The sequence below is a fragment of the Melozone crissalis genome, unplaced genomic scaffold, assembly GCF_028551555.1.
Source record: "Melozone crissalis strain CALT ecotype California unplaced genomic scaffold, PUWL_Pcris_2 ptg000017l_1, whole genome shotgun sequence".
In the NCBI taxonomy this organism is placed as follows: Eukaryota; Metazoa; Chordata; class Aves; order Passeriformes; family Passerellidae; genus Melozone; species Melozone crissalis.
In genome coordinates, this window is record NW_026535795.1 from 6,240,802 (window position 1) to 6,311,568 (window position 70,767).

The 70,767-nt window shown below is 48.8% G+C and overlaps 1 protein-coding gene across 2 annotated transcripts; it reads right to left on the reverse strand.

The window, feature by feature from the left end:
* Positions 1-241: 241 nt before the first annotated feature.
* Positions 242-59,645, reverse strand: MYT1 (myelin transcription factor 1). 2 transcript variants are annotated; one of them, XM_054274650.1, is made up of 23 exons: positions 59,570-59,645; positions 41,736-41,836; positions 34,596-34,650; positions 32,724-32,754; positions 29,531-29,593; positions 28,603-28,850; positions 26,932-27,804; positions 26,161-26,295; positions 24,729-24,819; positions 24,127-24,240; positions 22,464-22,678; positions 19,739-19,944; positions 18,467-18,736; positions 17,583-17,737; positions 15,613-15,675; positions 15,330-15,398; positions 10,760-10,822; positions 10,091-10,174; positions 5,770-5,991; positions 4,941-5,032; positions 3,967-4,070; positions 3,724-3,867; positions 242-2,118 (listed from the first exon to the last, which is right to left on the reverse strand). In XM_054274650.1, the coding sequence occupies exons 3-23, from the start codon at positions 34,648-34,650 to the stop codon at positions 1,978-1,980; spliced, it is 3,438 nt and encodes a 1,145-aa protein (XP_054130625.1). In that variant the 5' UTR covers positions 41,736-41,836; positions 59,570-59,645; the 3' UTR covers positions 242-1,977. The 2 variants fall into 2 exon arrangements, with proteins under 2 accessions (XP_054130625.1, XP_054130626.1); XM_054274651.1 differs by lacking the exon at positions 59,570-59,645 and adding an exon at positions 58,985-59,056.
* Between the last annotated feature and the right edge of the window lie 11,122 nt (positions 59,646-70,767).

Consider the following 70,767-nt stretch of genomic DNA (forward strand, 5'->3'; position numbering starts at 1 on the left):
ATAAATTACATACATCTTGCCAAAATTAAATAATTTACAGCATAATTAAACTAACTACTTTTTTTTCTTCTCTTTCTTCCAGTAAGTGCAATTTCTCTACCTTTAAATACTAACTGAATTGCAGTCACAATCAATTTGGACTCTATTTACATCTTAAGAACGTTGTGTTTTTAACACCTCAAATTTCATACTTTTTTCCCTTTTTTTTTTTCTTTTTTTTTTTTATATTTTTGCACTTGGAATGGGTTCTAAAATAAGTGAACTCATGGAGTCTGATCCTGCAAACACTTAAGTATGGGAGCAAGCCTACCCAGGCCAACTGCCCTATGGAACTCAACACAGGGAACAATTCCAACCAAGCCACTCATGGGCTTCCAGGCCACATCCAGTGGCCATGGTAGCCACTGAGACTTTCCACTGACTTCCCCAAATCGGGAATTATACCCTAAATATCTGCAGGATTTGGCTCGAAACAACACCACACTCTTGCCTTTTGTTGGGGTCAAGAAGATCCTCCCCAGCTCCGCCTGTCCCATGGCTGGGAGTGATGCAGGATATGGGATGTGGGATATGGGATGCCCCAGGCTGGGGCCCCTCAGGGGGTTCTGCCCCACTGAAGTGTTTGGAGAAGGAAGTGAGCTCCACGTGGGAGCAAAGGTGGGGAGCAGCCCCGTGGGGTGACAGCTGGCCCTGGCCATGGAGCAGTGCTGCAGAGCAGTGCCCCAAAGACATTCACAGAGTTGTTCTCTAAGTGCACAGAGGGCTGCGTGTACCCAGCTGCTTACAACTGCTTCTTTGGAAGAATTCCCAATACCTGAATCCTCTTTTACTTTTCCTTTTTTCCCCATTTTTTGTTGCAGAATGGCGCTCTTCCTGTGATTTTGCGCGAATCCTAGAACACCAAACCAAACCATCCTCATTGCCCTGTGGGTATGTGTAAGGAATCAACTCCTGGTTCACAGTACATAAGCACTTTTCTGGCCATCAATTAACATCTCTCTTTTTGTTGGTTTTTGCTTCTTTTGGATTGGATTTGTTTTGTTTTGTTCGTCACAATCTCAACCATTGGCATCAACTGGCATTGATGTATGATCTCTGGACTGGCAGTACTGCGCCACTGTAGGGATGATCACAATAATGAAAAGAACCAGAACTGTCATCAAACAGATTTCCAAAAAATCATATACACCGGACCATGACACATTAAAGAAATTCTTCTGTTTGAAATATCTGGAATTGGCCTATTCATAATAGCTACTCTTATATTTAAGACAGACAAAGGAATACTGTAGTTGCAAACTCCAAAAGCTTCCCTGAGAACCTTTTTTCCATTGCGCTTTCCACTGGAGATCCAGAACTGCTCGTCAGATTTCTTTCAGAAAATAAAAATAAGCTACTTTATAATACTTCAGAGTTCCCATGCCCAGTGGATATCTGAACACTTCAGGGTTGGGAGGCCCAGCACAGGTTCAGATTTACAGGTAGCTTGCAGCTCCAGCACTTGTAGCAACATAGAACATAACTCATGTGTGAGTAGGTGATCTGGACATACGACCATAGACAACATGAGGGTTTAAGCCAGTCATACACTAGTCTTGGATCAGACAAGACCCTGTTCTTATAACATTTTAACCCTTGGATCTATTCTGCAAGAACAAGCAACTCATGGAAGATGCCTGCTCTTCACCTGCTACCAAGCCCCACAGCCAACTGGAGAATTTGACCTTCCATCCTGATCTACCTCGTAGTCAAGGTGGAAAAAAATCCCACTTTTCTCAAGAAGGTCCAAAGTTAAGTAAACGAGAACATTGAGTTTGATCAGTTCCATGTCTCAGAAATGGCGTCTTCATTACATTTTGGTCCTTTTTTTTTTTTTTTTTCATTCATTAAACAAGTTTTCTAACTTGTAAACCTGAATACTTGGAGGGGAAGTTCCATCTTACAGTCTGTTTACTTGCTGCTCTCCATCCCGCGGCACTACACCTGGATGCCCTTGACAGCTTGCTTGATGCTCTCCAGCAGGTCCTTGTTCTCCGGGTTCTGGTAGCACTCCTGGTTGGTGTACATGTCTGTCAGTGTGTTCACATAGGCATCAAAGTTCTGCTCACTAATTGGATCCTGCAGCCAAAAAAAAAAAAAAAAATCAAATAAAAGCATTAGCAATGGAGCAGGACGCGGATGAGAGTCTTTGCAATAAATCACCTGCGTATTTTAGTGCCCAGAGAAGTTGTGGATTCCTAAAAGTGCTCAAGGCCAGGCTTGGAGAAACCTGGTCTAGGGGAAGATGTCCTTACCCATGGCAGAGGGCATGAAAAGTGTGAGTTTTGAAGTCCCTTCTGACGCAAACCGTTTCATGTTTCTCTGTATGTACAGACAGCCAAAGGTCTCCACATCAAAGCGTTTTTGTGTGCAGTGCTGCATCTACAGGAATCTCATCATTGCCCTAATCCCACTGGATCTTAACCAGGTCCTTAATTTTATGTGCTGGCCTTGTGGAGCTATTAACAGCATCAGGTAAAGTGTGTGCAGGCAGCCTGACAGGCTGGAGGCTGAATTAAGGCATGGAAATGAAGGGTTGGAGGACAACGGGACTGCTGAAACATCACGGAGGGAACCAAAGGCAAAGTCAGGTCACCTTGGGCTCACAGCTGCCCAGCCCAGCTCTCTGCTGCAGTACAGCTTCTGCTTTCGAGGGGCATTGCAAGCATCTAACTTGGGCTTAACTGGGGGAAAAAAGAGAGGGAGAAAGAAGAAAAAGAACAGGAATAAAATGAGCATAAAAGTCTCATGGGCATCATTTAATTAGAGTTGCCTGAAACCTTGAAAAAATATTTGCTGAACAGTTTATTTGACCTTTATGTGTCAAATACTTTACAAAAAAGCTCTCAGCAAGTGGTTTCCTGCCAGTTAGGCAGCTGGGTGAATACTATCCAAAACTGCTCTGCTGGAGGATGGCTTCTCTCCAACCAGTCTGAATTTAAATACAAACCCCAATGAAAAGGATTCTCAGAAAGAAAAAAAAAAAAAAGGATGGAAGAAAAAATAAATCAAAAGCTCATTCCTCTGATCATTGCAATGGTCTTTATGAGTTGTAAGAGGACAGCTTCCTCAACAACACGAGCCCCACCTCCACACACCTGGTTTTGACAACAGTAATTACATTCCTGGGAATAGAGAGAAGGTAATTAATAGCCTTTTGTGGTTTTACTATTTTAATGCAGTCTTTTCATTTCTCAGTAACTCTATGGTAACATGCTGTGGGCTGTTAGACCTTGTTAAATTAAACAAAATACACTCACTTTAAGAATGCTATTCTTTAGCTGCCAGCTATTCAAAACTGAATTGAAACTACCTGCATTGTAATAGGAGCTCTAAGATCTTTCTGACGTTGAAATCCAATCCCTCCTGATCTCGGCTTGTGCTGTCTTAGCCTAAAAGGCACTGGGTGCCCTTGATAAAGTTTCCCATTTTGTGATAGTGCTCCCAGATGTAATGAGACAGAACAATAGATAAAAAGGGAGATCAGCAGAAAATGACAACAAAAGGGAGATACAATGCAAGCTTCAGAGATAAGGGAAAAGTACTGATCTTATAAAGGACACATAGGTGTATGGAAAGAAATTCTCCCACTCTTTAATTGTGAAAAAGCCTTATCAGGAATTGGATTTGGCACAGCTCTCTTGATGATGCTGGATTGGGCTGAGCACTCTCAAAGTTTCTTACCATGTGCGGAAGGCGGATGTTGGCAAGACTTTGGATGAGAGCCTGGCTCAACCCTGAGAGCTCCAGGAACAGGGCTTCGTTTTGCTCCTCTATGATTTTGTTTTCCTCCTCAATGTTCTTCAGGTTCTTCTCCATGGTGGAGATCTGTGGAGCAAGGAGCACGGCAGGGTCACCAACCCTCACCAGTGGCACCCACCAACACCCATCACCCCTGGGCTTGAATGCACGGCCAAGGACACAAACCTGGGATTGGAGTTTCACCATGGCTGCTTCCATCTCTGAGTTGGACTCGTTCAGCTCACTGATCTCCTTGTTCAGCTGCTTGATCTCCTCATCATTCTCCAGAACTGCAGGAGGGAAGGTCAGGGGCAGTCAACAAATGCTCTTGGGAAAAGCAAAAGTGTTGGGCCTTCTGCTGAGTCTATCCTGCTGCACCGTCCTTACCTTGTCTTTTACATCCTTGAAACAGGATGTACCTCTCACCTGCCTTTTTCTTTCTATTTTTTTTATAATTAATATTTTTATTATCACAGGTCAATGATACTTGAACAGGTCAATATGTAAATGCAAAAGCAAAGGACAGCAGAGCAGTTGGAGTCCAACACATCCCCACACCCAGCAAGGTTGATTGTCCTGAACAGTCAGGTCACTCTCTCCAATCCTGAGTTTGGAATGATGCCATTTAAAAAACTAATGCATATCTTGATGAGAAATTACGAGGTCCATAAAATAAAGCAATATTTCTAGAGGAGTGCAGGTATTTATAGGTTCCAAACTATCAAGTTCAATGCTTGAACCTTGTCAAATACCACAGAAAGCTCAGTAATAGCACTGGAAATGTAAAGTGCCATCGCTAACAAAATTCCAGATCCAGAAATATCTCAGTATTAAAAGCCCTGAATAGGTGGAAATTATTGAGTGACTGCAAGGGATTTGTAAAAATGCCAGTGAATATATGAAAAAAAAAAATCTGAATTTCAGCATTACTTCTTTTGCCTTCTTTATTGTTGCTCCCTCAAAATGTGTGACTCAATGAGTGAGACTGGTACCATGCCGGCACAGACACCCATAATGCATGAGGAATGGGTCTTCAAAGTACATGATGTCCTTGAAATCTGTGCCCAGATTTCAGCTTAAACCTCCCCAGTCTAAAAAGAAAAAGTTCTATGGGCAAACACCCTGACACACCTGCAAGGCAAAGGAGTGAAAAATCTTACCATCACTGGTCTTGAATTTTGTATTGAGAATTTCATCCCCTGAGAGTTTTCCTTTCTTCCCAGCAAAAGTAGCTCTTGGACACCCTGACAAACTGAAAAACAAGTAAAAATGGGTTTCATAAACTCTCAGTATTTATAGGTGCTTATGTTCCCAACATAAGAACATGTGCCATTTGGTGGAATTCAAGCTGCGAGACAGTTCTCCTAAAAGCTTTTTATGGTACGGAGGAAATTGCTTTATGAATAATGCCACAAAATGCCCCATTTATGAAGCAAGAGCGATTTTCTTTAAGCAAAGATTAAAAACACATTGCTTCCTAAAAGAGGAGGTGTGCTAGGTGAGGAGGGTGGGATGAATCTGGTTGTCTTGGGCACCAAGCTCCTATTTGTGGCGCTCAAATTCTTTTCCAGCATGCAAATAGGGATTTGGATTTGAGGTTAGGAATAAATTCTTCTCTGTGAGGGTGATGAGGCCAGAGCTGCCTAAGATTGCTGTGGAAGATTGCTGGAAGTATCCAGTGCCAGGTTGGACAGGGCTTGGAGCAATCTGGGATAGTGGAAGGTGTCCCTGCCTGTGGCAGGGGGTAGGAATGAGATGATCTTTAAGGTCCCTTCCAACCCAAACCATTCTGTGATTCTCTGACTATTAAAACAACCACACATTTTCTCCATTCAGCAAACTTCAACTGACTCAACTCAGCATCAAAATCGCCAATTCTTGAGCCTGGCATGAGAAGCTGAACGCTGCTCAAGCAGCATCTTGGGGCAGGTACGTTTTTCTCCACAGCAAAACCATCCCCCTCACACTAACATAAACCCCAGGATTTACCTTCTGTGAGTGAGGAAGCTCCCGTTGGCGTGGCCAGAACCGTCACAGCCTGGGGTGGGGCACGTTGGACCTTCATTCTTCAAGGACTTCCAGGAGAAGGAGGAGCCGTTGAGCGATCCCTCCTTCTGCCTGCGGGCGGCCAGGGGGCAGCCGGAGGCGCTCCGGTGGGACGCGTACTTGCCGCTGATGTGTCCCAGCCCGACACAGCCCGGAACGGGACACCTGGGCACGGGACATCACCCAAAGTCACATCAAGGGCAAGGAGCAGAAGGAAGGAATAAAGAAAGTAAGGAAATTATTGATGAGCAGCAATGAGGAAGCCTGGGAAGAGAGTGTTTGTATTTGGGTCTCGTCTGGAGTTTATAGGGGAGATGTTTGGTTGATGGAAACAGCAGATGGGATGTTAAGAGCGACGAGTGCTCCTCCAAAAGAGCCAAAGAGAATCAAGGAGAATTCTACCAGAGGGAAGTCTGTGGAGGTCACATCACGTGCAGCAAAAGTAGGTCCCAGTGGTGTCAGAAACCAGGTGTTTGGTGCCTCACTGGGGACAAAAAGGGCAGGTTGGTCTGCCTGACATGGGATCCTGATGTACCCCAAGGCTGACATCACACTGAGCCATCCCACAGGTACTGCTGGCTCTGCCCTGTCTTACTCCTGATGAACCCAGGCTCATCTCTTATCAGCCTGCCCCAGCACAGTCAACACAGCACAGGAGCCCTGTCTGTGCCCTTGGGCACACAGCCCTCCCCAAGAGCCAGTCCCTGAGCCAGGAGCTGTTCAGGCTGTGCACAAAGAGCTGCAGCCATGTTCCTGCCAGGAGGGCATCCGAGGGGTTACTGAGCCTGCACCCCATCAGACAGGACAAATCACTGAACCACCCCTCACCCTGCAGCCACAGCTTGGCCTCACTTGCCTCCTCCTCCTCCTCCTGGTTCACATCCTGCCTCTCTGGGGAGATCAACCCACGCTCTCAAGGGGATAAAGTGGGAATTATCATCAGGGCGGCACAGGAACCCTGCCCTTACCAGACTTCTCCCTCTTTATGGCCAGTTGAAACACACAGGAACTGTGAGAAGCCTTGTGGAAGCACCAACACAACTTGTGCTACTGCCAAGCACACGAGTGGCTCTCTAAAAGACTCCTCTTTCCTCCCTCCTCACCTAATGGCATTCTCCCTAAATCCTGCCATCCTACAAGCCCAGTGTATCTATCAGGGTTTCTGCTGTGGTTTGCATTTGTTTTAAAAATGCTTGTCAATTATGAATACAGTTAAAAGTTTATTACGCAAGGGAGGTTACTCAAAAGTAGAGGAGGTGGAAGGAGGTAAGAAATGACACAAATAGCCCCCATGTCCTTAGTTTGGAATCAATTAGGGACTTTGAGGCTCTCCAGCAAAAGCATTCGCAGAGCTGCTCCTGAAAATCACAAGCTGCGTTTCACCGCAGAAATTATTGCCCTGATTGTTTACATTCCACACAAAAGGGAGATGACAGCAAAAGGGGGGGCCCTACACCCAGCCTTTTCCCAAGATAATTTGAAAAATGCTGATCTCGATTTTAATCAGCTGCAAATGCAGCACAATTCACTTATAATATCCCTGCCAGCAGGATCCTCAGTAAATTCATAACATCATTGCTTTTATATGATCACGAGCAAATTACTGAATCCTCAGGAGGAAAAGGAGAAGGGGGAGAGGGGGGAAGAGCAAGAGAGAAAGAGACAAACCCCAGCATTTCATATGCAGCCGTTACAGCCCAACCATTACATATTTTACACCGTTAATTTAACTTTTATTACATTTTCATTGTTAAAAAATAAACCAGAGCCTTATTGTGCAAAACAGCTGTCTTGGACATATTTTAATTTTTTTTTAACATTATTATTATTTAATGGGAGCACCAGTAGCGTTTGATCAATTAGACACCTGTGGATGCATCCGCTGTATGGGCTGGGCTGAAGGTTGAGGTGATCTGTTCAATCACATCTGCAGCAAATTACTTGAAGGATGAACAGCACAAACAACAGGGACTAAATGACTTTCTCCTCGGTGATGATGTGCAAAACTCGGCCGGGTTCCAAGTGGAGTTCAGTGCAGACAGAGGAAGGATTTAGAGCCAAAGCTCCTTAAGATAAACCCACACCAGGCACACCTTGCCGTGGGTGGTGGGACAAACACAGCCACGGGCTGGGGGGAGGCACCAGCCTGGGATTGTTGTGCCACGTTGTTTTGCACGTCTCAGAGGAGCTTCTGCTCCTCCTGGGTGTACTGGAAGAGGAGGGGTTGCTGTCTGGGCCATGGGACGTTAGGGAATGCCTCCTTCTGCTGCTGCTGCAGAGACCCTCACATTTCACATTCCACATTTCCTGCACCCATGTCCGTGGTTCCACCAAGACCTGTCTGGGGGAGGGTGGCACCAGCTTTCCAGGAGTCAGAAAATCCAGCCCCATTTGGAGCCTGGAACCTGGAGAATCTATGGATGCCCCACCCCTGGAATTGTCCAAGGCCAGACTGGATGGGTCTTTGAGAAATCTGGTCTAGTGGAAGGTGTCCCACCCCATGGCAGAGGACTGGAATGAGGTGAGATTTAAATCCCTTCCAACCCAAACAATTAAATGATTTCTTGCAACTTTATCTTCCCAGTTTGCATCTTTAGGGTGGACTAGGAGAAACCCACCCCCTGGTGAGGATGCTGGTGGGGACCCTCACTCTGCTGTGGGTCACCCCATGTTCCCCACAACAGAACAGCCACATAAAAAATCCTTTTTCCTTGCACTGGGAAGTGATTTCTGTGCAGAGAAACCACACTGGGGAAACTGCTCTGTCCTGCCCTGAATGGGGAAGGCACAAATGAGCAAAACCACAGCTTCCCCAGCCCCACAGGTCATATATTCCTGGAGAAACCATGGAGAGGGGTGACCTCCCACCTGGGGTCTCCAACCATGCTGAGAGCAAAGGTACAGCCAGCAGCTGCACATCACCAATTTGCTGCCCTTTCCTTCTCTGTGTCACTGGTTAATGGCACAGCTTTGCAACACCACCAGCAATTCAGTGTATTTGAGCCAAAAGAGGCTTTTTTCCTGCAGATTCTCGAGTAGGTTGCTTAATTTTTAATAAACTCTGCAAACTCCTGCTAATTATCACACGGCTCATTTAACTGAGCGGCTTTCCTTCCTGTAGACTGAGGAGGAAGAACAGAGCAGATGGCTCAAATATCATCTTTTTCTGAAAGGTCCTTCCCCCCCCAGCAGGCACATCCCAGCTTCCCACAGCCCCTGCAGGGTTCCTCCACCCCCACTGGGTCCTGCTTTGGCTCAGCCTCTGCTCCAGGCCAAAACCTGGGCACGTGGAGATACCCACCTCTGCTCCTCTGGAGGGCAAGACCTGCCCTGGGAGGGAAATATTTTTTTTAAAAAAAATCTCCATTTGGAGAGAGTCTGCTGAGCCAAAGGGGTTTGGACAGATATGCCAGCGCTCATGGGCAACTAGAAACCCTTGGAAGTGGTTGATAATTTTTTCCATGTTTCTTTTTGCCCCCTTCCGCCTGCACTTGCTGGGTAAGTGTACAGGCTTCAGAAAGGATGGAGATGCTCTGAGGTAATAAAAAAAAAGAAAAAACAAAAACGATCCTGGAGTCAGTGCTGCCTTTCATGTCCTGTAGCTGTGTGAGGAGATACAGATCCCAGACCCCACATGCTGAGCCTGTGATGTTCAGACTTGCTAAAAGTCAGGACAAATGGATTTCACAGCTCATGAAAACTCCTGAGGTGGACTAAGCAGTTTCAAATCTCTATTCCCCACAGGAATAAACCCCCTGGGATGTTTCGAAAACTTCAGCCTGAGGCAGCAGAGAGAGCTTTTTTTCCAGTTCACTTAGAATTTTCTGCCCTGGAAAAGAATATTCAGGGTTGCCAGATCCTGACCCAACTCAGTACTGGGTAGTTTCTACTCCATCAGCCCTTGCCTGCCCATTGCTTCCCAAAAACCTGCAATGTCTGACTTGGCTGGGGGGTTTTACCTTCATTTATAGCACTGCTGTGGTTTTCCAGAAATTACATAAAACACAGCTAGCAGAGAAACTGTTTGTGAACATCTGAACAATCTACCTTTCACATCTGCAAGAAAAAGACACCACTACCTCCCCACCACTCAATTTTTCCATCAAATATCAAAACTGCAACACCAAAACACAGCAAAGGATGCTCAAAGCAGCGTGAGCAAGGGGGGATATGGGGTGGGTGCTGAGTGATCCCCCACATAAATCTGTGTGAGGTGAAGTGGAGGGAGTGACAAGCTCTGCTCAGGAGTTATTCCCAGACTTACTTCATCAGCTCTGGGTCTTCTTTATCATCCTTTGTCGGGGTGATCTTGATCCCACTTTTCTTGGCACGAGGGCAGCCTGACAGACTGTGGTTAAAAAGAGAAGAAAGGCCTGTCTCACTGGCAGAATCTCTGCATTTGCTATTCCCCCGCTTCAGTCATCTTTCCCTTGAATTTGGCACAGTGTTTTTGATCTCTCTCGTTTTGCAGCTTCACATCACGAGGAGAAGTCAGAAGGAAAAAAAATAGTAAAAAATTGAGGGAGATGGACAGTAATTAATGGTGTCTAGATAAGAAGATATCTGCTAACAGCCTGCAATGTTTAATAGAATTGTTGAAACAGAAGGCTCAGATCTGTGCTATTAATGTTCTAAAGTGATAATAGAAGTCATAAATAGGTAGCAATATTAACAGGAACATTGCATCAGCTAAAATCTGACCCTTTGTCTTTTATTCTGTTGAAAGGAGCTTCTAATCAGATTCTGAAAACATCAGAAAAAAAAAAAGAAGTCAGATTAAAGAGATGAAAATAGGCTTCAGTTGTCAGTAACATTAATGTTTTATTCAGAACTTTACAACTCTGCCCACTGCAGGGGAAAAAAAAAAAAAAAAAAGAAAGAGAAAGCAACACAGAAAGAGACTGGAGATAAAATAATTTAAGGGAGATCTTACCTTCTATGTGATGCATAATTTCCTGTTATGTGACCAGAGCCATCACAACCAGGAGTAGGGCACCTGCAGAGGCAAGGGAGGCTCAGATTAGCCTGGGGATGTGAGCAGGGGATCAACACTTTGTGACAGCTCTTCTCAAACAGAAATCTAAGCACTGTCAGCGTGAGCAGGTTTTTCCTTCCTGCCCCTTCCCCCTCTGTATGGACAAGATTTGGTCTGTAATATCCGTGGTACTGATTTCAATGCACCACTGCATGATGTGACATTGGAGAGGAACACCTTGGGATGTTGGGAGTACAGTGAGGAGCTGCTCTCTCATGAGAGGATGCAGATCCCAGCCTGTGTCCCCACCCTCACGAAGGGGATAGCTCAGAAGCTGATAATAATTAAAATGCCCCTCCAGGACAGTGTTTGTCATCTTTAGGATGGCATAAGGAGACAGCAAGGGTCATCCAGGGCCAGCAAGATGGACCCAGGATGAGAGCAGAAACTGGAAAAACAGCTGACAGCTCTGGACAGCAGGGCCACCACGGCCACCACCAACAGAAGGCTTTGGCTCAGGTTTGGGTGACTTTTGGAGCATAATCTCAGTGAGGGCAAGTGGGCAGCCCGTGGCAGGAGGGTCTGCGGAGTGCAAAAACACTGGCCAATGCTTCTGATGACAAATGATGGAGAAACAGGAGGAAAAAGGTTAGGTTAGCCCTGGGACCACTCCTTCCACAACACCATGGGCAGGGGACAGGGAGTCAGCAGGGGACAGCCTGTGAGGGTCCTTTGGCTGGGGACCCCTGGGTCACCACAGACGGTGCCCTTTCTGCAGACTCTGCCCCTCAGCTGCTGCCTTACAAAACTGGCACGTCACCAGTTTGCTGCCTGCCCTTTCCTTCTCTGTGTCACTGGCTAATGGCACAGCCTTACAATTCAGTGTATTTGAGCCAAGCCAAAAGAGGCTTTTTTCCTGCAGATTCTCGAGTAGGTGCATCCGCAGCCGTGAGTTTCCAGGTGAGCATCCAGAGGTCTCCATGGGAGGCTGGAGGTCACTGCTGTGGTCACCCAAAGGTGCACAAACGCTGGAGGTCACTGCTGTGATCACCCAAAGGCTGGAGGTCACCCAAAGCTGGCAGGGAATGGCCCGAGCTCAGCAGCGCATCATTAATGGTAAGGGATGGAAAGGAGCACAAAGATCTGCTCCCTGTGCTGCAGGTGACATAAAAGTTGTCATGGGGACAAGGGAGAGAGGTGAGCAGTGTTTGCAGAGGATGTGCAGGCCAGCCTGCCAATTAGCCAGGGCTTTTTGAGTCAAGTGATTTAAGGCCAGGGGAGGGGGTGTGTCGCCATGATATTTTCTGAAAAATCCCTTCGCCAGGATTTCTTCTCCTGGGAAGCTGGGAGGCTTCAGCTTCTCCCTGTTTTGTTGGTTTTGGAATGTGATTTTTTTATCCAGCATGTGAATTGTTTTAATTTAATGACCAATCGTGGTCCAGCTGTGGGGAGGCTCTGAGGAGTCACGGGTTTTTCTTTATCATCCTTGTTAGCCTTCTGATGCATCCTTTCTCTCTTTCTTTTAGTATAGTTTTAGTATACCATTTTTTAATATAATATCATGAAATAATAAATCAGCCTTCTGAGAAGGTGGAGTCAAATTCTCATCTCTCACCTCGTCCTGGGGACCCTCACAAACACCACAGGGGTGTGCAGAGGAAATGCAGGGTGCAGCTGCAGGACCAGGGGGAGATGCTCACTGCTCCTTCTGAGCAAAGCTCAGGGCACATCCAGGAGCTTGCAGAGCACCCTTTCTCCTTGAGGGAGGGGTTTTTGGTGTCCCCACTTTCTCCAGCCCTGTTTTTAAAACCACCAATGCCTGGTGTGGGTGGCTGGGTGGTACCTGCAGCAGGGCAGGGTTGGTGTCTCCAGGACACGGCAGGGAAATGATGGTGATGCCCGGGCAGCCCCTGAGCTCAGAGCTCTTTGGAAAGGCAGGATGCTTTCCCTAAAGCTGGACAGGGCTCTGAGCAGCCTGATGTAGCTGAAGATGTCCTTGCTCACTGCAGGGGTTTTGGCCTTTAAGGCCCTTTCCAATCCAAACTATTCTGTGATTCTGCACTGCTGCTCTGCCCCCTGAGAGCCAGTGGAGCAGTGGTTTCCACAGGTGACTTTCATTTGGCAGCTTGGAAAACACCTGTTTCTAAAAAGCCTTCCCATTTTGTATAGAAAATACCAAAATTCTCCTCTTTGCAGCAGCTCTGAGGGAGACCTTGGTGTTTGCAGGTCACTGAATAATCTCCATTGGCAAAAAATTGGCACCTCACGTTGGGTAAGAGAGCAGGGACATGGCCTGGTCCTAGAGGGGCAACAGGGAGGCTCAGAGCCAGGAAAACATAAGTGCACATGGCTCTGGTGCAGTAAGGGCAGGACACATCCAGCAGGACCTCAATGAGGGTGCAAATTCTTCAACTCATTTAGAAATTCCATGTCTGGGAGATGACTGGGATATTTCCCAGCTCTACACTGTTACAGTAGAAAGCAAAACTATTTCTCTGTTGTTTTAGCTTCAGGGTGGGAGGAAATTATGAAAACACTAACACCAAACTCTTTCTTCCTTTCAGGATTTTTAAAGAGGAGAGAGAAGTAATTTGATTTTTATTTTTAATTATCTGGAGACAAATCATACCAACAGAGACCTTTTATTGCATGTTCCAGCCTGGAGCTATTTTTTTTTATATCAGGGATATTAACCCCTAAAATAGAATTTATAATAGAAACACTGACATGGTCTTATCTGGAGTTCTGAAAAGCTGTGACTGTGCCATCTGTAATATCTCAAAATCCCTTCCTCCCTCCTCTGCTCCGTCCTCACCAGGACATAGGGGAAAATAAGGTATTCGAGGGAATAATATTAACAAGCTTTATTTTTTGGACCAGAAGTCTCCTTTTTTACACAGTATTTTGATAAAAAGCTCTGACACTGGATGCCAGAGGGGAACACAGCAAGGCTGGACACGATGCTCAGTCCCAGGAATGAGCCTTTTGCTTTTTGTCGGGCCCTTCCTGGGAATGGCCACTGCTCCTGAGAGCTTTTAATATCTTTAACACTAATTGTCTGATCACTTGGCTGTTCTTTCAAACTGTTGGAGAAACACCAGATCAGCAGAGCTCTTTGAAGAGCTCCTTTCAGAATGTGTATGGTCTATAGTGTGTGATTAAGTGTACTTAGCACTAATCACAGCAGTCCTTGCCCTCCACCAGCAAATTCTATTAATATCAGCTAATCCTGACGCTTTGTCCACCTCTGTGATAAGGAGCAGGTGGTTAACTAACACCTTTCCTGGCACCAGCTCCACACTGGTGATAGGGCACAGAGAAGTCCAGGAGCCACCACAGAGGGATTTGGGACTTTTCCAATGACCTTAGTGACCAGTGGGAATAGCACTGGCTCAGCTCCAGAAACCCCTGATGGCACACAGGGCACAGCACTCTTGGGTTTTTTCATGATGACCCTGTGCAATGTGAAGCCCTCCATGAGGTTTTACTCTCAGTGGAGGCTCCTCAGTTAGCTCAGTGTCTAAATGGTCCAAAAACTGAATTCAGCAAGGCTGGGAACTCAGAGGAGACTCGGCCTGCAAGGATAGGCTGGGCCCATGAAAGAGATGATGAAAAAAAATTCTCAATGGGCTTTACACCAGAGATGCAGATTGGGTGGAGAGGGTTGGGGTCTCCCCAGTGTTCCCAACCAAATACAATTTCACCTTCCTTTAGGGAAGGCAACCTAAGAGAACGTTTGGGAAACCCACCTGGGAAGAATAAGCTCCTACTGAAAGGGAGGAGTTTGGAGAAGACAGCAAAGCTGAATATGGGATTCAGAGGAAGATACCTGAATGAAAATGTCAAAACCAGGTTCCTCCCTTCAGAAACATCAATGGTAATGGGAAGTTTGGGTTTCTGTGAGCCCCTGACCACTGGCTCAGGATCTGGCCTCACCAAGCATTTGCTCACTCCTTCTTTCATTCCCTCACAAATCATAGAAATGAAGAGGAACCTCTCTCACTACATCCCAAACAGCCCCTAAAAAGTAGCATAAAAATAGCACCCCAGGTTCTCTACAAGAGTTGGCTTTGATTGTGCTGGCAGTGAGCTCCCAGCCATGTCTCTACCCAAAAATAAATCCAGGCTCTGGATTATTTGAGATGGACAAAAATATTAAATGAAAAGGGTTCTGGCCCAAACTAGGCAACAAGAGCTTGGGAAAAGATGCCAAGTGAAAAGAAAAATAACATGTCTACAATGCCCAGAGGAAACCTGCCAGGCATCCAGGTTATTTCCAATCATTGCCATGAGCCCCCTCCCCAAAATTATCCTTCCTTCATGCCATTGCCTCTTCAACGCAGCAGCTGGAAGCTGGACTCCACCAGAGCTCCTTGCAGGCAGGTTTTGATCAGCTCTTTGAAAGGAGAAGGGAGGGGATGGAAAAGCAAAAGCAGAGCAAGAGGTGTGGGGGCAGGAAGGGAGAAGAGAGGAAAAAAAGGGTGGAAATAAAGAAAAAAAAGGAGTTCCAAGTTGAGCGCAAACATACTTGAGGTCAGCAGAGTGGGCAGCCATGAGGTTTCTGAGGCTCTTGTCAGCAAGAGGACAACCAGAAAGGCTGAAAGAGAAGAGATGGAATATCTGGATAAGCAAAAAAAAAAAAAAAAAGAAAAAGAAAAAGGAAAAAGAAAAAGGGCTGGGGCATGGGGAGGGAGAGGGGCAACAGAAGGGGGGAGGAAACAGAACCAAACTATCCACATGGTCACAAACTATACCAAAAGAAAATAAAAGTTGTTTTTAAAGTTCAAACCACGTAGAAAATGTCGACCCACCTGCGGTGAGAGGCATAGTTCCCCGTTATGTGTCCACTGCCATCACAGCCTGGGGTTGGGCAACTGGGCAACAACAACAACAAAGAGCATAAGTGTGGGAAAGGAAGGGATTCCCCAGGATCCACGGGTGGGCAGAGCCAGCAGAGCCCCCTCAGGGTCTGTCTGGGGTGTCTCGGTCCAGCCCTGCTGCCAGACCCCTGACACCAGCCCCATCCATCAGATCTTGGTGTGTGTTTCTGTGTTTGCATGGATATAAACCAGCTGTTCCCCTTCCAGCTCCCCTTCCTCCCTTTTTCCTTCTAAAAGATCATAAGGATCCTAAAAACAATTAGGGGAAAAAAAAAAAAAAGAGAGAGAGAGAAAAATGTGGCAAAGGCAAAGAAAGTGTTTAAAACCCTTAGTTGATGGGAGGGCTTGGTGGCAGTGGGGGACTGGCACAACCTGATGGGTGGCACAGCCTGACAGATGTGGCCACCCCTGGCTGCTGCTGCCAGGTTGGATCATTCCTGCCATGCTGAAGCTCTGGCTGCAGGAATCATCTTGCTGAGATTTCAGATAAGGTGCTTCAGATTGCTGAAATGATTTTTTTTTTTTCTCCCAGCCCTTAAATCTGCAAAGAAAAGCTTGCAATCTCTGTTTGCTGCCAAAATGAAATGACAGTAACCTCTGGCTGTGCCTGGGAGTGATGGGCAGATACAGGTGAGGGGCACCTGCCTGGAAATGGCACAAGAACTGCACCCAGATGCAGAGCATCAGACACAGCAGGCGAGTCTGCTCCTGAGATAACTACAGCTAATTCATTACAGCCCCTGGGCCAGAGAGGAACATGGATATTAAATGGAGAGGGAAGGCTCAGGGCTGCCCATACACCATTTATTTATTCCAGGGCTTTTTCCATTCAGGAAATTTCTCTACCATCACAATAAAATTAAAGCACAGGAGGACTTCAGGGCTCTAGTTCAGAAACTGCTGTTCACATCACTGGTGGGCTTTAAAAAACCCTTTAGAGCTTTGTGTAGGGCAGCTGATTCTGAGCTTTGCTCATTTAGGGAAGATGCTGCTGCTGCTCTGCCCCCACAGATCTCCTCCCTGCCTGGCTGCAGATAACGAGTGGGTTGGATGAGATCAGCAAAATGGTGCCCACCAACTCCCTGTGAGATGTGTGGGAGGGTCAGATGCACAGGAAAGAAGCCAGGAACAGCTGGGATGCCTGGGAGGGGGAATCTCCCCATCACAACCTCCAGGCTGATCCTGACGTGCTGTTAGACCAGAGCCAGGTCCAAGCTGCCACATTTGGCTCAAACCCTTAAACATTAATCATTCCTGTGGGAACTGGTGTGGATGCAGAGCCTTACTCCATCCAATAGGGCAGGTCTGGGTCTGTGCTTCTGCCCACACGATGGACAGACAGAAGTGAGCTGGGTCAAGGTCTCTCTCCAATGCAAAATGCAACACAACAGGAAACTTGCTGCAGCCTCAGGTCACACTTTTGTGTTCCTGCAGTTTCACAGTGCTGGGACCCATTGCTCTAAGCCACTTCTCAATGAGACCCCTTGTGTTCAACATCCTCTTCAAGAAGGTGTTTAGTTCCCTTGGGTGCTCTTGGCTCCACAACATCAGCCAGTGTCCCAAAACAAGAAATTAGGACATTGGGTAGGTGCCATCACCATGCCAGAAACACTCTAACAGGAAAATACCAGGAAAAAATGGCCCTGAAAGGAGTTTCCCACAACCTGTCCATGAATCCAGAGCACGGAGCTCTCAGGTTCCCTTCATCACTGCAAAGTAACGTAGGAACATATTTTTCCTCATTGATCAGCAGTTGTAGGAGGATGAGTAAGATCAATCACAGTAGGAAAGGGAGCTACAGTTCTTATTTCTATAATGTATTTTCTAATTTTGTTTCCAACCGTCCTGGCTAAGCACATATTAATAGATTTTGGAGGAAGAGACATGAAGGCAGGACTTACGTGAGCAGCTCTTTCTTGATGTCCTTGGAGAGGAATTTCAGCTTGAAGTTGGTTAAAGTAACTTCACCTGGGTATTTTCTCTCTTCAAAGTTCTCCTCTGACACTTCTTGCTCATCAGCTTCCGAGGAGGCAAAAGAGTGAGCAGCAGGCTCTGACTGCAAGGAAAGGGGCAGAGTTGTGCTGTGGTCATTGCTGCTGAGCTGTGGTGGGAAAGGATCCCAAGTTCATCAAAGCTAAGGGTTAGTGCAGCATTGCCAGCATTCCTGAGCCCCCTGCAAGTACCTCACAGCACCCAGCCCAAATCCAAGAGCCTGTATTTTCCTGGGGTTTTAGGAGAGTTGTGTAAACCATATCTGTAAAGGGATTTACAGGTGGTTTTCTCAAGATCTTGAAGGAATGAAGATCAGTGCAATCTCCTCACACTCTTCCTCAGCAGCCTCCCCGTGGGCAGAGAGGCAGGTGATGGTCTCAGAGCCAGAACCCCCACCCCATCTGGGGGTCATGGCTGGATTCCCCACCTGCAGGATTAATGTCAGTGCCATGCAGGGCTGTAGCTGCTAATGGCAGATATAAATCATCCTGAAAAACATCACCAGGAGCAGCACTGCTGCAATGGGCTGACATGATTTACAATGAAGAAAACACTGCAGACCCAGGACAAGTGAAATGGTGGGTTCTTCCTTTGCAAGGGCATCCCAACAGATCCAAGAGCAGCTGCTTCCTGCCTGGTTGATATCTGATAGCACTGACAAAGCCAGGAATATTTCTTTCCTTGGCTCAACGGATAAACTGGGGATTCTGGGCAAAACAGAACAACTGTGCAGGCAAACATGGCACTCAATGTCCCATGAGCTGTTATTCAAGCATGAAGAGGCACCGCTCACCTCCTCTGGCTCCTCCTCCCGCTGGCGGTTTGGTTTCGTGTAGTCAATGGGCCCATCCCATTCGTCCTGGCGGGAGGTCTGGCTGGACTGGGGGGAGGTCATGGTGCTGCTCGTGGCACTGGTGCTGTTTTGGCGCTGGGACACGTCTGGGGACTTCATGCTGGGACTACTGCTGCAGCTGCTGCTGCTGGGGAAGGTGCTCTCCCGTTTGCGGTGCTTGTTCATACTCAAGTCCAGAGTCCCATTTTCATCCACCTCAATGTCCATGGACTGGAAGGTTGGAAACACAACCAATGTTAGCAGCTGACAGAAGGTCCCCATGGGGATCTTGCCCCTGTTTGTCTTTTTCAGTGCAGTGGGCAGGTATTCATGTCCCATCCTCTCCACTGTCAGGTAGGAGGAACTGAACAGAAAGGGTTGCTCTTTCCTAAACATTTCAGGAACATGTCATGCAAAGGCACCCCTCTACTAGAATGGTTTGGGTTGGAAAGGACCTTAAAGCTCAACTCATTCCAACCTCCCTGCCATGAACAGGAACACCTTCCAGTATCCCAGGTTGCTCCAAGTCCCATCCAACCAAGCCTTGGCATTTTGACTCAGTTGATTGAACACAGGCATCTAGTGCCACTTAGGATGCCTCATGGCATCCAAAACATTTGCCCAAGGTTGGGAGTACTTTGTGGGACTTTGGGAAAACCTGTGTTTTTCTGAAAAACAGCTGGAGGTCAGACTGGACACAACTGGGGAACTTCAAATGGCATCAGATACAGATCAGGGAATGACTGAAACCAGCTCTGAGAATCATGGAATTACAGAATTGTTTGGGTAGGAAAAGCTCTTAGAGACCATCAAGTCCATCACCCAGCACTGCCAAGCCCACCACTAAATCATGTCCCCAAGTGGCACATCCACATGTCCTTTAAATCCCTCCAGGGATGGTGACTCCACCACTGCCCTGGACAGCCAGTTCCAGGGCTCGGCCACCATAAATCATAAATATTTCGTAATATCCAGCCTCAGCCCAAGACCTGGAATTGATGCTCATCTCACATGGGAAATTTCAACCACGAGACACCTCCACACCACTCAAAAAGCCAAGATTCCCTTCTCCAAATGCAAAGTGAGGAGCCAAAAGCGTGATTTTGGGTGAATGCCGGCATTGCCTCTATATTTAAAAAAACAAACTTAAAGGAAGGGTAAACCAAGGTGTCTCTTCCATCCTGAATTCCAAGTTTGGCCCCTGGGCAGTGGCTCCTGGCCACATTCACCCACCTTGCCAGGGGCCTCTTGTTGTTTGGTGCTGAGATTCTCGGGCATCTCCCAGCAGCGGGTGGAGAGGTTGAGGATGGCGGTGGCCGCCATGTGTGCGGCCTCAGCGTCGTGGGAGTAGTCGAAGCCTGTGGAGGAAGATGAAGTGCTCTTCACGTAACTGCTGGAGGGGCTGTGGCTGGGGGAAGAGGCCTTTGGAAAAGGTTTGGCTGGAATAAAAAAGAGAAGGAACAACACAAGGCTAATGTATAAGTGGCATGAGCAGCAGGGGAAGGTTAAGTCAGTGTGACACGGTTAATGTATGCACAGTTCCTGGGGTTATTCCCAATCCAGGGGCTGGTTTGTTGCCTGGAACGTGCAACAGGAGCAGTGCTGGCTGCAGCTCGTGCTTGGTGTGAAAGGCTAATTCATTAACTGACTCTGCCATAAATACCCAAAACACAAGTGCTTTTCTTCATTAGAGCTGCTCCTGGGTGGAAGCAGTTAAAGGAGAAGGCTTAGAGAAGCTTCCTGACTCATTTTTTATTGTTCTCTCTCTGTCCATAACTTATTTGCAGGGCTGCCTTGCAGGGAGATTTCTAGTACTGTGTTTGAAAACTTTAAATTTATAAAATTACATTAACAGAAAATGCATGGTCATAAAATATGAGCTTCCAAGGATGACACTGGTGAAATATGGATTTTCTGACAGCTGACATATCATTTAAATATGCCAGAGTAACAGGATTTATTGCACAGCTGCACATAGCCACGCTGCTGCTCTGCTCCTGTGTGTCACAACAGCAGCAACCAGCCTGGAGATGCAATTTCTCTTCATAATCTGTGAAATGAAAATATTTCTCAGGGTGGACTCACAATAAAACTTTCCCTAATAATAACAACTAATAATTCCCTATTAATAAAACTTGAAGCTGATCCTATTTAGGGCTCCTCAGTAGTTTCAGTGGGTGCAAACAGGAGATCATCTGGTTTAGAACAGCCACAGGACTGTATTCTGAATCAATTATCAAAATCTTCAAATTCTTAATTTATTCCACCTTGCTCTTTCTGGGGGAAACCATCCCCACTTTAGTGGGAGGCTCACCCAGGGAAGACTCATAAGCTTTGGCCTGATCATGGCAAAACAAAGCCAACCTCAGCTGATGCAGCCATGGAGCAAAGTGATTTCATTATTCCCATTACAAACTTGTAATATAAGACACTATAAAATACTAATCTTCCCCAGCCCTGCTTTCTTCCTCGTTGCGTGCGTATATAATGCATATTGACATTAATGGGAGTTACGCACACACATGCGGGGGAATATAAATCCCTCTGGATGAAGATCTCTTTAAAATAAGTTCTCAGTGAAAGGAGCAGATTCCCTGCTATGATTGGCAATCATATTCATCCTGTCGCTTTGATTAACTCATTGGAGGCTTGCCCACATGGTTATTCTTGTGTCTGACTGCTTGTTTTCCTGTCCGGTTTAATCCACGTCTTCAAGGCGGGGTGCGAGTATTTGCCAACCCAACCTGACAATATCCAGGATCGGGAGATGCCAATTTCAATTTCACACCGTAGGCTCAGCGATGCTTTTCCATTTCATAAGTATTTCTAGCACTAATAGACTCGCAATCAGCAAATTAGTGAAATAAGCGATGAGAAAAAATAGAAAGGATTATCCTAGTGGGTCTGCTGGAATTATTTTTGTCAGTACAATTACCCTGAAAATTCTTTGCTAATATTGCAAATAACACAATCTATTCAGCGAGAGAATCACTTGTACTGGGAAACAAATTACTTTTCCATCAGCCCTAACCCAGGATGACAGTGGCAGTTGTGCTCTCTGGCCTCCATCCAATTTCATTGTCTGATCCTGTACAGATTTAGTACTGTAATAAAGAGCGCTCCCATTGTAGTGCAACAACCGGGATGCTTTCAAGTACGAGCACTTTTTAGAGAGCAGCTGCATCAGGATTAAACAGGATTGTGGAAGTGGGATTAGCCAGACAGAAAGCCCTCTTGAGGCCACTGACTTTTGCAAAATGGGCTCCTAAATATTTTCTTTTTCCCCTCAAAAAAATGTCTTGAGGTGCACAGTTCATGTCAAATATCACATTTGCAAGGGCTGTGTCCCCATGCAGTGTCCCTCCTGCCTTTGGCAGCCCGACCCCTCAGGGTTTATTCAGCCATTTCATTTTCACTCAGAGTTATAGCCAGTGCAAAGTCCTCAGAACAGAGCAGAGGTGGGTGGCTACGATAGGAAAGAGCTGGAAGATAGAGGTGGGTGATCGATAGGTAGAGCTGGAGAGCAGAGCACGGCAGGGAAGACAAATGGGGGGAGTGGGTCATATATAAGATGGAAGAGAAGAAAACTGTAATCCATTTAGCTAGATGAGGAAAGCCAGATCAATAGATATGAGCTGCAAAGCAATGGGGACCAACTGAGGACAACTGTGTAACTTATCCTACCTCGAGACATCACTCAGATTAATGTTCCCACCACAGTTCTTCCCAAAGCCAAAGAGACTCTCTTCCAAACAAAGCTTTCCCAGCAGCCATGGACTCCCCTCACCGTCAAAGGTGCCCACCTTGGGACCCACCTCACCCTCCCCATTCCCAGGAGGGTCCAGCAGCTCAGCCCCAAGCGTCTCCCATCACCCCAAACCACAATCCCAAGAGCCTCACAACAGGCTGAGAAAGGCAGAAAATGCAAAAACCAAGTCCATTCCTGCTCCCAACTTACATTTAAAGGCTTTAGGTGAGGTTTCGCTAGTCTGAATCTTTGGGGCAAGCATGCGTTTGCCAAAAACCTGAGCATCAAAACTTGCATAATCGAAGGTGACCTTGGAGTACTTCTCCAGCTCCTTGGCCAAGTTGGCCCGGGGGGTTGCTGGGACCATGTTGGGCCTGTAGCTTCCATACTGAGGGATCTCCAGTTGCTTCACAAAGCACATAGGCCTGAGGATGAAACAACAAACAGCAATTATTTCTCTTTACCTTGACGAGGTGACTGTTGACAGGGGACCAGACACAATGGGGGCACAGCTGCCCCTTGTTCCTAAAGGCTTCCTGGGGACGAGGAGGCAGTGACAGCCCTTTTGCTCTCCCTCAGCAAGGCTGCATCTGATTTGGATCTCTCAGACTCCAGTTTTATTTTTTCTATCCTTTTCTACCTTCATTTTTTTTCCCCCTCTTTTTAAGCAAAACATTGAGTTGCCAACTTCATCCAGCACAATATTCTTGCAGGCTGTCATGGTGTGGCAGCATTTTCCAGAAGAGAACAAACTTGGGCAATAACTCCCTCATGGGACCCATGACACAGGGTGGCACATAAAGGCACGAGGACCCCGGTTCAGCTCAGCTCCATGCTGCAGGTTCACTGCAGAGGCACCAGGGCCTCTGCCCTGCCTCAGCCCCTCCTAGAGACCCGCTGCTACTGGGCTGCCGATCATGAATCAATTTGTCTTGCATATAAATTGTATATAAATGGCCTATTGTTATTCTCCTTCCCATGACCTCTTTCCACCAGAGAGTCCTCGGAGCGGGAGCTCCTTGGAGCACGGACCGTCCTCGTGATGCGCTCAGAGCGCTCTGCGCGGGCTCCGCTGCAAATAAATAAGTAATTGCTCTAAATGGCCTTTCCAAAGTAGCGAGAGCTGGAGCACCAGGGTGCCCAGCAGTCCTGGGGAGCAAATAAATAAATGAATCAGAGCTCGTTGCCTTTGTGGGAGGGCTACTCGGGGCTCGCACCGCGGTTTTTATCCCGCTCTCGTTGCAAAATAACCAACCATATTCCAATCCATCTGTAGCCTCGTGAATCACATCAGCTATGGAAGCCAGCATCTATCAGGGACATCCTTAATGGGAGACAGCCCTTTATCTTGGGAAGAGAGAGATGGGCAAAGTATCAAAATTAATGTGACTGGTTTGGAAACGAGCAGCAGGTTCCTCTCCTCTGAAAACTGCAGGCTAAGGAAGAAAAGCAGGTGGACTTGAATGCACAACTGCCATGGAGTGATTTGTGTGTAGCCTAAATCTCCTCCTTCTTCTCCTCCTCCCTCCCCAAGCCCACCCTTCTTATAATGCTGATATAATAACCAGTCCTGGCTGGCAGTTTGTGCTGTGGAGCAATCGGCACAAGTGCCTTCTGCTGCACTGCTAAAACCCTTTGGCCTGTAGCCTCAGCATTAATTGATGCTACAGAAGCAATTCATTGTCCTCAATGCTCTCCCTGGGATCATCAATTAAATATCTCCCCACCTTGGCGAGACCTATGATCATAATAACAGGACTCAGCAGTATCAAAATACAGCTGGAGCCGTGGCTGCTGTTCCTGGGAGTGTGGCAGGGCAGGGGGGGGCTGGGGCAGTGTGGGGACATGGAGCTGAGCCTACCTGTCCCCTTACCTGAGTATCCGGTCAGAATTGGAGCTGGTCTTCGCAGGATCACCAGACTGGGTTTGTTGCTTTTCATGTGATTTGGCTAATTTCTCAGCAGCAGCAATGGGGCACCCAGATAAACTGTGGGAGTTGGTTGGGGTTGTTTTGTTTGTTTTTTTTTTTGAAGGAGAAGAAAAAGAGAGAAAGAAACCAAGCATGAAGAATGAGCACAGAAACCTTCATTTCACGGACCCAGAACTACACTAAGCCTGTGAGAAAAGTATTTGCTTCCTCCACACTGAACAAGTTCAATTAAAAGACAAATTCACCTTGCACCTCATCAACACAGAATCATTAAATGATATAGAATGGTTTGGGATGGAAAGGACCTTAAACTCAATTCATTCCAACCCCCTGCCATGGGCAGAGACACCTCCCACTATCCCAGGTTGCTCCAAGCCCCATCCAACCCAGCCCTGAACACTTCCAGGGAAGCAGCAACCTGTGCCAGGGCCTCACCACTCTCATAGGGAAGAATTTCTTCAATCTACCCCTGTCCTGTGTCGTTTTGAAGCCATTCCCCCACCCTGTCAGCCCGTGGCTGTGACAGAAGAAGCCAAAGCCAGTACCTCCTGTGCGTGTTGCGGTTGCTGTTGACGTGACCCTGTCCAGTGCACCCGGGCGTGGGGCATTTCAACACGTTCTCGTGCATCGCCAGGACTTGGGAGCAAGAAGGGGAAGGGGAGAAGGGAAGGGAAAGAAAAACAACTTAATAAAAATCAGAGAGGAAGAAAAAAAAAAAAAGAGAAAATCATCAAGCCTTGTACGCTGGTTTCCTAGAAATCAGGGAATGTGAAATGCTGTAATTAGAGTTTGCAGAGGAAAAAAGAAAATATTTGGAAGGCAGCAGAGCCCAGGTCAGCACTAGGTTAGCATCTCTGCACACAGCCTGGGCTTTCTCCCCATTTTCTGATTGCAATCCAGTTTCCCCCATCCAGCCCCTCCTCCCCACCCCAGTTTTGGAACCAAGTCTCCAGTTTCAGGTAGTTGTAAATGATTGAAGTTGTAGCTCTGCCTTTATCCTTAGGACTAGTCTTTGTTTGATTTTTTTTTTTAATTTTTAATCTTCAGGATTATTGCTTCCTGCAGCGCTGACCTTAAAAGTAAAGAAAATAATTTGATCTGCAAGCTTTTGTAAAGCCCACAGCTTGTGTTAGTTATTTATTAATATTTTTGCTTGCATTCCAGCCTGTGGAGATTACTGTCCTTTCTCCTTGTTTCTTCCAGTTCTGTGTTTATGTCAGGTCTGCAACCTTTGAAATTACTGATAAGGAAGGGTTCCTCTTTCTTTTGGTCTATTATGCCATTATCATAAACATACAACATTGATTTTTATGTATCTATACATGGAAAGCTATTTAGGATGCTGGTAGAGAGGTGGAAATACAATCTCTCTCTCTGTGCATATGTATATACAAAAATCTGTTATGAGGATGATAAATATTTTCTGTAGAATAGGTGAATCTTGGTATAGCCCTTAGGAAATTCTTGAGAGATTAGGGCATAGGAGACTCAGCACATCCTGAATCACTCATCACTCCTCTTCTTTCCTGCATGGCAACGTATTTGCACATCAAGGTAGAATAATATCCCTTTTTTCCATCATGATGTCCCAGGTAGGGAAAAATATGCAACTTCCAGTGTAAAGATGGGAGCTGCTTAACACACCTCTGGAGATGGACAGGCGTTTTTAAAGCCCCTCTTTGATTTTCAGAGAAGGGATCTCATTCTCCACAGGATGGTGCTAAAAATCCTTTAAGAAGGACGGGACTTCCAAGTAAATCCCCATCATGTTTCCTGTGATTAGCGATAACACTTTGGTTGATAACAGCATCCATCATCAACTTGGAAAAGCACCATCCCACACCAAAAACTCCTGTTTATACTTGAAGGAACAACATCAGACTTGGTCATAAAATTCATATTGTTTGGGGAATTCCCCTAAGAAAATTAGGCTCCAGACCAATCGAAGCAGCCCCGTGTATGGCACCATGTACTCACTCTCGGGGGGGATCCTGTCTTTGTGCGGACAGCCAGAGAGGCTGCGGTGGTGCGGGTAAAGCCCCGTGACGTGTCCAGTCCCATCACAGCCAGGAGTTGGACATTTGATTTCTCTCTTCTCAGGTCTTGAAGGATCTAAGGATTGTGGGGAAAGGGCAGAGGGAAGCAGGTTAGTGGATTTGGAGGGGAAGAAGTGGAAAGTGCTGAGGATGCTTCTCACTGCCTTTACAGTCAAGCAGGGGGAAACCTTTGGGTTTTGGAGGTTTTTTTCCTCTCAAGTGGGAAGCATAACACTGGAAATTTCAAAAATTGAAATTGGCAAAGTGATTTTAGGAACTGACACAGTTCAGAGCATAGAGACACTCACAGCAACTGAGCAGGCAGCCTGGCTCAGAGCTAGGGGATGCTGAAGTTCCTGCCCTCGTGTTTCTGTGGCCAGACTCCTACCACTACTTTAAAACCCACTTGGATTTTAAATCAGCCTTCTGCTCAGGCTGAAATTTTCAAGGTTAACTGACAATTTAGCCAAGCAATTCCTCTACTCAGAGGGAGGAACCCTCGTGACAGTGTAGAGGACGCCATCATTTTCTGCATTCACTGTGGAACTCAAGGATGTCCCCATCCCTTTGGACATTGAGGATTTGTGGTTGAATTCCCCCTGTGGGCTGTGAACTCTCCCCACATCAGCCTAATGGTCCGTGCTGAGCAGACAAGTTCAGCTCTTCCACCAGGGTTGGGAAGGAGGGAGATACACAAGGGTTTGTCCCATACCTTTGCCATAGTAGCTTTTCCGGATGCTGTCCAGAGGTTTGTTCTGTTTGTCCTCCACCTGGAAGTGCTTCACGTGCTCTCCTGGCAGCCGGCTGGGCTCCCGCACGATTTTCACCTGCTCGGCTTTCAGGGCAATGGCTTGTTCCAGCAGCCCCAGGTTGCCCCTGGTCATCATGTCGTACATCTCCGACTCATCGGTCACGGCTGATTTCTGGGAGCGGGCGTCGTCGTCCTTGTCGTCATCCGAGCGCACCTCCACGATGACCGAGTACTCGGGCTTGGGGCTGAACTGCCCTTCACAGTGGCTTTTCTGGGGGTCCTGAGAAGTGTGAGGAGCTTCCTCGCAGATCACTTCAGGAGCCATCTCCTCCTCCTCTTCCTCCTCCTCTTCTTCCTCTTCCTCCTCCTCCTCATCATCCTCTTCCTCCTCTTCCTCCTCCTCGTCATCCTCCTCATCATCATCCTCCTCATCCTCTTCTTCTGCTTCAGCCTTTTCCAGTTTGCAGGACTCCTCTCCGTTCGTGTCGTCCCGTGGCTCCGGACACAACTCGCTGCTGCGCTCGCTGGTGACCTCGATGACCTCCTCAGCGTCCTCCGTCTGGATGATGATCTCCTTGTCGCACTCCTCCTCCACCAACTCCTCTCCTGCATCCTCATGGACCAAATGCACGACGTTGGATGCCGGCTTGGAGCCCTGCAGCTCCGCTTCAGGCAGCTGCCCTTCGATGGCGAGGGTTTCCTCTGCTATTTGGCCTAAGTTTAGGAGGGAGTTGGCGATTATTTCTTGGTAGCTGCTGTAGTTGGCCTTGCTGGGCCCAGATGTACTTGTTGCTGTGTTTTGTCCATAGTGGGTTGATTTTGCTGGGCTTCTCTCTGAAGGGGGGAAAGAAGGAATAGAAAGAAGAAGGAGAAAAGAAAGAAAAGATGGAAAACAACAAAAAAAAAAGTGAGGAAATCAGAAAAGAAGGAAAAGGAGAAAAGAGTAAAGGAGGAAAGGAGGGGGAAGAGAAAAAAAGAGGGAATAAAAAAGGAGGCAAAGAAAGTAATTATATAAACTCATAAAATACAACTTTGTTGTGCTTAAACTTAATTGAAACCAGAGCCTGCAAGTTCCACCTCTGGAGCATCCTAATTTATTGAACTTGGGGATGGCAGGTGGAAAGAGGATTTCCACATAGGGACTCTGATGTACCATCTGCCCACTGCCACTCCTGCTGCCCGTGCTCCCCAGGCCAGGGCTCCAAACCAGTGAGCAAGGCAGTGTCAGGACCCCAGCTGAAAATCCATGTCCTTCTCCATGTCTTTTTCCTGACACTCCTCTGCTCTTGGATAGTGGCCAGATCTGTCCAGGGAGGAGGATCCTGCTGAGCCTCTCATGGCACCTGTGTGGGACCCCCATCACACAGCAAGCTCCTCTGTGCTTTCCATGAATCTGTCCCTAGGGAGCATCCCTGAAGGAAAAGCTCTCATTTTTAAGACACTGGAGGCACTGTGCCTTCTCAGCTTAACCCAAGCATGGCCATTGTGCTTCTACCCAACAATGGATCCCCCCAGTAACTGGGGCACCCATCCTGTACATAACCCAGAGGAGCTATCACTCCTGGCTGTAAACCCTTCCTGCCCTTTCTTCATCTGCAGAACACAGCTCTGCCATCAATAATGATGAAGCACCTTCTGCTGCCTCTGGGCTGTGGTTCTCCTCCTGCTCCAAGGCCTCTGCCTCGTCCTCCTCCAGCATCCCCTCGGACTCATCGGAGCCAGACTCCTCCTTGGCCTCGGCCTCCTCGCTGCCGTCGCTGTCGACGTTGTAGCCTTCATCCAAGGCCAGCTTGAGCGGGTGGGATTTCCTCTTGGACACCAGATGTTCGGCCTCAGCATCCTGAAGTTTCCTCTTCTTGGCTAGAGGGCAGCTTTGTAAACTGCAGATGGGATCAAGGAACAGAGAGGGGGCATTGCTGAGTGAGAGAGGCCTGGCTACCTCATCCCAACTGGTTAGGATAACATGAGTGGGACAATTACACAAATACTCCCCAGAAAATCATCCAGCACCCCAGATTTTTAGCTGGTTTAACCTCTCTGGCCACATGCGCTCTTAGACCTTGACTTTGTGGAACTACATCAACTTTTTTTCAGGAAATCAGCACACAAAAGCTGGGATGTGGCATCCCAGGACTAATGTTGGTGATGAAACCAGGCATAGGGTGCAGAACCAGCCCCAACTGCTCCAATTTCACAATTCATGGGGTGATGTAAACCCTCAGTTAAGGCTTGCATGACCTCCAATGTAGCCAATGTGTTCTCGTGTGCCTTCCCCATCCATAGAGGCACCAGGCAGACCAAAATTTCTGCCCATCAGCAGGTCCCACCAACCCCAGACAGCTGAATCAGGCACTTCTGGCTGATTTTGGGGTCTCTAGGAAGGCTGCTATGAGTCTGGAGAAGCAGATCCCCCCCAGGATCCCTTGGGGACTGACGGAGAGCCAGAAACAAGAAGATTTGGGGCAGACAACTTAGATTGCTGCTCAAAGACAGACTTTCTCCTGTCTTTGGCTCTGTTGCTCACATTTTTCCATCCCCTCTACCTTGAACCCCACCTCACCTTCTGTGTCTCGCGTACTTCCCACGGATATGCCCTGAGCCATTGCAGCCTGGGGTTGGACAGCTGGGGAGGGAAACAAGCCACCATCAGAAACAGCAAGAGAATTTATGAGGATTGTATCACCTACAGTCAGTTAAACAGGTCCTGTGCCCGAGGAACAAGCTCACTGCAAGCAGGAAGTTAATTTCCTTCAAATGGTTCTGTTTGTCCCTTTGAATTCCAAGGGAGGAGGGCGGGAGAGCAGCCTTGCAGTTTGCTAAAAATTAATGAAATTACTCACCCCATTTAATTAGATGAACAGTTTGCTATAGTTTTATGAGTGTGTTTAATTAAAGATTTGCATGTGTGAGAGCAGCTACTGCACTCTGCCTCCCCGCTGCTACTCTCCAGTTTTCTTTTTCTCAGGAGGAAAACATGGGATTTTCCCTTATCTGGTGACTTGTCAGGGAACTGGGGCCGCTTACAGTAAGAAATGTGTGTGTTTTGGGGAAGAGCAGGCTGGGACTTTATCAAGGAGGTTTTAGCCAGACACGTTACATGGAGATCCCCAGGACTAAAATCCTCAAAACCTCACTTTTTGGGGGGAATGGATGGGATTTAGGTGATGAGATCTCCCAAATCCCTGTAATTTTTTCTTGCTGCTCTGCAGAAGAGGATGAGTTAAAGGCTTGCAGGGAGCTCTGAGCCTGCTCTCAGCCACTGCTGCCTTCACTTGAGCATCCCTCACACGGGACCACAAGCCTCCCCTGCAGGGGTAATTAGTCCCAGCTTCAGGAGCTGTAAGGGCTCCAGATAAGGAGCATTAAAGCAAACATTTTCTGGCAAAACCAGATTATGGCATTGATTATAGGATGCCCAAGTGACTTGCCTGATGTCTGAGGAATTCTGGAGTCGTGTAGGATTAATAACCTCATTTAGCACTGTATCACCCTCAGCCTGGGAAGCTGGAAGCACTAATGAAATCTCTTGATGACAGCGCAAAGGGAGAAGGCATCACCAGCCCAGAGGGGATCTGGCCAGCCTGTTATTCTCAGAGTAAAAGACATGGGACAATATTAAATAGTACCAAGTGCCAAGTCAGGCTTTGGGGACTCAGAGTTCTGCTCTCAGCAGAGCTCAGCCCTTGCAGAAAGCTGAGGACACAGAGGGTCTGGCTGCACTAATGGGTGCGGCAGCTCTGGGAGCACTGCTGGGTTATTAATCGTTCAGCTCCCTAGAATAAAAGTCAGATCTTTGTGTTCAAAAACCACAATTCAACCCAAAACTGGGGCAGGACAGGGCTGCTGAGCTGTCAGGAGAGTAGGAATCCTTCCTTCAGGGAGACTGACTGGCTTTAGGTTAGCAAAGCAAATGCTGAGAGGGTGAATTGGTGGCACCACATCCCCTAAGGGGTCACAGAGCTCTGGGGAGGTGGAAGCTGCCCCTCATGGCCCCTCCTGATAAATCCCCACTCCGTGCTGTCCCCTTTGCTTGTGACCTGGCTTGAACCCGTGCTGCTGCACATCCTCCAGTGCCATCTCCTGTGGGATGGCTCCCAGCTCTTCTGGCATCCACACACAGCCCCAGCCCCACCACACCTGGGTCTGGCCTGCCAGCGCAGTGTCCTTTCTCCAGCAGGACACTCGAGGCCATAGAGAAGAAGATCTCATCCCACTAACATGTGCAACTGGGAGAGGGAGCTTCCCTCTTTGCTGCTCATGATCTAAAAGTCTATTTAATTGTAATTGTCCTCAGGCCTCACTGAGGCTGCTCTGTCCCAAGCAGCCCCAGCCACACTTTCAGTGACTGCACACCAAAAGACAGAGCAGTGTTTATGTCACCAGTGACTTGCCTGAAAAAGGCCTTATTCAATGGCAAACAGGAGCAGCTCTGATGAAGATGTTAGAGGCTTTTATAAGCTTTCCTGTATCAATTAAAGCAGATTACCCATCACCCCATTTTTAATGTGGTCTAATGAAGCCTGCAATAAAAAGTATGTAGGAAAGACACAAGTGGTTCAGCATCGAGGTTTGCCTAAGCAGGTGTCGATTTGGGATGTTTCTGGCTTCACTTTATTGATTTAATGCCTTTAAAAAGCACCAGCACAAAGGTGATGCTCTACATGCTCTGGGCAAGGCTTTCCCTCCCCACTCTCCTTTGGGGAGTTTTCGTGTATTTTGGCACGAGTCCCGAAAGGGGGAACGGGATTCGAGGTCTATTAAAGCTGCTCTCCATCCCTCAAGAGCCACCACACCGAACAGCTCCCCCCTCTCCGCTGCCTTCATCTGCTTGACAAAAGGGCTTCTTATTGTTATGCAGACGATGCCCTGCTTCCAATTAGTCGATTAATCGTCCAGTTATTCAGGCAATTAGGTGACAGCTGCAGAGATGGCTTTGTGGAGCACTCTGTCCTGCCCCTTAGATATGTCACCTGCTCCAATTACCACCTCCACTCAAGTGTTCAGCAATAAAAGTTGGAGAAGGGGCATGCCCAGCGCTGGCTCCTCCCGGCTCTCCAGAGTAATCCCAGAGTGGAGGAGCAACGTGCTCTGAAATTGGGTTGGTTTAGGTGCAATTACTCTTTGACACACGCGGGAGGCTGCAAGGAGAGGCAGCCCCTGTCCAGGTTAAAGGTTCCTACGTCTGGCAAAGCTCCTGTGCAAGGTTTAGGGGGAGTTTGCAGGTGGGGGAGGCTGTTACACCTAATGAGAAGCTCTGGAGGCTGCACAGGCTCTGCTCCTGCTCTTTTGGCTGCTGCTGTTGGCATCCCAGCACTGCTAAATGAGTGACAACAGGAGCGCCGTGACTGAGCAGAGGACAGGGGGGTGAAGGAGCATCCAGCACCAGAAGTGATGCAACAAATATGTGGAAAAAAACCTCTGGTTAGCAGGATGGTGTCCCTAATGATGCTGAAACACAAACTGTGGGCATCAGGTTTGGCTGGGGTTTAGATCTGGGGTGGGACAGAGGATGGCTGCAGGGTCTCCAGCGTAATGTCATTCGTCTAAAGCTGCAGTTTATTTCTTTAACTCTTGTGATTCCCCTAATGACTTGTCCCTGAGGACTTGGACACAACCACCAATAGAAGACCCCATTAGTCCCATGGGTTTGCTCCCCTCACCCAGGTTTCCCAGCTGAGGGGCTTCTCTCAAGCCAGTCCCACCATGTGCCCCCCTCCATCCCTCCCTTGGCCACGGAGGAGCAGGGTCCTTACCTCACCTCCTGGCCGATGAGCTCCGTGGGCACTGGGCAAGGGGCAGGATGCAGCAATGGAAACAAACACAAGGTCAGAAACAAACCAGAGGTGCCCGACCCCCCAAGACTGAAGCTCTCCTGCCAGCAGCTGGGTTTCTATTTCCTCCCATTTGGAAAAGAAAGGGCCAATTTATCCTGTTATCCTTTGTTGCATGCCAGCTTGGAGCAAATTATAATCCTGCCTTGTAAATCCTCACTCCTGTGCTGATTTTCAGGCAGGTGAGTGCACACTGGCAGCATCAGGGACTGCCTCTGTTCTTTGAATCCGTGATGACTTTGAAGTCAATGGAACTGTTCTGACATGCATGAATGTAACTCAAGCCCTTCTAAATAAAGACTGAATTATCTAATGCCTTCATCTCTCTTTTTGCCCTTTAAAGCTGCTCATCAATTTCTTCTTTTACACTTCACAACTGTTTTCCTGCAGTGGCCACATTCACCTCTATAACACCAGCATCTTTCTCCTCTCCCTGTCCCATCAGACTGATGCCAATGCTCAGACATACAGTGGAGATTTGTTACTTGGGGTATAGGATAAACAAGAGTTTGTAGGATTTTTAGGGATTATTCCCCACTTGTCAATAAGAGGGCTTCTCACTGCTCACAACAAGAACACACAACAACCTCACATCGCAGCTGAAACCTTACATCCAGCCAGGAATCCAAATAATCAAGAGGAAAAAGAAAAAAAAAATCCCTCAGCACAAGTCTAAATTTGCCCAGGCTAAAAACCATAACACGTTTGCTCAATTTGTTTGAGCTAATTGGGTTTCCTGGGATCCAGCTCCCAGTGGGATGACTCACAAGCTTCAACAAACTGGAGGCAGTGACGAGTCCCAGGGTGCAGGCAATAAATTACCTTTTCACATCGAGAAACCCAGATTCAAGTGTGGAAAAGGCAGGGTGTGAGAAAATAAATAGAATCAGGGCGGTCTCATTTGCAACCTGAACGAGCACCTTTGTGTGTGTGCAACAAAGCAATGAAATCCAAATACTCGAGCTCAGCTCAACACAGCTGGCAACATCTGGGTTTGGTTTTGTTTTTAAAAGGTGCAGATGCTGTAAAGAGCAAGGAGAATGGAAGGTAAGGACAAAAGGAAGGTGGCCCAGCCCAGCTGTAGGATGAAGCTGCAGTCCCTGCAGCCATCACACCTTTCCAACCTTGTTGGTTCCTCACTTCCAGCCACCTTTGTCACTCGTCACGTCTACAGCCGCAAAAATGAGCCAACAAATAGAGAGGTTGGTCTGTAACCATCACCCATGGCTCTGGGACTACGTGAGGTGACACTCTGGGCTCTGTCAGAGCCTCTTGCCTTCTCCCAGAGAGAAAACATGCACAGAATTTCAGTTCTTTTTTTTTTTTTAATCCAGAAATAAATCACAATCAATCTCAATTAACCAGTTGTTTGTCCTCCCATCCCTGCCGGGGCATGGCCCATTTGCTTCTGCAGCATGAGCTACTTCTGCCAGGCACTCTCAGATGTGTGACTTCAAAGCCGCTGGCAGAATGAGCCTGATGAAAGCCCTGGGAGCTGATCTGAAGCTCCAGTGATTGCCATCCCCTACAGGAAAGCAGGCACGGGGGCTTTTTTCCCTTATTTGCTTGTTATTTTCCTTCAGCTGAGTGCAGTGGATGAGGGTTAAATACAATAAGGACCTATAAAGTTTTGTGGTTGGGACTTTTGCAGGTTTTTTTAGACAAATTTCAGTGGGGTTAGAGCAGGGGTAGTGACCAGTTAAGAGTTAAGCCTGGACTTGAAAAACCAAAGCCTTTTTGGAGCAATGGAAGCGCAGGGAGCTGAGCTCTGCACAGCCCAGGGCTCCCACTCACCTCGGACAGACTTGGATCGCGTGCGTGCTCTCTTATCATCATTTTCTAAACTCATCTGCAACAGAAAGAAAAAAAATCCTTACTGAGAGATAACCAGAAAATCAACATTGAAGGACAAGCTCGTGTGTGGTTGTGGCTTTGTGGGTGGCTGGGAAAGCTTTCCTATGTTTTTGAGATGGAGGCTTCTTACCTTAATGCTGTTGTTCAAGCCGCAGTGCCCAGATTTAGCAATTTTAAATTAATTTCCACATCCTGGGACACAGGAAGGACTTTGTCTGTTGAGTAGCACAGAGGAACAAACACCCAGATGTGCTGGCTGTGCATGAGATAGCCCTTGTTAAAAGCAGAGCTGATTTCTCTGGATTTACAGCACAGAGCTGCTGTGAGCACCTGGGTGGAATGCCAACACAGAATCAGAAATCTCTGAATATGTGTCTGAGCTGATCTCCTGCCTGAAAAAGGGCAATTTTTCACAAGTGCCCTAAAGAACAACCTCTTCTCTGTGCTTAAATTTGCCACAAAGATGACTGCATCTAAATAACTCACAACATGGACATCAAACACGAGGTCTGCAGGGAACACGGCCATGAATAAGTAACATCAGGGACTTCAAAGTTCTGGATATTAATTAAACATCACCACATGCCACAAGGTAGCAGAAGTCTGAAGCTCAGCCACCTCTGGGGCACAGCACCTTTGAAAGCAGGCAGTGCCTGGAGGTGGGAGCAGGAAAGCAGGGACCTCCATGGCATGGCTGGAATGATATAAATGGGATTTCATTAAAGTTGTCAGAGGAGCTGCTGAAGCGGTCAAAGAGCTGCTTTCTGTCTCACCCTTGACACAGATGCTCTCTCTGCAGGCAGGAGTGTTTGGCTGGAAATGCCAAGGGGGAATGGCAAGATCAGGGTGTGAGCAGGGCAGGGGTCAGAGCCTGCTAGGTTGGGAGGACAATTTGGGTTTTACTGCAGCATCACCATGTGGGACACTTCCTCCAGAGATTGCTAGGAGAGAGAAAAGGAGGTGAAAGAACCATTTAAAAGTGGGATTTGACATAATAAAATCCAGCTGTCTTTGGAATATCCTCTACAGGCCCAGTTAGAGAAGGAACAAACCAGCTCCTGTTTTCCAGCTCATTATTCCTAAATGAGGAAGTCCCATGGCTCCAGCACCCCTGACAGAGCAGGGACACCACCTCTGCTCTGTCTGGTCCTGGGGCAGGAAGGGACGTGCATGTAGAGCTTGTGCTGCTCCACTGGCAGTAGGGATGGTGCAGGTATGGTTTGTGCTGCTGAATCCCCACATGCACCCTAAAAACATCTTGGTGAATGCTGCTCCCAGTTCCCAGGGGCTCCTCACCCTCAAAGGAGACACTGCTTGGTGCTTTCCCTGAGGTTTGGGGGCAGCAAAGAGGGAAGGAGGCTGTTGGGGCAGGCAGAGAGAGGGGACCAAGGTTTCCAGCCCTTGGGGCATCACAGCTAAAAACCCCTCAGAGGAGGGATGAAGCTTTCCCCAGGCACATCTCTCCTTCACATTGCCACCTTCCAGAAATTCAATGTGAACATGCAATGATTTGTTAGATGGGGGAGTTGGAGAGGAAAAAAGAAAGAAAAAAAAAAGGGGGGGTGAGGGGAATCAAAACCTGGAGCAATTTATGCACCCTGTCAGCATTCAGCTCATGGCACGGCGGTGTTGTGCTCCGCGTTTATTACAATCTTCCCAATAACACAGCAGACAATTACTATAATTTGTATTTTTAAAGCCCCAGTTCCCTGTGGACCAATGGCTCTGGTTTAAAGAGTGGAGAGGAGCAGGTGTCACAGGGACTTCATTACATTTATGAGCCTTCCAACACCAGCGTGCGCTGAGCTCGCTCCCTAATGCCGCCGCACACCGCGGCACCTTGCACTGCTGGGAGCCTCCACCTACAGCAATGCCAGAGAGGGCTTTTTCTCTCTTTTTCCTCTCTTTTTTATTCCTTTTTGGACTATTCTTACAGGGAATTGGTATGTGTTGGGGCAGTGTGGGTTTGCTGCAGATCAAAGGGGCAGAGGAGGTCAGTCTGTGGGAAGGGTGACGGGCAGCGCCTGTGAAGGGCCAGGACCCACAGACAGCATGGAAAAGCAAAGCAAAATTTCATTTTTCTTAGCCAGACAGGTGGGACGGGCTCTAGCTGCTTATCTATAAATAGGAGAGATCCCATTTCAGGTCACATTTGTCTTTGGGAGTTGAATATCATGTGAGCTGGCATGCAGGCTCCTCACTACACCACAGCACCTCAGAGCAGTCCCTCCCATTGCCTCCCATTCCTCTTTGAAGGCAGGATCAAACACCCTGGGAAGGCAGCAGCAGATTCAGTCACCACATGGGCAAAGGGGACAGGAGCCACCTAAGGCAGGGACAGACCCACAGGGTCACAGAATTCTCAGGGCTGGAAGGGACATCTGGTGACCCAACCTTGCTTAGGACTAAAAAATGGAAAAGCCAAATAGGCTGCCTTGTTTGGCCTATTCTACAACAACAACAAAAAAAAAAAACAACAAAAAAACCCCAAAAAACCCAAAAAACAAAAAAAACAAAACCACCAAAACCCACCACCAACAACCCAAAACAACCCAACTCCAAATTTCCAGATTTTTGGGAATTTTCCCCATAGGGAACACCCCATTGCTTGTTTAGAGACCCTGACACAGCCCCACTGCTGTGTTTTTATAATGTTTCATTTATATCACTGTTGGGATGGGGTGTGCTCTATGCTCCCAGATTCTCTTTTCTACCATCAAGCTCCTTTTTTCAGCTTAAACCAACATCAGGATCATCCTCAGAAATCTTAATTTCCCTCCAAAGTGCAGAAACCCCAGGAATAAGATCCTTTATGGAGCTCAGCCCTTGCTCCTCCCAGGCAACCTAAACAACTGGCAGAGCCCTGACTGTGCTTCTGGAGCCTCTGTGATATCAGGCTCAGATGCAGGAAGGTTACATGAAACCATTGTCCTTTATTGCTGCCTTCTCAGCCAGAAGCCCTCTAGACAGATCGTTTTAATGTGAAATTTCAGGTCACACAGTGCATGTTTGCAGTCCTGGAGACCGGCAGGCTATTTTCATTAGCTCTCTCTCTTGTTCACATAACAGCCAGGCTGAAGAGCTGTCTGGATTTCAGTCTTATTGCTTTAACTCTGAATGAAAACAAAGCAGCCCAAAAGGAAACCTGCAAATAAATCATTGCTGCCAGATGCCAGTCACAAGCACATTAGTCTGGCTGGAAAAGACAGAGGTTTATTCCACACCTCCTCACCTTATGCATGGGTTATCTCTAAGATTAAACCAAAATCAGCATCCACCAAGTTTCCTAACCCAACACTACAGGAGAGGACCCTGTGCTGGGTCTCAGGGTGCTCCCTTCAGGATTCAGATCAGTGCTAGTCAGGGTAACCTTGGGAATGTGACTGCATCTCTATGTTCCTTTTCCCCCTCTTTTCTCTATAAAAGTAAGAAATGTCCCCTATCCTGTTTACCCTCACTAAGGAGCTCCCTGACATGAGCAGAATACAAGTTTTAATGGTAATTTGTCAATGCTGCAGACTTAAATCAATGATGTTCAGACAGATAAACTTGAAAAAGAGTTTAACCTGAGCACAATGTGAATTTTAACAGCCAGATTCTATAGCCCATGTCTTGTTCTGCTGCCAAGACAGGAATACAGCACGGATCTGAAGTTTCATTTTATGGAGTACCTACAGGGTTGACATTTTCTTCTTCCTTCTTGTCTTAATACACATTTCCTTTGCATTGGAAGCCCAAGGAACATAACAGAACACAAACCCACTGGGAGCCCAGCACGTGCTGATGCCCAGGTGTGCCTGGGCTTCGACAGCTCTATGCAAATCTGCCATTAAAGGCCCTGCTGAAATTCCCCCCGGTCAGCAGTAATACTTTATATGTATTCAAGAGCACCACGGAGCTCAGAGAAAATAAACATGCTGAAAAACCCTTCAGCTGGACAAAGGGAGGTGAGGATTCAGCAGGAATATTTATTTTACACTGAAAGCAGCAGAGCTTCCTTCGGTGCTCATTTGTGGATGTAGCAAAATGCCAATTGCAAGAAGCAGCATCTGAGCTTTAGAGGGACAGACAGACACACAGTGCCTCTATTTTTAGTTTTTAAAACCCCCCCAACTTATGTTTGCCTAGCAGCAGAAGGAAAATGCCAGAAGAAATGACATTTTTTCCTACAGAATTGTTGAAAAGGGGTTTTCTGCTTGGTTCTTCCCCTCTTGAAGATCCAAAGAGTCCCTTCTTTAGCTCCTCAAAGGAAAAGGCAGCAAAATTGCCCAACAGTGAGGATAGATTTGAATGGCCTATCCTGATTTCTCCTCCCTTGCTTCTTGTGAGGAATTCCTCCTTGGCTGTTGAAGGCTGAACACAGTTGGAGAGACCTGGATCTGGGTCTCTAAATTTCTCCTCTTTCCTCACCATAAAGTGCCATGGCATTTTTGTTCATTGCAGAAAATGAGGAGGACTTTGTCCTGCTGGACCTTCATTAGCCAGGAATTTTTAAAATAAATAAATAAATAAGGGGTGATGGAGGAAGAAATACTCTTGATCAACAGTGTGCCTCTACTTTTTAAAGAAGGCTCAGTAGTAGCTCTCAGCTGCTATTTTATAACCACACTGAGATTAGAGGGATTTTTTTTTCCCCTCTCCTTCCTTTAGGCTCTTCCTAGCTGCTTGACTTAAATCCTCCTGACGTTCCACCTATTGTGAGTCCTGTTCTCAGCTGAATAAGCTCCCGTCTGCCTTTTGCTCTGACTGCTTCCAGGAAAGGACACCCTGCACGGTGTTCCCGGCTCCGAGCCGGGAAGGGGGGAGGATTTTGCCTTGACATGTCGAGATGCAAACCCACAGCTTGTACCCACCTCGAATCTGACACTCCAGCTGTGTCACAAACATCCTCCTGAAGCCGTGCTGTCACTTTGCATTTGCAGAAAGGGTCCGGCCCCCCCCAGAATCACCCAGTGCTGCGAGTGAAGCGCTTCCCGAGCGCTGCCGCGATGGCAGCAGCATCCTCCACACTCGGGGGAAGCGGAGCAGAAAAGCTGCTCCTGAGCATCACATCTGACACAGGCGCAGCTGCACCGCTGCCTCCACGGCTCTGACAGCCCAGCATTAGGCTGGCTGATTGCAGGGGCCGTGGTTGGAGTTGACACACACCTTCCTCTCCACTCCTGGGAAGCGCTGCAGCGCGCAGTCCCAATGCCGGCGGGACCCGAGTGGCTCCGTACGTGCCGATGGCTCTCGTGCCAGAAGAGGAGGGGTAGGGAAGAGGGGGGGAAATAATTGTAGTTCTTCAATCTCATTGCTTCCCAGCTCTGTGATAAGCCAGCTGCCTTTTCCGTGAGATTATCCTTGGGTGGCACAATGTGGGGGGGATTGATGCGATCTCGGCGAAGGGGACAGTAGGGATGGGCTCTGGTGGGCCCCACCACCATCCGCCCTACCTGTCCTGACAGCAGTCAGCCCTCACCAACAACCCGCCTGCTACTCAGCTGCCTCCCAGCTAGATCCCAATGGCACAGGAAAATAGAGATTTGGGAGGCAAAAGTTCCTTTTTGCCACCAGACACCATGGTCCAGGACGAGCCCTGGCAGCAGTGTCTGGGCTCAGCTGGCTCCATGCAGAGATCAGCTCTCCCCAGCACTGCAGAGATCTCATTTCAAACCTGTCATGGGAAATTTTATCCCATGCCTGGACTTCTTTAGAGGCAAAAATAAATAAGTAAACGTGCCCCACATCCCATTGTCCTTCACCGCTGTGCATCCTGTGGATTACGAGCTGTGACTGGCATGAAAAACTACATTTAAATACAATATATATTTATGAGCACACAGAGAAGTGCAAGCATGTGCACACAATGCTGATCCAAAGGTTAGAGAGTGATCAGGACCTCTCCCCCTGTGAGATAAGAGGGCTGCACACTCACACAATATCCAGGCTCCCTTCAGACTCCCCCTCCCCATTTCCTCCTCTCACCCCTGAGCCAGGCACTCAGATAAAACACAGATAAGCAGAGCTGAGGATTGCAAGAAATGGTTAAATATTCGTGATGTGCTTGTTAGAGACAGAGCACCAGATGAGCTCCAGGTACTGGGAATGTTACCTTTTGTAATCATTACTTTATTAACATACGACAATCTTATTAAATCTAACCTAAGTGCTTATTTGGCAGGTTCAATAGAAAAGCCTTAATTGAGCTCATTTTAAATATAGCAACAACTGCTTACTCTGCTTTCTAAGAAGGTGTGAGCTTTCCTGGCGACACCTGCGTGCAGCTGACAGCTTGTTAGGGAAGAAGGATGTTTTTAAGTGTGGATTTTTGCTGGTTTGGAATTTTCCCAGGGTTTGGTTTATCTAGGGATACAGGAAGAGTTGGTAACATCAGTCACCTAAGGAAGCTTCCTCATCACCCAGGTGGGTCCATCGACTCACTGGAGACGGTGCCTGACTACTGAGAGGCCAAAATAGGACAGGAAGCACCATTTGTGCAGTGAACAGCCCAGTTCTCTGCTTAATTAAAACTTCCTAATCTGCTGGCAGTGAATCTGCCGGGAGGTTTGACAGCCTTGGCTGTACCTCTTTCATCAGCCACAGCTGCAGCAGTAAATGAGTGGCTGTGTTGAGCCCCGGGAGCTGTCCAGGGTCCCGGTGGGGGATGAATGACTCGCTTGTCCCCTCCAAAGGCACCACAGCTTCACCTGGTGTTCGAGGGGCTCCTTCCGACCAGCCGGCGCCTTGGAGAAAGAGCCTCTTTTAACAGGGCTGGGAGTGACCTAAATACCCAGATCTGAGCCACCCTTGAAGGATGGCACCGGGGAGGAAGGCAGGGATTTCAATATCTGGACTCCAAGCCAAACTTTGACAGCTGGAAGCCCTCCCTGCCCGGATTCACTGCACAGGAGGTTTGGCTGGAGCGAGGACGCAGAGATTTCCAAGTGCTGCCCATCACTCTGTGGGCACCGGAAAGGCTCCGTTCCCCCAGGAGCAGCTGGTCCAGAAGGAGCTGGAGCACATGTGGCCCTTGTCCCATGGCCAGCTCATGGGGTAGAGGGGTCACTGTCCTAAAAATGTCCTTGGTTGTGCGCCCACCTTGATGCGTGTGCCGTGCAGGCCGGCGGCTCCCTCGCAGCTGCTGATCTTCTCTCCACAGGTCCACCTCTGGCTCAGCAGCTCACCCCGAAACTCATTTTCTGGGGAGGGAAAGAGGAAAACAGGGTCAGGACCCAGAGTCAGCCCAGCCCCCCTCAGCAGCACCCACCAGAGGCAGAAATGCAGTGCTTATTCCCTGCCTGATTTCTTTAATGGCCATACAGATCCTGAGGGTCTCCATGCCCCCAGCAGGACCCCAGGGTGCTGTGCCAATGCTAAGAGCCCAAACCATAAAGAATTTCCACCCTCAGCCTACCCCAAACACTGCAGCTCTGCTCAGCTCGGTCCTCAGTTGGAAAACACACTGCTAGCAGTTGAAAATTAACATTGAAACATTGAGATAATTCAATTTTAGGGTGATGTACATCCAAAATCTTTCTTAGGATAGGTGGCTGTCAAAGTCCCCTTTATGTATTTGTCCTAAAACAGCTGTTCTGAAGCCAAGAGGGCAGCTGGGGAGGCTTCTCTAGGGATCACAGGAGAATCATTTGTGTTAGAGACCCCAAACCATGTTTAAAGCACTTTACTCTGGCCTGGACCTTCAGAAAAGGCTCAAGGCTTGCAGAAAAAAATCCAAGAGTTGCTGAACCATTATTCTGCTTTGGAGGAGCTCTGAGGAAAGGGAGTGGGGCGGCACAGATGGCCAAGCAGATGATGAAAACCAAAGAAAATGAGGGAAAGAAGCTAGAAATGGACAGAAGAAAGGAGAACAGAGGGGGAAAATATCAAATAAGAAGAAATAAAGATGTTTCAATAGCACATTCATAGGTCAGCACTGCTTGCCTGCTTATCTAAAGCATTTCCCTCAGCATCCTTCATCCATCTGCACATTTTAAAACAGGAGCATCCTCTATGGGATGCAGTAGGGGCAGGAGCAAAGGGAGGGTTAAACTGTACAAACAATGGATCCTGGATAACCTGAAAGATAGCTTAGAAGACTTTTGAAAGGATGAGATGTCATGAGACTCGACCACAAGGAGGAAAAATTAGCAGCACGTGCAGATTCATCCTCTCTGGGCCTGTTTTCTTGGGTGAATCCTGGAAGCTGCTGTGGCTAATCTGGCTCAAAGTGGCACCTTATCCTTGCCAAAGGCCCCATCCCGATGTCCCATGCCTTCATCCCTTTAAGCAAGAGGTAAGAAAGGACTGAGTACTGGGGCAAGGAGCCTTGGCCTGGATGAGGGTGTGTTGGCCACAGCAGCTCAGAGCTTCCATCCTGCTCCAGCCCCTCTGCCCAGCCCAGTTGGAATGGCCAAGGCAGCTCTGTCAACACTGGAATCAGATTTCCTCCATTCCATGCTGCTTAAATGCATCTGGTCTCCAGGGAGGATCAGCTTGCAGTGCTGGCTCTGCCCTTCCCACCTCCCTCTGGATCCTGGCTTCAGCAGAAACGAAGCTCTCTGGTTGTGTGAAGGACATGTCTGTTAACCCCTGCCTGGGCCACCCACGAGCAGCTGTGGGATAATGTTTTAAATATGTTTATCAGCCCATGGGAAGCAGATACCAGAGGGAATGGCACATTCTGGGGTCCCTCTGGCACTGAGGTTGGACAGTGATAGCTCAGAGCACGGAGCATGTGCATCCACACACCCTTGGAAAATTACTGAGATGCTCAGCTGGTCTGATGGATCAATCCCAAAGGAAACCAGCAGCTTTCCCCCATCACCTCCCTCCTCAGTGCCATCATCCAGGCAGGACTGGGGCACACACTGGAGTCTTAGGCTGCTTTTCCCCATCAAGGCAGTTCTGTCAACACTGGAATCAGTCTTAGGCTGCTTCCCCCCATTCATGAAAAGCCACCACCATGCTCTGCCAAATGAGGTTCTTCCCAAACCTTGAATCTATCTGTCCCCCTCTGGGATATCTACAGCTGTGCACCAAAGCATTGCAAGTTGTGTGGAATCCTGGTACAAAAGAACAAATTCCTTGAAATGCTTGAGTCACCTTCATCCAACCCCAAACAAGATAATGTGGAACCTTGGGAGGGAGACCACAGCAATTTGGAGTGTTAATCATGTGTGCTTTACTTCACATTTCCAAAGAGAGAAGAAAGCATTAATTTGGCAGGAAAAAAAATAATTTAACCCTCTAAAGAATCACAGAAAAGTCCCCCAAAAATAAACACAACAAACCTCATAGGAATCTTTGGGGTGAGGATGAATAGAAAATGAGGAGGGGGGTGCCTGGTGGCAGTCAGCTCTCACACATGTCCTCACAGTGCCAGGGGAGCCCCAGCTGCAGCTCCACCCCATCCCCAAATCTCTGCAGAGGTTACATCTGCTATAATAAAGTGATGGGTGAGGGGAAGGTTCTGTAGAGAAAACAGGGGGGGTGAAGGCTTCCTTTCCTTGTAAGATGCATCACTGCATATTCAAACTGAAAGACTAGAGGAAAAACATATCAATCTTCGTTTGTTCCTCCAAGAGCAAGAAAAGAAAAAGGAAGGGAGGAAAATTTTTCTTCATTTTTGTTCGGGCACATTTTTCACAGGGAAGGTGAATCCTGAGTTAAGGAGGCAGCAGCATTCTGGGAGCAGGCTGATCCTTCAGCATCCCACCAGACAATGTGGGCCCTCTCCTCAGGGCAGACACTGCAGCAGCGTCTGGGATCACAGGGAGAATTTTGTGGCCCCAAATTTTATGTGAATTTTAAAAAAAAATCTCAAAAACTAAATTTTGCACCTTCTCTAGTCTGGAGAAGGCACTCCTGGACTGCTGCACCCCTCTGCACCGCGGGCTGCCTGACACTCCTGCATTTTATACAAAACAGGAAGAACAATTTTTTACATGGCTAAATAGTGATGGGATAAGGAGCAAGAGCTTAAAACTAAACCAGAGATTTAGGTTCACTGTTAGGAAGAAGTTCTTCATTCAGAGGGTGGGAGGCCCTGGCACAGGCTGCCCAGAGGAGCTGTGGCTGCCCCTGGATCCCTGGCAGTAGTTTGGACAGGGCTTGGAGCAATCTGCAGTCATGGAAGGCGTCCCTGACTAGAGAGAACTGGAACAAGATGATCTTTAAGGTCCTAACCCAGCCCATTCTGTGTTCCTGTGATTTTGCAGTTTGTTGCCCACACACACAGCTCTGGAGAACACCAATAAGTGAATTTACTGCCCTGCACGGCCCCAAGCCCCTGGTGCAATGAGAGCTTTCCTGCTGGCAGGTAACACGAGCCTTACCTTTGATTTAAGGCCTCAGTCTCAGCTCCAAACTGCAGCACTGAACACCCTCACACAGCCCCAGGACTCAGCACAATTAATTGCCCCACGCTCCTGCCCAGCATTTACCAAGTACAAACCCCTCTGAACCAGCACCCCACGCACCTCAACCTTCCCACTTGCAGGAACAGCAGCTCTGCATCAGGGTGCTTTTTTCCAAAGGAAAGGAATTAAAACCTCTGTAGGAATCAAAATACACTGAACAAGTAGTACCCAGCTTCTCCAGCAATTCTCCATTCATCTCCAATGCCAGGAGGGTTGGTTTAGCCCCCTCTCAGGGCACAGGAATGCTGCCTATTCCAGGCAATTATCTCTGTTTACTGCAGCAGGGCTGTGTTCAGTGCTGCAAATTTAGCTTCCCAAACATGCATTTAATTTAAGATCTAATACCAGATGTTAATTGTATATTGCACAGTAAACGACTGATCATTAAAACATATTAATTGAGGTTTAACAGCTGTGTAATAGATATTACATCTCATACTTATCAGCAAATATGATTTAATAATTAGTTAAGATGGGATGTATGGATGGGAGATCTAGCATGGCTGGCTGGATTGTGGATTACTTTGTTCATTTGCTAAACTGGAGATAGTTTTCCTTATCACGTTTAGAGAGGATCTGGGCAATCACCAGGGACATCATCAAATGCTTTGGGTTGGAAAGGACAAAGTTCATCTCATTCCAACACCCTGCCATGGGCAGGGACACTTTCCACTTTCCCAGGTTGCTCCAAGCCCCATCCAACCTAACCTTGGACACTTTCAGGGATGGGGATGTTGAGCTTTGATACTCTCCCCTGCACGAAGTCTCAATGTGTTTGTAATCTCTATAAAAAGAAAAATGAAGGGGTCATGGGCAGTTTCCTCCTCAAAGCTGGGGCTGAGCTGTGGTGACCCAACCCTGTCACTGTGTTTGCTCAGCTCAGAGTTTGCTCATGAGCTCTCTGCCCCTCAGCCCTGCATCATTCCCAGCTGTGGCTCCTCTCAGGGCAGCACAGAGCCAGAGGGTGCCTTGCAGCACTACATGGCTGTCCAGAGACCCAACAACTCCCTGCACCAGTGAACTGCATTTGTGGTTCCACTGCCCCAGCACACACACAGTGCTGGCCCAGCCTACCCTGCCACCAAACCACATGCTGTGACGTCATGCAATCTGTGATGCACACTCTGACCTTTTATTTATTATAAGGAAGGGTTTGATTTCAGTAGGAACAAGCCTTTCTAGTGCTTTCCCTGCCAAGCAGCCCCCTGCAGCTTGTGCCTTGCTGACACACTGAGCCACTGGCTCAGCACCAGCACAGCTCCGAGGTGTTCAGTGCTGACAGCCAAGAACAGCCTGCTCAGCTCTGCGGGTCCTGGGGCACAGGACACAGGAAGGGAGCACCACACTGTGCCAAGGGAAAGGGGACAGGTCACCACCAGCACCCTGCTGCTGCTTCCCCATTTCCAGCCACTCTCCTTCCAGCCATTCCTGCAGCCCAGGGAGCATCCCCTGCCTGGCTCTCTCCTCCAGCACTGCCTGAAGCACAAGTGACTCACGTCCTCCTTCCCAGCCCCTGCCACCTCACCTCTGGGCTCATCCTGCTTCTGATGCTGGCAGCTGTGCCACCCCTGTGCTCACCTCAGCCCTGCCAGCTCATGCTTTGTCCTGTCATACCTGGCACCTTTGCATGCTCTTGAAATCTTTGTCAGGTCCTTGATGGGAACAGGGAATCAGGGAATCACCCCTTCCCCACAGCTCCAGGAGAGGACAGTGAGAAACTAGTTCAATCACAAAAAGATTCAGATTTCCCAAACACAAAAACATGTTGCAATGGGAAGAAGCATGGAAAACTGCTCCTTGGAGAGGGAGCAAAACCCTCAGTGTGGGGTTCATTAGCAAGCTCAAAATCCACCAGGAGCAGGGTACAGACATCATCCTGCCATGGCACCTGCCATCCCCAGACCCTGCTGATGGCTGTGCCACCCTTCATCTGGGGTCCTTTTTCAACCTCTGCACAGCAAGTTGTGCTCTAGGGAAGGACCAACATTCCCTCCTGTTCCTCTGTGTCACCCAGGGCTGCAGGAGCTGAAGCCCTGTGCACCTACAATGCAAGGGAAGCAAATGAGGCTGCGGTGTCTCCTCATTAGGAGCAATATTCATGCTCCAGTGTTCACGGCCAGTTAATAAGAGTTTTTTATTAGAGCCTTTTTTCTTTTCCTAGCAAGTGGCAGCAGCACAGCACACAGCAGCGGGACACAGCAGAAGGTATAAAAGGAGGTGTTTTTCACTTTCCATCCTTGAACCACTTGTGTACTCTTCAGAGAGGAACAAAAGCCGCGTGCCCACAGCTCCGCTGCTGTCTGCACGGTGTTCTTAAGTATTGATCAAAAAGATTAAAGAGTGAACATTGTTCAACATCCCATTTTCCCCCAGCTCCGTGGGGGAGCTGTCAGAGCACAAAGCTGCTCGGAGTGTGGCGAGGGAGGCCACCAACAAGAGGGGAAACAAAGCAATGGGGTTCTCCACCAGAGAATCCTTTTGGTGTTTCCAAGGCCCAGGGCAGCAGCAGGGCCTGGAAAATCCCTCAGCCAATGCGGATCCCTTCAAGGCAAGAGCAAGGCCTGAGTTGTGGATTTCTCTGCCTCCTGCCTCTGCCCTTCCAGCCACAAAGTGAATGTTCCTAGAGCAATTGAAGGAACCTCATTGAGATGGCTGGTAATTCCTTCCCAGGCATACCTGAGCCTGATGAAAATAGAAGATAACAATATTAAAAAAAAAAAAAAACCAACATGCAAACCCCAGCATATCCCTTCCAAATGATGAGCACCATCATCCTCCTTTCTGCCAGGCTTGTTGACAGCAGGGACCCCTCCTCAGCATCCCTCCTTTTGTACAAGCTAAGGGAGCCCCTCTCAGCCACACTGATCCACGCGTGCCCAGTGTGTGTGCAAGCAGGCGTGTGAGGTGTCAGGCATGCAGGAGAGCATCTCTCAGAAACAGGATGTTGCATCTTTCTTCTTGCACATTTCCCTCATTATTTTGTTCTAATTTGCCTTTCCTGGTACCTTCTCTATTCAACAAAAGCCAAATGCAAACGGCGTCCCTTAATCTCCAGAACAGCAGCTCACTGCTGAGAAAATAATATAGATGTAACTTCCAGCATCACACACTTTCTTTTCCATTTATATGCAAATGCTGACCTTTCACCCAAGCTGTCTCAAAGAAGTATTTCCTTAAAAATGCAAATAGCATGTTGCAGGCAGTTACTCTGGCTGAGTCTTTCTTGTATTATTATTATTATTTCTTTTAACCTTACCAGCACTGTAAAACACAACAGCTAAACTGCACCCTGGCAATAATTACTTTTCATACCAAATTGAAAGCCTCTGTGGAGCCAACGTGTCGAAACACCAGCAGGAGAATTCAGTGGGGATAAATTCTTGGAGATGCTTTTGGACAAGCGCACGTCTTGGACTAGAGGGAAGGAAGCAGCCCCAAGAGAGTTTCTGCTCAAGGAAACCACCTGATGGCTCAGGGTGAGGTTACAAAGGTCTTGTAAAACCCTTCCCATGGTGCTGCTGATGAGGAGCCCTCGGGAGTGGGAAAACAACTTGTGTAAGCCAGGGTGAGAACAGGAAAAAGGAGTGTTCCTGGCAGGGCAGGTGCTGGGCAAGGATGTCCTTCCCCCACCTGAGGAGGTCTGGGACAACCTTCAGGGCTCTGTGTGCTCTTTGTGCTGTACAGAGGGGCTCCAGGGCAGCATTAGGGCTGTGGGCCTGAAGATGAACAGGGAGAAGGGTGGTTGGAGCAGGGGCTGGTGAGGAAGGAGCCACAAGGAGTCAGAGGAACAAATGAGTCAGGGATTTCAGCTCCAAGACCCCCCTAATTCACCTCCCTTTCTCCCAGCTATTGGGACACCTCTGGTGGAAAGCAGCTTCCACCTCCACCACAAGAGCAGTCACAGCACCAGCCCCTGGGCATCTCCTCACCTGTGGGCAGGGGACAGGGCTGTCCCCAAATTGGCAACACAAGCCCACCCCGACAGGTTGGGGGGTGAAAGAAGGCATCAGAAACTGCTGAAACCGAAGTCCCCTTCCCCACAGCTGGTGTAAGCCTGCACAGGGAAGGACTCCCAGCATGGATGGACGTCAAACAGACTGAGCTGGAGGTGTTGATCCAGCTCGAGTGTCTGACACACTGCAGCCAAACCACTCCATCATCACTTTGGAAACCAAGGGATGGGAGAAGAGAGAGCCCAAGCACGGTGCTTGCACAAGGCTGAGCACTAAGGGGAAACCAAATGTAAAAAGCCAGCTACAGACAACCTCCCTGGGATGAGGCAGCACAGGGCTCAGCACCTGCTTCTGAGCAGCAATTACAAATACAGATTTCCCCAGTGTGTAGGGAAAGAGTAGAAGAAAGGGAAAATATGAACTGGTCTTTCCTCTGCCATTTCAGCCATCCACAGATTTATCTGTCAATGGTTCTTGGCTTCCTTCTGAGCTCCAAACCTCCTGGGATGCCCCAGTGCTGATTGTCACAGCCCAAGTTATTTTGGATCTGCCATGACACTTTACCCTCAGCCCTGCAGTTTCTGGACAAAAACAACTGCAAAACCCCAAAAGCTTTAACAAAACCCCACATTGCTTCTGCCCAAATTTAGCCCAAGCTAGGCACACAGATGTGTTTGTGGAACACAAACTGCCTTTTCCCCAGCATGGGATTGTGTTTGCTCAGGGAGGTGTTTTCCTGACAGGGATTTCTAGCACATGTGACACCAGGCCAGGCAGAGGAGGGAGCCTGGCAGAGCCAGGGAAGGGGCTGGCAGTGCCTCTGACGCAAAGGTAGATGACTAAATGGGCGACTTCCCAGCTGCCAGCTTGTCTTTACGATATTAAGCCTTTTCTCTCTGCTGCCATATAAGAAGTGAAAAGTTGACACGTAAGCGTGTGTCATATGGAGTCAGGGAGACAGAAGCAATAAGGCATAAAAGGAGGTGAGATCATCGTGCAGCAACAACTCCCCAGGGGTACAAGGCAGCTCTGCTCAGTGCCTGCTGGCTCTCAGCCCCCACCAGCATCCCCCTCCTGGCCTTGGCACACTCAAACCAAACCATTCCCTCAGCAGAACCCCCAGACCAGGGGCAGGCACAGGGTGCCACGCTGCCCACCACGAAATGAGGCAATTAATGCCTTCTGAAACATTAAACAGCAGTCACCACTGCAGCACGAGTGTCACAGCCCCCCAGGATTATTGCTGCTGAATGGGGAGGCTGCTGTGCACCATTTGCCTGAAAAAAAAGGAGAATCATCAGATATGTGGAGTTTATAGCCCTGCTGGCACTGCTCTGAGCTCTCCTGTGGGCTCTGTGTAATTGAAATTAAACAGAGGCGAGTGATACCTTTCTGTCCCTCCTGCAGCCTTCGCTTGCTTGGGAATGCAACGCAGGGACAGCAAGGAGGAGGGTGAGGCTGGAGCAGCTTTCACCCCCACTTCCAGCCTCTTTCACAGGCTGAGCCCTCTGTGCTGCACCAGTTTTGCCCCAAAACTGAGCCAGGAGCAGGGGGAGCCCACAGTCCCCAGCAGGGCAGTCACCCCCAGGCTCCACAGCCAAGCTCCAGCTCACATCCCACAAACTGGAAGTTTCTCTCCTCTCCAAATAATTTTCTCCCAATCCCCCCTTTCTGGCAGGGTGTCCTTGCAGGGTGGGTGAGTGCAGCAGGAGCAGCCAGCCTGCCTCCCTGGGAGCCAGGAAAGCTGCTCCATGATGAGAGGGAGATGAAAGTTTCCAGGGAATGTGGGACAGGAGCTGACAACTGTGCTCTGCTGAGACACCACAGGCAGAGTTAACCATTTCAAATGTCATTTTTTCTAAAGCAACAACATTGCTCCCAGGCACTATTTTTTTTTCCTTTTTTATTAAATAAAAAACAGAGCAGCTCTCTCCAGAAGGCTATTAATCCTCTCCTGTCACTTGTGTTCTTGGAGAGCCCGTTTCTCTGGGCAAAAGCAGTGAGTTGCTCACTGACTAATTACATCAAAATATTGAGGGCAACAAACAAACCTTTAACTCCACTTGCCAGAAGCTTGCTAGATGCAAAGCTTCAGAATTATGGAAGACAAATGTATGCAAAAGCAGGAGAAGCTGGGACTCCAGACGTGCTTGTGGCCACATCAGCTTTTAGAGGGGTGAATCCTTTCCCCTCTGCAGAGCCACTCAAGTTGGGCTAACTTCACCCAACCTCACTTCACCCAGAATCTCACCCACCCGAAGATTTTGATTTCCTACAAATAAAGAATATTTTTTCCTTTGCCGTAGAAGTGAATTCATTTATTTTCCTCTCATTCTCACACAGGCATTTGGGAGCAAGGACTAAACATGTGTCCCTCAGGAAGGCTCAATTTAGGCTTTAAGCCCCACTAGAATTCAGTTTTAGGCTGAAATCAGACAACTTCTCTCAAAGCCCACCTGACACCTTCACTTATCCCAGCAGTTCACCAGAGCAGCCTTTCTTTGGGACACAGTATTGCAGATTTAACCCTTCCCTGCCATAAAGCTTTTGCCAAACATCCAGCCAGCAGCACTTTGGCACTGACTTAATTCCCATTCCATCACCCTTCATTGCCCACACAGCCACAATGGGAAGAGCCAGTGCTAAAAGGAAAGCCTAATTCTGCATTTAGGTGCTAAACCTGATGTGCTTCCAGAGGGTTTGGATGTCCAAGAGCTGAAACAGGTGACTGTAATGCAAGCTTTGGCTCCAGAGCCATGGCTGCCAGAGAGCCACTGCCTTCCAACCCCCAGACTGCAGAAACACCAGGAGCAGGGAAAGGCTCCAGCTCTGAAATGTGGGTTAACCAAAGGCAGCTGCTGGGGAGCTTTCTCTGCACTCTGTAGGTGTTCAGGTGCTCACCACAAACCTCAACCAGACACTCTCAGGGAGCCCAGTGACAAGCACAAGTTGTTCAATATCAGATTGTTTGTTTCAAGGGATTGTTTAAAAGAAGAGACATTTTCAAAAGTCCTCAGACTGTCACCTATAGATTTTGCCAGCAATAACTAGCATTTTAAGTACTGTGTGCGTGAAAGCTCCCCTGAGCTCTCTTGTACCTTACAATAATATTCACCAAGGGAATCCTCCTAATGCTGGGTTTGAGCCCTTTGCTGCTGAACACACCCGACCCTGGGCTTGCAGAGAGGGCTCAGATAAACGAGCCTGGCAGCTGCTGCTCAGAGAGACAATCACAGCCCCCAGCATTGATCAGAGAGGTTCTGATTGCACCCACAAGGAGCAAGAGGCTTCCCCAAAACTGGCACCAGCCTCGCTTGCAGATGCTGTCCTAGGGAGAGCCACATGCTTGCCAAACAATTTCAAGCAGAGGAACGAAGAAAGGCGAGTCTCTGCTGCAGTTTATATTTAATTAGAGGGAAGGCAGCTTACGCAGCACTTTCAGAAACATATTGTCTTACAGCATATTGGATATTTGTATCTTAACAGCTCAACATCGATTTCTTTTATGTAAAGGAAGAGGGGGGAAGAGCACAGCGTGCCCTAAGTTGTGTAAGCTCCAAAGAGACTCCTGCACCACTTGGACTAATGTTTGGAGTAATCAAAGGCGTGAACTCATGTATTATGGATGGGAACGAGAGTTTTCAGGCTTCTGCAAAAAGGAATCTCCAGCGTTTGGTATTTTGTTAGCAGCCTGGCACCATATGGCTCTCCCCTGCTGATATTCTTTCACACCAGAACTTTATGTTCAGATGCTTTAGTTAATATTTTACCCAGCAAGCATAAACAAGATGCAAAGATTGCCGTCGACAGCAACCTTCTCTTAAACCATACATGCACGTTAATGCTGAAGGCTTCTTTCAGCGAGTGCTTTACCCAACACATGCCTGGCTTTATTTTTTCCTTAGGGGTCCAAGCCAGGCCATTTACTTTAACTGCCTTCCCATTCAGCAAAAAACAAGCAGCAAGCCCATGAAGGACATTTTCATTCCCTCTCCACTCTGCTTCCTGTCTAGTCCAAAGCAGCACTGGGTGAGTGCAGGTGACACACACACGCCAGTTTTGTTTGTGTACAATTTAAGACTGCATCTCTGCTTCTGCACCATTTCAGCCTAGATTTTATCTTGGAAAGGCAGAGTTTCCCCTTCTCCACCCCCTAAACAGGGATGGCAAAGCTCCCAGCCCAAAGGGAAGGCTCACACAAGCACCATCAGCCTAAATCTATCACAAACAACAACACAGAGCATCCAAAGTCCAAGATTTGTGTTTCCCTCTGCCCTGCACCAAGTTAGACTCAAAATCACTTTGGAAAACTTCAGATCTGAGATTTGGTTCTAAATATTACACTTAGACTCCCCCCCCACCCCCAACTCTCCAATATTCTTATTAGCCTTTAATATTCTTAAAACAAACAGGACCTAACAGATGTCTTTTCAGCCTGCACTCTTATTAATGAGAATATTGTAAGAATGGAAATCAGGTCACAAATGTTTAATACTTTGTTTAAAAAGTCTGCAGCTTCTTTAAAGAGTTCCACTAATCCCAACATGACAGATGTACAAGGCAGTTTTGCTTGGGGCAGATTAAAATTCTCGCTCTGATTTGCTCTTTCATTTGGTCTGATTAAAATAACATTGCGATTTTTTTTTTCTTTTTAACGTGCTGACTTCAAAATAAAAAAGGAAAGAATAAAAAGTGACCAGTAAAGGCCAGCATGATCACAATAAAAGCAAAGTTATTGTTGTTAAGATTAAAAAAAAAAGTGAGGGAAAAGGAATGGGGGAACAGCCTACTCAAACTCCGGTTAGCATTAAAGCTCTGTGTTAAAGATGAAAGGGGAACCTTTCCAAACTATGTTTTTCCATTTGAAAGTGTTTATTAATCTATTCTCTCTGAAGCAAAAAGTTCAATGAAAGACAAAGATCAAAAGTACTTTAATTTAGGTGGAAATTTTTTTTTCCTTTTTTTCCTAAACCAAACCAAACTGAAAATCAGAGGATTGCAGAGCACAGCACTTCAGTATTCTGCTCTAAAACTGACATTTGCTGGGAACAGCCCAACTGGCAGAACAAGGTGATCCCAGACACTTTTTCCTCAACCAAACTGTGCCTGGGAATTCCCTATTTCCCTTTCCTGATATCCTTCCACACCAAACCAACCTTCCCTGGGCAAACTTTCCCAGCCAATTCATTTTCTTGCTGCTACAAAACACACCTGGCATCAGGCACACATGAATCTGTGTGTGCAATGGGCACCCAGGATGCTCTGATGGGAGCAGCAAAGGAGAAGGGCAGTGGGATGGAGCCCAAACCCATATTCTGCCCCTAAAAAGTCACATCTGCCTTTTTCCTCTTGGGTCTGCCCAAAACCAGCCACAGGTCCCACTGGGTGAATTCAGGGCACTGCTGGACCGGTTTCCTACAGGCATTGCCTCCCCAAAGGCTGCTGTGGCATGGAGGGGTGCTTGGTTTTAAAAAGCAGCCAGAGCTGTTAAAAATGCAGCTTCTCAAAGGGGAAACTCCTGCTTCAAGAGACCAACATTTCACAGAAATGGTCAGTGTGTTTGTCTGGACCTCTCCAGCCCAGAAATCTTCTCTGCCTCCCCACCCAGTCCCACAAACCCACAGCAAGGGTAACAGGAGCATTGCAGGGATGAATAACCTCAACAATAGAAAATCATTTTGGGATGTGTATTTGTCATTTTTCCTTAAAACTCCAACTTGTGCCTTCCATGAAACAGTCATTAGAAAATCCACAGTGTTTAAAGTTTTTGAGGATCTGCTCCACTCTGGTGATTTTTAATGTTTACAGTCTTTAAACACAATTGTTCAATACATGTTTATACCCCTGAGACACCCTTACCTCAGTGTCCAACTTCAGCCATTCCCAAATCAGAAACAACCTCCCTTCCAGGCAAGACACTGTGGGAAAGCAGCTCAGGGAAGCCAAGGGATGCCCTCCTGTGCTGCTGCTCCCAGGGCACCTGCACGGGGAGCAGAAACTGCTCTTCACCTTCTGCGTGTCAGCCCCACGCCAAAGGGCAAAGGCACCTCCCAGCTGCTCCCAGAGAAGCAGCTCCTGAGCTCTGCAAGGGCAAACTGCACTTCCAGAAATCCCCTTTGACAGATTAACCTGCCAAGAGGGGAAACTCCAAATATAAGCCCACAAAGCCCTTTTCTCCTTGGTGAAAATATTGGTGGGGAGTGGGAGGGGACAGATTCCCCTCCGAGCTCTGAAGGGAGCAGAAGGGATGTCCCAGCCCTGCTCTCTGCCATTACTCAAGACCTGGGTCCCAGATTCCAGAGAAGAAACTCTCACATAACTTCATTTCATTCTCAGAACAAAGTATTTGGGGCCTTTCTCCACTCCAGAAACTTATCTCTCCACTTCTCTATTTACACCATGATTCTCCTCTCTGAGGCCTGGGCTATGGATCAAAATTCTACTTTGAAAAGCTAAACAGCCTCAGAAGTGATAAGAAATACTTCAAGATGGGAAGTTTCATACAATTGCCCCCTAAGGGAGTCAGAGATACCAGTGGCCTCTGCACCACACATCCAGGAAAACCAGCATGGGAGCATGGGTGGAATTATTCTTTGTAGAAACCAATAAAACACAGGAGAAAGAAGGAAAAGGCAGAAAATAAAGGTGGAAAAAGTTTCTTGACAGCCATTTCCACCCTGCCATAACTCCAGATATACCTGGGAACTGAGAGGCAGTTGACCCCAGGCTGAAAATCCTTTCATGGCCGCTATAGGACAGTAAAGTTATATAAATCTGGGACACCTCAGCCTCCCTCCTTGTCCACACAGCCAGGGAGCAAATAGCACCTGCACAATAAATAACCCAAAAGGGATTTGTTGGGGAAAGAGGAGTAACACACAGCGGCACAGTAACACAGCTCTGGAAGCCTGAAGTGTGGATCCTCCATGCTCAGCTCCCCTCTATGAGAAAGTGGAACAGCTATAAAGTGAGAAAATGCACTTTATCATTAAGGGAAGGGCTCTAACAACTCAGTTTACAGCTGGAAAAATAAGCCCTTCCATTTACAAACTCACAAAGCAAAGGAAAGAGCAGGTCCTGTGCCCCACTTTGCCACTAAAGTTCCACATCTGACTTCCCCGTGGTGAGGCGATGCTTCCCCGCCTCTCCCTCCCCTTCACACGCCTCATTTCGTGTCTTCTGGGAAGCCCGGCCCAGCCCTGGCTCCAGCCTTTACTGTAAATCCTCCCCTTCCCTGCCACGCTCTGCTCTCGGGGGGCAGAGGGTCCCGGTGCCCCCAGCCCTTGATTTGGGACAGCAGCATCCCTGGCAAAATCAGCCCCCCGAGGGTGCAAATGAGGGCTCTGCCTCTGGCTGGGCAGGGAGGGAGAGAACAATTTGCATTACAAAATTGATTTTGGGGGTTCAGGAGTCTAACCTCCTCAAGCCCTGATGCAAAACTGCGGTGGGATTTCAGGAAGGGGAAAGAGTTTCTGTTTCCTGAGCTCTAAAGCTGTGTCATTCAGCCTCTCCTGAGAGTGCTGCTGGCTTAGGGTGCACTGCTGCCCCCAAAGCCCAACAAGAGCAGCGTGTCCCATCCAGAAGCCAAGTTTGGAGGCAGCACCCCAAAGCCGAGCCTTCCGGGGGGGCGGAGGGGGGGTTTAGTACCGTCTGCTAAAATGGCAGCTGCTCTGACGCCGAGCTACGTCTTGCGAAGTCAGCCCTGCCCTCATCATCATCATCATCCTCCTCATCATCATCTGACTGCCGAGAACTGCTGCGGCTCCCGGGGCTCTGCGGGACGGGGCGGGGGAGGCGCAGAACAGGGGGGGTTCGGCTGTCCCTGCGCACCCCAGCCCCCAGTTTGTCACTCTTGGGGACAGCCCGGCCCCGCGGGGCAGCCACAGGCCAGGGGGTCCCTGTGCCCCCCTTCTCTCACAGCCACTCCAAAACAAGAACTGGGAAATGCAGGGGTGGCACCGCCCCGACCCCCGGCTGCTGTCCCCTGCTTGGTGTCCCCCTGCCTCGGGATGAGGATGTTCCTGGGGCAAAGGGACCGAGGAGATCAGACAGACAAGGAGTGGAGGTGGGGGGAGAATGAGGGAGTTTTGGGATCTTCAGGGAAGGGGATTCTAGCCCACTTCCAGCCCAGGATTTGCCAAAGGGGAAGGGAGCACCCCGGTCCCAAAGTCACCAAGGCCACCTTTGGCAGTGACCTTAAGTTCCATCCCTCCTGCCCGGCCAAGCCCCAGGACTCTCAGGGGGAGGAATTTCTGTCTCTGACAGCTCGAGGTGCCCCCGCTGCCCCCCGACTCCCCGAGAGCTGCCCGGGACAGCGGTGACCCTGCGGGCAAAGGGATGCCGGCTCCTCATGGGGACCGAGCGGGGGACAAGCGGCGCTGCCAGCCCAGACCCCTCCCCGACGGGACCCCCGGGACATGGCGAGCCCCGAGCGCGGCCAGCCGGCCCGGGGGAGCCCGGACAGCTCGGTGACAGCACCCGGGACAGAGCCGGACCCGCTGCTCCGGACCCCAGCTCCAGCGGGACACACGGGACAGCTCCCGTCCGCTTTCTGGGAAGGGAAAATACCAACTTTCCCGAGTTTTCCTACTCTTTGTGTGGCGGGGATTCCAGAGACCCATAACATCATTTGGAGGAAAAAAACCCCAAGAATCACAAAAAGCAAATAAAAAAGGAAAACAAGGGGGAAAAAAGAAAGAGAGAGGGGGGGAAAAAAAGGAAAACCAAGTTCTCCTTGTTCTTCCCGAAGCAGGTGAAGGAGGGGAGAGAAGGGGGGAGGGCAGACAGGTTTGAAAGAGCCGAAGGGGACAAGTTGTGCCCGGGTTTCCCGGCGGTAGCAGCCGGCGCTGGTTTGTGCTTTGCAACACGCGCCTGCTCCAATCTGCGCCGCTCAGGAACAATAAACAGGATCATACAAAGAAGTGGAAAGGCGGCATCTTTGCTTCTGGTTTCTATGACAGCATCAGAGAGAGACAAACCAACTATAAACTCTAATTCCTAGATTCCTCTCCCCCCACCCCACCCCCTCGCCGCAAACTCCCTTTTGTCTGCCATTAATTAAAGTGGCCATATGGAAAAGGCTGATAATAACAGCAGATGAGCCAACGAGAGAGAGGGAAAGGGGAAGAAAGAAAAAAAGAATAACTAAAAGTAGCGGCAGGGCGATGGCGAGGGTTTAGCCGGGGCTTTTCGCATTTGTTTTCAGCGGCTGCTCGAAGCCAGGGGGCTCAACAATAGCGGGAGGAGAGCGGCTGCCCGGCCGGATCGAGGGGGGCAACATGCCCCCTTTGCCCTGCCCAGCCCCGGGGAGCCTGGCATGCCCCAAGGCTCCTGCTCCGACAGCTCTGATCCCCACTACCTGCCCCTTTGTGTGGGATCAGCCTCCGAAGATGCCGACCCCCCGTTGGGGCCGCCTCCCCCAGGAGGGTCCGTCCTACCCGGACCCCAAACTCAAACTCAGCCCGAGTGGCCGGGGTGGATGGCAGCGCAAGCACAACCTCGGGCAGCACTCCCCTGCCCCTCGCTCCCTCTGCAAATAACCCACGGAACAAGCACCACAACAAACTTTGCTAAAATTGATAAAGAGATTAGCCAAGCAAAGCCTCTTCCGAGCAAGCTAAAAATAAGAACACGCAGATTTCTGTCTTGGTCAACGTATAGAGAGAAATCCACAAACATGGCACACTTCCCTTGTGCCTCGCTGCTATAAATAGAGAGCTCTAAAGTAGGCAATAATCGGAAAGAAGGGGGGGGGGAAAGGGAAAGAAAAAAAAAGGAGAAGAAGAAAAGTGTGGCGGTGGCAGGAGGGAGCAGCCGCCAGCCCTCCCTCCGCACCCGCGTCCCCGGGCGAGGGGCCCGCGGAGCTGCCCAGGAGTGCGGAGCGCGGACTCGGGATGGAGTTCTGGCAGGAAGGGGCCTGGGGTGAGGGGAGCGCGGCGAGGGACGCGCGGAACCCCGGTCCCGCCCGGATCAGCACCTCCGAGAGCTCCGCGGCCGCGGGGCCGCCGCCGCCGGCGCAAACTCCTCCCGGCGCCCGGGAGCGTCTTCTGCTAACACCTCCCTCCGGATAAACATCCACCGATCCCGCGGTTCACCAACCCGGCAAGCATCCTCTTCCAGAAATATTCAGAAAGTTTCCCGGTTGAATGCGACGTTGTGCCTTTTTTTTTTTTTTTCAATAAATCTCCTCCTTTCTCATCTTATCCAACCTCTTTCCAGTCAGAAGCATAACATGTCCACTAGCGTCTCGCAGCCAGCGAGAGAGCGAGCGAGCAAAGATGGACCTAGGAGCATGATGATCATCATAAAAATCCCCTCGGTTCTCCAGTGCAATTTTCAAAACAACAACCCAGCCTTCGTGCTGTAAAGGCGAAACGCCTGCGTCTGTTTACATCAACTGTGTGCTCCGAGAGCCTTTCCCCTCTGTCTCAATCCAAGGGAGGGGAGGGGAGGGAGGAAAAAAAAAAAAAAAAGAAGAGGAAAAAAAAAAAAGAAAGAAAAAAAAGAAAAAAAAGCCAGCATTATCTGCCTTTGTCAGCGAAAGAACATAATATTGACTTACCTTTCCCCACAGCTATTGTCTGCCCCTTTACAAAATGACATCACGGAAACCAATCATGAAATTTGCATGGGGGAGGTTGTGGGGGGAGAGTTCTTGGAGGGCAGCCCACTTCCCTACACCAGTAACACGCGTGTAAGACGGGTTGTTGGTTTCAATTAAATATCTGATACTCCTTAGTGTGTGAACTCTTAAGCCTGCTAAAGGCAATGTCTCATTTACTTAATGACCGCTCTCATTAATGGAAATGGCACAGAGGGGGCTTGCTGCGCCTTCCCTTTGTAAATACACTACCCATGAACCCTTGGGGTTGCAATATATCTGTTTACTCTCTGAGGTGAAATAAATTTACAGTATAGCATCAAAGAGAGCGAGCGAGAGAGATGGAGCGGCTGCCTTGAGTGCACCGAGAGTTGGGGCTCTCCCGGCCCCGCCGGCCCCTCTCTCCTGGCGCTCCCCCCTCCCCGAGACCCAGCAGAAGGTGAATGATTTTACCCGAGCTGATTCATAATTAATATGCACGAGGCTCGGGGCTCCTCTGACAGCAGCAACACAAAAGGACGGCGAGCGCGACGAGCGCCGTTCCGTGTCCCCCCCGCGCATCCCGGCGCGTGGTACGGCCCAATAATTCCTAATAGCAGCAAGCAGCGAGTGACAGATGCCCTGGGTTAGCACAGCTCCAGCGAAAGTACTTTACAATATTTATTGGTGGTTAGGAAGATGACCTATCACCATAAAGAACAGACCGGGAAATTTATCGCCTCTATGAACCTGGAAGTATTGCATATTAGCTGATATACATATTCAAAAGGCGGTGGTTAAAAGGTGTATAAATATTTTAATTTTTTTTTGCCTCCTCTTAAAAGCAAAAAAAAAAAAAAAAAAAAAAAAAGAAAAGAAAAGAAAAATAAAAATGGAAAAAAAAAACCAAAAGAAAGACACAATATGTTCCTGGTGGAAAACTTCTCACCCCGGGGAAGGTGGTTTACATTTTACATTATAGATGCTGCGATGGGAAGAACAGCATAAGGGAAAGTCCTAAAAGAAAACGGTGACTAAAACGTTCAGGGATTGTTTTAAGTAATAAAAATGCACGATTTTGCATTATGCATCTTTTCCTCCCAGAAAGAGCCATACTTTCCAAGAGTCAGCATCTTGAAAATGTTTGTTTCGGGGCGGTCCGGCCACCCCCGGGAGGAGAAAGTCCCGAACTGAGGGAGGGAGGGAGGGAGGGAGGCTCTGGGGAGAGCCCCCGGCACGGAGCGGCAGGAAGGGCATTAGCACATCCCATCCCTGCTCTGCCAGACGGGAACATTAGCACTTGCATCGCAACTTTTCGGAAATAGCGAGGGAAAACACAGCCAGGCTGCAGCCCCACGGGCTGGGAGAGTAAAGGGGGAGCAACGCTTTTCTACCCAGCGCTTTTCCTGCACCCTCGTGCCATCCCCAGCATCGCCGAGACAATTAAGACTACCCTGTCATCTTAATGAAGATTTCCAAAAAGATGCGGGAGCTCACAAATGGACAGAAACCCCAGGAGTCCTCAGAGAGCTGAGGCAGAGCCTGGCAGGGAAAGCTGAATCCTGCTGAGGATGCACTCTCCTGTGGGAAACTCCAGCTCCAGGGCTGCAGAGCCCCCGGGCTCCTCTCCTGCTCACCCCCATCCTGAATGTGTTCTGTGCAGGCAGGAGTGGGAAAAACCTCTCAGACTGCCCAAAACCTGGCAAATTTAGCTTGGGTAGACACTGCCGGCAGCCCCGTGTCACTCAGGCCATTGCAGGGCAGACGACAGGAAGGAAGGATTCGGTTTCCCCATCTCAGGAATTTTATTGATGACAGGGTGGCAGAAATACTAATTTTAAACTGTTGAGGCCGCTTTGGAGGTTGTTAGGATGCCCATTTCCTTGCCTTGCCAGCCTGGTGTGCTCCTAAACCATTAACATAAAGGAGATATTCAGCAGAGAGTACTCCTGAAAAGCTGTTTTCTATCTCCTTTGGACACACCACGAAGACAGGGATATTTTACATCCTAAACCTTTGGCATTCAGAAATTCTATTAAACTCTTATCTGCAGGCAGCAGGCCTGGTGCTACACTGCATCTCCATTGTTCGGCACCCGCGATAGAATCAAAGGGAGGGCTGGGTGGACTCGGCTCCCCTCCGCTCACAATGCTGCCTGCTCCTCTCCACCGCTGCTTCATTTAGAGCCCTAATGCTAAAACTTGAGAAACAAAAGCACAATAGATTCGGCCGGGAGGCAGCAGGGAAGTGTGTTTACTTGCGTGTGCTCCCCCATAAATCGGAGCACACGCTGCCTGCATGGATATGAGCACACACACATGTGCCTCCCCGAGCGTTAAGAGAGGGATTTTATTACTGCTGCTGTTGCATTTATTAACACGCGACGCACCTACGAGCCCTAAGGCAGCTGACAGCTCTGATAGCATCCGGCTGAGCTCCGGGCTGCCGGAGGGTGTTTGGCTTTTCTTTGTTCCCAAACTCGCCAGACTTTCCCTCTGCTCTCCTCCCAAAACGCTGCAGAGGAGCGGCGCCTCTCCCGGAGTTTCTCGCTGCTACCAACTTTAGCAGCGGCGGGAATTCCCATCTCGCAGCCCCCAAATCCCTTCCTACCCCCAGGAAATCTCCGGTTTGGGCCAAAAGCCCCACAGCCCACGCTGGAGGAACCCGCGGGGGAAGGAGAAGGCCACGCGTGGGCGGCAGGCGGCGGCGGGTCAGCACCACGGACAGCTCCGCCCGCTCCCTCCCGCCCGTTTCCACCTTTTAAAGTATTTTTTAGCCATTTTTTTAAAATGGTGTTTCTCCCCCATGCACTCCCTAAACCTCTCCAGAGTCACTCCACAGCTGTTTTCAGGGAGGTGATAATCATCGCGCATTTCCAGGTCTCAAAGAGCCGGCGCTTCCCTAAAGGGAGCCGTGCAGCAAAGAGGTCTAAAATTGATGTTCGTGTATTTTCATCTTCAGGGGGTTTAGACGGGGGCTCCGAGAGTCCCTGCCTGCAGGGTGCCTGCAGAGCCGAACCCAGAGAGGATTTTTAAAAGCAGATTCCCTTCACAGCAGCCCCTCCCCTGCTCTCCATGCCATTTTTTTCCCCCTCGTGTTTTCAGATCAAGCCCTTCAAGTTCGAAATTATTTAAAATAAAACTCAATTTGCTTGTGTAAACACAGCCATAAACCCATTGCACTGTGTTCCATTGGCTTCTTTGAGTCTGTTTCAAAGAAAATTAGATCTCAAACTTTACGCATTTGTAATTGGCACCAACTTCTCCGGTTACCAGCTGGGGGTGAAAGATTTTTTTTTCCTTGTTTCTTTCTGAAAGCTTCTATGCAGATGGGCTGGCTGCCTTAATGCCTCAGACTACAATTAGTGCTGTTGTATGCCGAATAGAAATGGCCAGCATTAATATTGTATATGGAACAGCTGAAGGGTTGCGAAGAAACCTGCCCACTACAGGCCCCTGGCAGATGGAACAACATGCACAGGCACAAAAAAACTTTTAATAACCCTTTGCTCGCTCTCCAGCGCTCCCCTTCGCTCCGATTTGGGCGGGTCCTTCCCGAAGAGGCAATGCCTTTGTCTAAGCCAAATCTAGAGCTCTTTTCTCCCTGAAGAACAATAATTGGAGCAATCACCATCTTTTGCAAAAGGCACCTCGCATTATCCCTAAACTTCCTCCTTTGTGCCTCGGGTAATGCAGGCGCTGAAACACACACCCAGCTGAACGGGCACGAACTAACTTTTTATTTAATAACATCGCCCTCATCCCTTTATTATCCAGCAATGCGCAAGAGGAATGGGGAAAAGCGCATAAAGCCAAACCAACCCAACCACCACCCCCTCGCCCAGCAGAACTGCCACCAGAAGCTGCAGAAAACAGGATTTTCGCCTCGTCCCCCTCCCCTGCGCTCCTCTTGCTTTGCAATGAGGTGAAGCCCGCGGCAGAGGGGACAAAGCCCCGGCGGTGCCCCGGAGCAGCAGCACCGGGGGCCGCGCACCCCCCGCACCTGGAGCCCCCTCGCAGCTGAGCCCGGAGCGCTGCGAGCAGGGGCGGGGGTGACACCGGCACCCCAATCGGGAAAGGCAAACCCGGGAGAGCTGAACCCGAAATGTACTCGGGAACCTCTTTCTACCGCCGAACGGGGGGGAAATACTATCAAACAAGGAAAATGCTATAAAGCAAACTATCCAGCAGGATAATTTGCGGGTCCGTATTCCTCCACCCTCGGCCACCGAGCCCCTTTGCCAAGGCGTGACTCCGGAAGAATTGCGAAACTCAAGAGTTTTAGAGGAGAAACGAGGGAGACACACTAAGGACTACCCTCCCTACACTCCCACCGCGCCCCCCGCATCCGCCGGCGAACGGCTACGAACCGAGGAAAGTCCCGCAGAGCTTCATCCTTGCCGGGTGGCGGTGGCTGCCGGGCCCGGGGTGGCGGGGGCAGCGGGCGCGGAGCCGCCCGGGTTTACTCCATCATCCCTGGCAAAAGTTCCCGTCCGGAGCAAAAACTTATGGGCGGCGGCGGCCAATGGGGCCGCGCCGCAAAATCCTCGCAGCGCACTCGGCGGCCAATCCGCTCCCCCCGGGCCGGGGATGCGCGCCCCCCTCCCGGTCCCTCCCGACCCCTCCCGGCTCTCCCGGCCCTTCCCGGCCCCTCCCGGCTCTCCCGGGCTGGCGGCGGGGGAGCAGGGCAAGGGGACTCCGCGCATCCCTCCTGCCCGTAATTAGGGGACAGCAGTGACAGCGGGCACAGCCCAGCGCTGGGGGGTGGTGGGGCAGGCGCACAACCCCGGGAGAAGCATCCCCAGGGAACCCAGCCGTGGAATGGTTTGGGTTGGAAGGGAGATGAAAGATAATCTCATTCCAACCCCGTGCCACGGGCAGGGACACCTTCCATAGACCAGGTTGCTCCAAGCACCATCCAACCTTGGACACTTCTAGGGGTCCAGAGACAGCCAACAGCTTCTCTGGGCACCCTGTGCACACCTGAGCCCAAAACTGCACAGGGACAGAGGTCACAGCTCTGGGGGCAACCCACAGGGCTCTGCACAGCCAACTGCCACTGGACTCTCACATGCCCAAGTCCATTTTGAAATGCACAAGTATAATGATGGTCACATAGAGCTTGTTGGATGCTTTGGTCGAGTCCAGGGTGTACTGGGGAAGGGAAAGGGGGGATTGGTTCTGGGAGAGATCCAGAATGGAAGAGGATGTCCCCCTGCCTCAAAGGACAGATGGCAACATTGGACTGAACTGATCCCAGCTGGAGAAAACTGGATACAGGCCAGCAAGCAATACTCTGATTGGCGTCCCAGATGGAAAAGCAGGGAAATAGTTACCAGGAAATAATAATAATAATAATAATAATAATAATAATAATAATAATAATAATAATAATAATAATAACTAGCCAGGGATAGCACTGAACTTTGATATCCCATTGCCTTAGAGGGCAAAGTGCTGTCTCTAGGTTTTCGCCCCCTGCTCCCAGCTCATCACCTGAGGTTAAAACAAAGCCAGCTCTGTCCATGGATCACCCCTGGCCTGAAGAGAAGGAAAAGTGTCATTTCTGAAAATGAAAGAGAGAAGGGATTTCCTGGTGAAAATTGATTTTCAGTGTAAAAACCCAGCACCTTCACCTGGATGGACAAATAAGTGCATTTACAAAAACAGAACAAACTTGACCCGGTCTCAGCTCTAGTAATTTGGGAAAGGGGAAAAACCTGAGCTTGGAGGGACAGTTGGCAGCAGTAATAAGGAAGATGGGACAGAGCTGATGTTAACTGAGGGAGATTTGAAAGCAATTCATCTCAGCAGGACACGCCTGCATATTTGGATTTTTTTTTTATCAGCTTAGTGGGGGATGCAGTTGGAATAAAGGTTGATAAAGTGTGCAGAAAAAGATGAGAATTCACACTTTGAGGCAAGACCCTGGGCCGAACTCTTTGTTGAATACATCTGACTTAATTCTGATTTCTTTGCAGGCAGAGGGCTGGAAGAGAGAACAGGCGGGGACAACTTTGATGGGGGCTGTGAATATCAAAGTGCACCTTTTCTTCTATGCATCCATCATGGTCTTCTGCTGGTCTCAGGGAGGGCTGAGAAAAATAAGGATCACAATAATCATTATCATTGCCATTGGATTGAAAGTCAGGAGTTTGAATCAAATTAAAAATCTAACCGTTGAATAGGGACAGGTCCTCATTTTTAACAGGGCCTGGGTGAGGCAGCTGGGTCCTGCATCAGGCTGGAAATGGTTTGGGAAAGGAGCTGGAGCTGGGCCCCTTTTACAGCTCCATCTGACGGCAGAAAGGGTGTGACACAGCCCATTTGGGGACTGGCACCTCTTCCCTCTTTGAATTAGCAGCTCTGCCTTTGCAGAATATTCTGTGCTTTATTGTCCCTTCAATCCCCACCTTGGAAGATGAGAGGTGACATTGCGGAGAGCTCTGCACTTGGAAAATGACTTTCAGAATTACGTTCTGGCAATCTGAAACTTCCGCTCTCTCATCTTCAGCCTCTTGGGGCTTTAATGGGAGACAGCAAAGTGCCTCTTCCTCCTCCCCTCTTTTCTTTTCCTCCCCTGTTCTCCAGCAGCTGCAGCGGCCGGGATTCAGCAAGGTCACTCAACTCCATTGCTTCCTGCATGCAGGAGTTCTCAAATTAAGGGGTGTTGGGAGCAGCCTGTTGAGATGAAACAGCCTTCACTCAGCTCCAGCAAGCAAGGAAACAAAACCCCTTCACAGTGGCTCCAGACTGGCTCACCTTCCCTGAGCATTAGCCGGGGGAGAAAGGTAAAGGCATGGAGGAGCAAAAAGCAGGATAAAAAGAGTCTGCAAAGCTCTGTCTTTTGTCTAGCAGAGCAAGCCCCAAAATTTTATTTTTTATCGAGGCCATGTGGCTGCAGCTGCCTCGTCCACTCCTAGGTGTTCTCATCAGCATCTCACCCTGAATTTTTTTTTCCCAAAATTCCTGTAGCTGCCTGTCCTTTCTCCGGTTCAGCAGCAAGGCAGAGTTGGCCCCATCCATCCCCCAGTCTTGGAGCACAGTGCAGAGATGGGAGCTCATTCCTGTGAGCTTGCCCGCAGTGTGATTCTCTTCCCAGGTGCCACTGGTCTAGTCCTGTGCAGGCATTAAGGGGAGCAGAAGAGAACACAAATGGGAATGGAGAAGAATCACAGAAACTCCACTCATATCTGGGTGGTTCCCTGCTGAGGGGCCTGGGAAGCCATGTGGCTCACACAGAAAAAGACCAAAGGAAATTCCGTCCCTTTGTAGTCTGATTTCTGTTGATGCACTGCCAGACTGGGAGGGGGTTATTGTTCCATGTGTGCAGTTTTGCATCTGAAATAAATAAAATCACCAAGATATTTCTCTATGTACCCCTGCGCCATCTCACCAACAGCCTAAATATCTCCCCTGGCCAATGGCAACCCCAGCTTTTCCACAAAGGAGGGGATAGGTCCAATTATCTGTTGACTGTTTTATTCTGCCTTAAATCCCTTTCATGGCTGCGTGAGGGAAAGCTGGAGAAGCCGTATGCAGATATTGTCAAGCTCAACTTGATAGGTACTGTCAAAACTGCCAGAGTGTGGTGACAATAAACATTTTAGCTGGCTAACAATTTGCTGCAAAAAGGGTTGACCCTGAAATCAAGTTCTGCTGTAATGAACACTTTGTCTCTAAATATTTGCATTTTTGCTGACAAGGTTCACTCTCCAGGAGATTTCCTCCGCCCGTGAACAATCTGCCTTCACACGAGACGCAGGATGGATGCAGTTTCCTGAGCCAGTTCCTTATCTGGCATGAAGGAAGGATGAGCACACTCCCAAAATCAGCAGAGCCACCGTGGATGGGGAATACCCAGCCAGGGGCATTGCTCAGTTCCAGGGTGCTGATCCCCCTCTCTTTTCTGTCAGGCTCTGCAAGGCAGTGCAGCACTGACAGCCCAAGGCTGGAATCAAGGCTTAACAGATGGGGAAATTGAGGCACGTGGTGATCCTGGATCGTATTTGGAATCTCTTTGCTGAGCTGGAGACAGAGCAGCCAAAAAAGAGGCAGCCAAAGCAGACTGCCTGTTATCCATGGCTGCCCCAAAGCAGGAGGAGGAGGAGGAGGAGGAGGAGGATGAAGCCACACTGGAACTCTCCGCAGCTCCATTTTGGTGCCCACCTGCTCCATTCCTTCAAGCACATGGAGAGCTGGGGCTGCCCACCCTCAGGAGCTGCTGCACTGAACCTTCCTCCATCCTCCTCAGGGTGATCTGACCAAAGTTACACAGAGAGCTCAGGCAGAGCTCAGTGCCAAGAATCTTCCTTAGCCCCAAAGCCAAAAGTCTAAGGAATCTAAGGAAAGGCTAAGGAATCATCTCAACCCCAAGGCCAATAGCCAAGCTGACTCCACTGTGTAAGAGATGAGGCTCAGAGCACCCTTGCTGCAAAGGTTTATGTGTTTGAGGGTTAAATTTCCCAGTTTTATGTGTTGGAGGGGTAAATATCCCAGGATAACTCTTGGCAGCCAAGGGCTGATAACCACCTTGGTGTTTTTGTCTGTTCCCATTGATGATGGGCTAACCACTCTGCCTAATTCCCCAGGGACAAGGTGTCCAGCCTGCATGGGATAGGATTTACCTGCTCAGGGCATCTCTGTGAGATAAATGTCCTCCAGGGAGTCAAGAACCTCCTGTGCTCTGCACCACTATAGGGAAAAGCTGCAGAGTTTGGTCCCACAACCTCCAAGATGGGAATGTCTGCTGACAGAGAACAAGTGGGTCAGTGCATGGCCTCAAGCCTCCCCTGTGGCATTTGTCCCAAAGTCGAGCATGGGACAGAGAAATAGCCAGGAGAAGTTGCTGGTTTCTTGCTCAGGACTTCAGTATCCCAGCTCCACTGCTGCAATTAATCCAAAATATTGGGGGGAAAGTCCCCATTTCCTCCACTGCACAGGCTTTCCCACAGAGGGAGATGTGAATTTAATTTCTACTCCTTGCACTGATTTTTGGGGGGGTGGCTGTGGGAAAGGACTTTCATCCATTTTCCCTCCAACACCTGGGTTCTCTATTTCAAATCAAAGGTGCTCAGGGCACATCCTGCCTCTTACTACAGCTATTAGCTGTGCTTACCAGGCTGGGGCTGTGATTTGCTTGAGACCCCAAGTTACTAGACATGTGCCCAATAAATTGTAATAAAACTTCTCACCATTGCAGGAAACTGTGGTGGGGAGGAAACACAGAAAGAATCCTTATAGGTTTGGGAAAAAAGACATAAAAGGGCAGAAAGCACCGCTTATTTCATTCTTATCTCCCTTTCCCCTCCCTACTGCAAGGAAAGGCAATTTTCACTAGCACAGTGTTGTCATTCTGCCCAAGAAAAATTCACAGTTTTGGCCAGAGAGGAGTATTTTCTTTGATTTTTTTTCCCCCACTCTGTTGGTGTCAGAGAGCTGTTGCATTTCTGGCAGTGGCAGTGGCTCTGTGCCTTGGAAGGCAGCCGGGCTCCTGCCTCGATGCTCTCTGGCTCTGCCATCCCACATGGTGCCTCCTCCCTGGGCTCAGCACGGCCTTCACCTCCCAGAGCAGGTCCCTTTGGCCAGGGCAGCACTGGAATGAGGAACATTTCAGAGCATCAGCCCTAGCTGGGTAATTCTGGCACCAAAACACAGCAAAGCGTAGCAGAATTACTGTGCTGGTGTGAGGGGGCAGAGTTAAACACAGAGTTTTTCATTTAAAATGCTCAGTGAAATGCAAGATCCTAAATGAGTAAACCAGGCATGAGCAGGGTAATTAATACCAGAGAGAGAACCAATGCCTGCTCTGCCCATGTGAGCCCTGTGAGGAAACATGAGTGATCCCCCAAAAAACAAAACTTGCTGCAGTTGCCCATATAAACACTCACAGAGGAAGAGGTGTACCCACATCCTTGAAATCTTCTCCTTCTGGCCGCCCTCAAGAACTTTATTCTGATTTTTTTTTTTCTCACGCTTCTTGTTACAAGGGAGTAGCTCAGCACTGGCAAACATCATCATCATCCTCACAGCCTTCCTGGGCTTCTCCCTCTCCTGCTGGACAGTCTGAAGTTATTCCTATTTTTCTCCTCCATTATAAACTCTGGGAGCCACTGGGAAGAAAGTACCCTGGTTAAAGGCTGAGTTCTTCCATTCTCCATTGAGTACAGGACACAATTTTCTCCTTTTCCTCTTCTTTCTGGTCTCATTCCCTGCTCTCAGGCACAGGAAAATTCCCACAGCTCTGCGACACACACCCTGAGCCCCTTTGCCAGCTGAGCTGTTTCACCCTGTCCTCGTCACCAGCCGTGCTGGGAAGCCCAGAAAGCACAAGGGAGGGATAATTACCAGTCCCAGCACTGCAATGATAATTAATACCCTGCTAAAAGGAGCACTTGTCAGGTCAGGGAGCAGAGGGAGGGGTGGGAAAACAAACAGGTAAAAATCGAACCTGAGCAAAGGTTTGCTCTGAGGAAGGGCTGGGACAAGGGGCAGGAGGAGCTGTGGGGTGCAGAGGGAGGGGTGATTACTGGGGATGGTGCCTGCAGAGCAGAGAAGGTGTTCCACCCCATCAGTGGCTGTCAGGGAGATCTCCCATGTCACATCCCATCCTCCCTTCATCACTAATGGGCTGAGAGCCAGGAAAATCCTGCAGAGAGCAGCACTCCAAGCCATCCTGGAGCACAGCATCCTCACCCCACTGTAAGGAAGTGAGGAGGCTTGGGGGGAAAATTCCACCAATTTTTGCTGGTTCAGTCGCACAGGAAGGCTGAGCCTCCAGTCTTGGGGCTCCCTGCCAGCTCCTGGTGCAGTTCTCTGAATTTAAGACTGACTTCACCATTTGGGGATGTCAGAGTCCACCTTTTAACTGAGGTTGTAGAAGGAAATACCAAAGAAATATAAACAACTCCGTGGAAGCAATGGGAGATCTTGAAACCTAAACTTCATAAATCTAAACTCAATAAATATGACCAAAAGGAAGCATAAGAGAAATGAAGATGCCAGCCAGAGAAATGTGAGCTTGGAGGTCTCCTGCAGGAGAGACTTCTGGACAGCTTTGGGCAAACAGGTTGGTTCTTCATTCCCTTGGTCCCATCACTGAATGATCAGTAAAATTCCTCTGTACATGCAGAGTTTTGGCCCTTTTGAAACTGAGATAAAGCAAAAGACAACCCAGAACCA

What these genes read in the sequence shown, in the direction of transcription:
- MYT1 (XM_054274650.1), bottom strand. Translation starts at nt 34,650, where the DNA reads ATGAGTTTAGAAAATGATGATAAGAGAGCACGCACGCGATCCAAGTCT. An exon ending in GAAAAGCTACTATGGCAAAG is followed by an intron (nt 26,296 to 26,931) that starts GTATGGGACAAA and finishes CACAATCCTTAG; the next exon opens with ATCCTTCAAGACCTGAGAAG. An exon ending in GAAGACCCAGAGCTGATGAA is followed by an intron (nt 5,992 to 10,090) that starts GTAAGTCTGGGA and finishes TCCCGTGCCCAG; the next exon opens with GTGTCCCGTTCCGGGCTGTG.